Consider the following 72,089-nt stretch of genomic DNA (forward strand, 5'->3'; position numbering starts at 1 on the left):
CATCTCAACAGAAAAAGAAGACTGACATGTAGGGGCAAGGTCATAAATTAGGAACAACTCTTTATTTTCCAAGTAGTAAATAATGTGAGATTGGAGGGATGATTATTAAGAACATATAGTACAACTATTGTTGAAGGCTCGAATGGTATGGTTTGGTTAAGCTACCATAATAGCATAAGCATGTAAATAGTTATTGTACCCAGGTAAACTTGAGCAAACTAGAGAGCTAAGGGTTAAACTTTAGCAAAGATGAGAGCAGTGGATTTAAATTGTCAACATGGAAGTTGAATATAAAAAAGAATACCTATGTGTTTTTACAGGTAATGTAATACCCCACCCCACTAGCAAGATATTGTCCACTTTGACCCATGGGCCTCATGAATTTGTTCTTGGCAGCCACACATGGCCCCAAAATGCGTCTTACTAGTCAAGGTGAGCATGCTCATAGACGGCCCTCCCCCAATTCCTCACCCGCCGATGTGGGATATTACAATCAACCGCCCTTAAGGAGCCCGACGACCCCATCGGCACCATCAGACAGCTAGTGAGCTGGGCTCTGATACCAAATTGTAACACCCCACCCCACTAGCAAGATATTGTTCGCTTTGGTCCACGGGCCTCACATATTTGTTCTAGTCAATGTGAGCATGCTCATAAAAGGCCCTCCCACAAGTCCTCACCTACCGATGTGGGATATTACAGGTAAACATATAATCGACTATCCTAAGTTCTTTAGTATATAATCATAACACTTTTCTTACAAAGTTTGAGCCAAACCTTACCATCAGGAGTTTCTTATATCGTGTCTTTGTTAAGTGTATTGTTGAAGAAAGAAGATGCCTATGAAGAGGAGTTAGGGTTGATTGATTAAAAAAAGTAATTGTTACAATTTTAATTAGAAATACAAGGAAAAACACAGTGTTTCACTTACCCCACCACAATTCAATGTTTTGTCCTTGTTTTAAGTTTCATTTATCCCATCTTCAATGCAACATTTTATTCTTATTTGTTAGTTATAATTGTTGCCACGTGTTAGCCTAAGTTAAAGGAATAAATCTATTAGACAACAATGTCTTATATGTAACACCATTTTGCTGCATAGACTAATGAAAAATTTATAATGAATTATCTTCTCTCTCATCTCTCATCTCTCCTCTCTTTTCCTCTTTTTTCTTCTTTCTTCTAGCTCATTGCTACCATTAGACACCTTATAGTTCTTCTCCACTAAACTCTCTAGATACTCTTCAAGTAGGTGCTATGGAAATCCAGCTCACTACAACTGGTATCATAGCCCCTTGTCTTCAGATCGGTGAAATGGCTCCTAAAACTCGATCCCAAGACCTGAAATGATTGAAGGATTCTCTAGAATTTGTTACCAAATATTAGGCCCAAAAATATGTACACATGGTAAAGATGTTGGGTTCCTACAATAAAAAAAACAAAAAAAAATAGAGAATAATAAGTTTAGTCATAAAGTTCAACTAGGTGAGCTAAATGACTTTATTAGTGGTTTTTCCTATCAAAAAACATAGATATTGCAGACACAACAATAGATTATTGGTGAATTTAGCTCTGCTAGGGAGAAGTTAAATTCCTACATTGAAGATTTTCTAACAAAAACTTATAAGTCTTATGAGGAAGGGCAACACCACTACATATCGCAAAACCAAAATGAGATTTTCCATGTTTTTAATGGAGAGGATGTATACAAGTAATTATGTAACCACTACTTTGATATGGAAGAAATCCATCATTTTGAGAAGCTACAGTTAACTTCTTACTATCTAGATGGTAGAGCTTTGTATTGACATCAAAACTACACCAGAAGTTTGGGAGTTTAGGAGATACCATAGGAAGAGTATGTGGAAGCTCTATGCGCCAAGTTTGGGGGTCAGGTGGATCCATTGAAGGAGTTGATGGACCTGAGGCAAACTGGGAATCTTGAGGTTTATATACAAGACTTTGATATTTTATGGAACAAGGCTGAGATCAATGAAAAACAGGTTATGATATTTTTCATTGGTGGGTTGGAGATAAAGATAAATAATTTATAGTTAAAATGTTTGAGCCTACAACTCTAAAACAAGCCTACGAATTTGCTTATTTACAAGACAACACAATATCCTATAAACAATCACACCATAACCAAATCAAACACTCTATACAAACCACCCTCCAGACCACCCAAACAAAACATCATTTCTTCTAGAACTCCTTTAAAAACTTAAACCCACCAAACAATCCTACTTCAAAACAATCCCACTTCAAAACAATCCCAAACTAGATTACTACCCGCTCCACCTAGAAATTACACCTACAACCCAAACAGAAAACCTACCAAATCATTAAGAACTAGGGAACTAGAAGATAAGAGAGCTAAGGGCCTATGTTTCTGGTGTGATGATAATTTTACACCTGAGAATAAATGTAAAAATAAAAAATTGTATTCATTGTGCATATTGAAAGATAAAAGGATAATGAAGATACTAAGAATGAAGTGGGAAAAAATAATTCAGAGATCATTACTCCACATATTTCCTTCAATGCATTGGAAGGTACAGTGGGGTTCCATACCTTAAGGGTCACTAAAAGAAGAGATAAGCATTTAGTGTTCATCATGATTGACTCAATTAGTACTCATAATTTCTTAAGCACATAATCAACAAAAAAGTTACAATGTAACTTGATATCAATTAAGCCCTTAATAGTTGAGGCAGTAAATGGTGGACCTATATGTTACATTGCATGTGTAGGAACTTCAAGAGGAAAATACAAGTAGTAAACTTTATGGCAAGTGTTTTCATTGTTGATCTAAACAATTGTGACATGGTTCTTGGTATATAATGGCTAGCTATTCTATGTAACATAATATCAAATTATAAAAAACTATGGATGTCTTTTACTTGACAAGGTTAAGAAGTGGTGCTTAAAAGAGATAGAGCTGTTAAACTACAAACTATCAGTTTGAGAAATTAAGTGGCTTATTAGATAGTCCATCAGAACTTATAGAGGTAAGCTTGTGTAGCTTGAGGATCCCAGATGACGTTGATAACATGGTGTGTTCCATGATATCCACACCATCTCCTATTGGGGAGAAGAACTATTTATAGACTACAAAGAGATATTCAATGAACTAGTAGGGTTACCTCATACTAAAGGTCATGGTCACACTATACCATTTAAAAAAAGAGCTCAACCTATAAACTTAAAGCCATACATGTATTCTATATGATATAAGGATATGGTGGAGAAAATGGTTTTTGAAATGTTGGAATTAGATATTATTCAGCCTAGCAATAACACTTTTGCTTTTCCAATGGTCTTGGTTAAGAAAAAGGATGGTTTATAAAGGCTTTGTGTTGACTATAGGGCCCTTAATAAGCTGACTATTAAAAACAAGTTTCCTCTACCCTTAGTGGATGAGCTTTTAGAATAGTTGGTTGGTACAACAATGTTCTCCAAGGTGGGTTTGAGGTCTGCTTATCATCAAATTAGAAAGGTAAGACAAGATGTTTTTAAAACAACATTCAAGACTCATAATGGACATTATGAGTTTCTTGTAATGCTTTCTTGTAAGGCCTTTTCGTCTAACTAATTCCACTGCTACATTCCAAAGTTTGATGAAATCAAATATTCAAAAAGTACTTAGGAAAATTTGTGTTAGTGTTTTTTGATGACATATTAATTTATAGAAAATCTACGGTAACACATGTAGATCATCTAAAAACAATATTTGAATTTATAAAAGTGCATTAACTAGTTGCTAAGAAAAGTAAGTACACATTTGGAAATAAACATATAGAGTATTTGGGGCATATAATAACTAAAGATAGAGTTTTTACTGACCCTAAAAAGATCAAGGCAATAGTTGACTGGCCTGAACCTTGAAATATCAAACGGTTGTGTGGGTTTCTTGGCCTTACTAGTTACTATAGAAAATTTTGTTAAGGTTTATGGGTTGATTTGTAAACAATTGACATAATTGTTGAGGAAGAATGCATTTATATGGAACATATAAGCAGCAGAAGCTTTTAAGAAGCTAAAATAGATAATGACTCATCTTTCAATCCTATCCTTACTTGACTTAAATAAGGTGTTTGTTATAGAAACATATGTTTTAGTGAGTGGAATTAGGGTAGTGTTAATGCAGGAAAGACATCCCTTGGTCTACATTTACAAATCTCTAGGTCCAAGACAACAAATTATATCTACCTACAAAAAGGAAATGATGGCTATACTTCATGTAGTCTTTAAATGGAGACGTTACCCATGGGGTAGGCATTTCAAGGTTCAAATAGATCATATTAGTTTGAAGTATCTAATGGAACCAAATATCACCTTCCCTTCTCGACACTCATGGCTTCCCAAACTATTACGCTTTGATTTCAAGATTGAATACAAGAAGGGCAAACAAAACACTGTATCTGATACCTTATCTAGAAATCCTAAAGGGAGGACTATTTACTACGGCAGAATCATCAATTTCTTCCACCTAAATAGATCAAATTAAGTCATCATTGGAGAAGGATGATGATACACAAGGGATCATTCAGGATATACGTAAGGATCCTAACTCTCACCCTTACTATAAATGGGTGAATGGTCACCTAAACATGAAGGGTAAAATAATAGTTGGTTATGACCCTAAGCTGTAAAAGAAACTTATTGTTATGTATCATGATTCATTTATAAGGGGTCACTATGGAGTTACTACTATTGCTAAAATAATTGGGAGTTTATTGTATTGGAAAAGCAACAAAAACACATAAGGCAATATGTGAGGGAATGCAATGTATGACTAAGGAATAAAATAGAGAATGTCTTTAGCCGAGGATTTCTATAGCCCCTTCCCATTCCATAGGCTCTTTTCAATGACATAAGCATGGATTTTGTTGAAGGTCTTCCTAAGTCTAATGGTAAGAATGTTATCTATATGGTGGTGGATAATTCAATAAGTATGCTCTTCATAGCTCTAGAACACCCCTACTATATTGTTATTGTGGCTACTACTTTCATGGACAATGTGTATAAATTACATGGGTTTTCAGCTATGATTATCATTGACAGGGACCCTATGTTTCTAAGCCAGTTTTGAAAGCATCTCTTTGGCCAATGAGGGGTTGAATTGCATTTCTCTACAGCCTATCATCTCCAACGTAGGCCTAGCATGATGTTTTTATAAAACAAATGTCAAGTTATGAGGCTCCTGGATTAGGGTTTTCAGTTATGATTATCATTGACAGGGACCCTGTGTTTCAGCTAGTTTTGGAAGCATCTATTTGGTTAACGAGGGGTGGAATTGCATTTCTCTACAGCCTATCATCTCCAACATAGGCCTAGCGTGATGTTTTTATAAAAACAAATGTCAAGTTTTGAGGCTTCTAGATTAGGGTTTAACACTAAGTCAGCAAACATTTACCAATAATAAAGACTTTCGAATAAGTTTAGAAATAATTTGGATGCATAAAATAGATTTAGAAGAAAATACATAGTTAATGTAATTTTTTTTGAAAAAGATATGGTAAGAGTTTCCTACTTAAATCTCTAAAACGAATGCATATTTTAAAATACATGTATTCATATTTTCAATTTTCTTTTTAGATTTTGTAGTCCTGATTTATGTTAGCTAGCGACATTATACAAAATTTGGATGTTGTGTATTTTTTAATGCACATGAGATCTATTACTATTTTTGTTTAAAGGCAATAAAAATAATAAAAATAAATTAATATAATAAATATAATTATAATAACTAAAATAACATAAAACTGAAATTATAATAGTATAGTTAAATCATTAAACAATTTATTATATATGAATGATCGAACAATTTATATGGATTCTCCCCTACAAAGTGAGGGCATCTGACTAGTGAAGAAAGGGAGAAAAATGGAGAAGATATATATTAATTTAGTTTGTCATATTTTACAATTTATAAAATTAGTTTATTTATCATGTTGGAATTCTATTTATATTTTTATATAATAAATTAAATAAACTATATGTTTTTTTTTATTGATTCAATTTAAAGTGAATTTGACTTTGTGTTTTTTGCTAACTTACGATTATGTTAATTAAATATTATTAAAATATTTTAGTCAGCTTGATTTTGTATTTTTTAGATTAAATTTCACATTTTTTATATTTTTGTGCTTTTTTCAAGCTAATTCTCTTACAATAAAGATTTTATAAATACCTTTAAAATGAGTCATTGAATTCTTTTTGATGAGTTAATAGAAAAACTATCTATAATTTGGAGAAAAATAAAGTTTCCAAAATATTAATGCATTTTCCATTAGGTAGATACAAGAATCTTATTCGTAAACTGACAGATGAGACATTAGGAGGGAAATGAAATAAAATTAAAAATATAAAAAAAACTAATAAACAAAATGGTTTTACTTATATATCACTAGAAATGTTTTTTTTTTTAATTTTTTAGTGATGTTTAAATTATTTTTATTTTAATTTAAAATATCCAAGAAATAAAACAAATATTAAAATTTTCTTTTTTTCTTTTTTCTTTATTTAATCTGTATTTATTATTATCCTTTTTAACTTTTCCTACCTAATGTTTTTATTCATTAATACTTTTTTTTTGTGTGGATATTTTTTTATTTTGAATTTTGAATTTTTCTATATGATGATTTATTTTGACAATATATATTGCACTTTTTTTTTGTGTGGATATTTTTTTATTTTGAATTTTGAATTTTCTATATGATGATTTATTTTATTTTCAAAAGCTGAAGAAAAACTTAGAAACTTTTTAGAAGAACTCAAACACCTAATATCAATATTTTCATGAAATAATTAAATTGAAAAAAAAAAGCTTATGAAAAAAAAATATTTACTATTATCAATAAACCCATGATTATATCCTTCATTGAAAATTATTAGATAATATTTAGATTACAAAACCCAAACGATCGTATAGAAATTAACAAAAAAACGTAAGAATACCTTTAAACAATTATTTGTTTCTACTTTTTGAAACAAATAAGTTTGTGATAATGAAAAACGTAAGAAATTAACAAAAAAAAATCAATTTTTATTTGTTTCTACTTATTGAAATAAACTGAAATTTTTGCTAGTGTGAATAAAGATTTGAAAAAAAATTGAAACAATTATTTTTTTATGAAAAATGTTTTTGTATTTTTAATTACCTTACAATTTTTTAAAAATCTGTTATAACATTAGAATCAATAAAAATCTGACAATATATATTGCACCTTTCTTTAAAAGTAAAAAAACTAAACAAAAATGACTTGACCATGAACAGAGGGATCTTTAAGTTGTCTGATGAATTAAACCACAGATACTTAAATATTCAAATTGAAATCAGAAAAATATCTTTATAAAAAATTCTATACTACAAAAATCTCTAATGTCATTAAACCTTTAATTAACATTTTATTGCAAGGGTTTAAGTTATTGAGTTTGGCGCTAGATAATTGGTTAGAATAATTTTTCTTGGTGGTTGAATTATGGGTAACTGACCCACTTCCTCTCTCTTCCCTCATTTTCTGGTGATCCAATCTCTCCCTTCTCAAACTCAGGATTGAAATGTGAACAAAATAAATTTTTGAACTTATTTTGACATTGCAAGAACCTCATATGAAACCAACTGAAATAAATCATAAAGTCCAATTTCTAATCAATTCAATGTGAAATGATCAATTTATTTTTTTTAAAAAAGTCGAGTGCCTAAAACAATAGAAAAAGAAAACACTATGACTAACTATTGCAACCCATAGTGGGTTGTGTCTTCCTTCTATATTGCATTTCTATTTTTTTTAATATTTCTTCGATCTCATATTGTCTCGTGTGTTTGATTGTCAATTTTACAGAACCAAACTATCATTGTTGTTAATAGTAGCAACCAAAAGAATAAGAACCAAAATTTTTTAAAAAAAATGACAATCTATTGTGCTATTTTGAAGAGAGTCATGCATGAAAACCGGAGTGCCACCAAAGCCACACTAGAGTGCTGCTAGGCAAGGAAGCACCTGATGAGATGATTCCACCAACACCAAAGAAGATCTCTTCTAGAGCTCAGTGGCCATCGATACAACAATACATTTGTTACATGCATTAGTAACTTTTTCCCATGTTGTTCAATTTAGTCTCTGCTTTGGAGAAAAAAAGCGTTGAACATTTCTTTTGGTTCTAAACTCAATCCCTAAAGCTTTTATTGTTTTAAATTAATAAATTTTATTTTTCCAAGTCAAACATTTATCAAGCGCTGGATTTTTTTCTCAACATTGTGAGAATCCCATATCAAGCCAAGAAAACAAATCATCAAACTCAAACTCAAATCAACTCAATATGAACGAATCAAATTCAATAAAAAATTAACTGACTAAAAAAAAAAACATCGTGGAGCACTATTACAATCCAAGATGGATTGTGTCTTGCTTTACTGTAAAATCAAGAGCAGTTTTGTATTTTAATTAATAAGGTTAGTATCTTATAAGGAGATTTTGGGCTATTAGAACAAAGATTTCAAAATATTGGCAAAAAAACATAGTTTCAAAAACTTTCAGCGAAATAGTACAATTTGTGCTTGTTGCGATTCTAAAATGCTACATATAAAGAAGTCACGATTGGAGAACATGACATTAATTAAATGTCACATTTTGAAACTGTGACAACTATGAAGATTTAAATTTCACGATAGGGTAAGTTATCATACTTTAGAATTGTGACATGCTAAAACTATGTTATTTCTTTTTTTTTTTCAAATTGTATTATTCCATTAATATTTTTAATTTACCGTTCTAATTGTTTTTTAAAAAAATCATGTTACAAGGGAGAAAGGATTGTCATACAATACACTTGATTCAAAGTGATATATATATAGGAAATACTATAGAACTACTCTAGTGTTGTAATCTCTACCTTTACTATTGTATATTGCCATACACATATAAATAGGAAAGGTTGGATAACTAATAGATTAAGCCTCTTATTTCTTCTCAACTTGGTATCAGAGTCTTAACACATCAAAACTCATCTCTGCCTCCCCTAATGGACTTTGCTGCTGCTGACTTCTCCCTCCACCAAATCAACGCTGCAGCCCAATCGGCCACCCACTCACAGGTTGTTGCTGGTGGTGACTTCCCACAACAACATCCTCTTTCTGTTGCAGAGCAAAACAATGGTTCTTCTTCTCATATTTTTGTTGTTCCTCTCCATATTATGAGGACATCAACTCCAGCTATAGTTGTTTTGTCCAACACTCAGCAAGTTGTTTCATTGAAACTTACGAACATCAATTATCTCTATTGGTGAATGCAGATGAAGCCATATCTTTTTGGTCAGGGTGTCTTTCATTTTGTTGATGGCTCCGTGTCGTGTCCTCCCTCTCATGTTTTTGACAGTTCAGCTGGTTCTTCTTTGGCAATCGACCCTTTTTTTCTTCATTGGAAGTAGCATGATCAATTTATTTTGAGCACGTTACTCTTTTCTCTTTCCATGGATGTACTGCACCTTGTGAGTTCAAATACTTGGTAACTAACCTCGAGATCAAGGCAGAACCACTGTCATATGGTGATGCTTCGATTGCTATGTACATGCAACAAGCGAAATCATTATTTGATGAATTGGCTGCTGCTAGTTGGCCTATCTCTCTTGAAGACTTCAATCTCTATGTGTTTTATGGCCTTCATGGTGAGTTCAAATACTTGGTAACTAACCTCGAGATCAAGGCAAAACCACTGTCATATGCTGACCTTCATGGCCATCTCCTTACCCATGAGTTTCTACACAAGACCTCACTTCAATCCATGGCTGCAAACCCACCTCTTTTTCCCACGTCATCTCTGTTGCCCTCTACTCATCTTGCCTAGTATCAGCACAACCCCAACTTCAACCGTAACAGAGGTCGTTCTAGTGGCAACTAGCATCCCAACAACAACAGCAACAGCAACCGCCACAGCCACTAACACAGGTCTGATTTTCATGGCTTTCATTCCTCTGCTCCCACCAATTAGAAGTAGAGCAACTGGCAGCAAAACAACCCTCTAGTTCTGGGCAGTGGTCTCCTCACCGGTCTTTTGAGCAGAACGTCAAGTGTCAGCTCTACTTCTCATTTAGCCACACAGCCCCTCAATGTGCCCAGTTTCGCAGTAGTGGCCAATAGCCCTCTGCCCATCTTGCTGTTGGTAATGTTCCTGCCCCTACTTGGTTCCCGAACACTGGTGCAAACCAACATGTTACGCTTGATCTTACAACTCTAACCGATTCTACACCATATCTTGGTAATGATCATTTGCATGTTGGTGATGATAAGGGTCTTTCCATATTCCATATTGGGCATACCATGTTATGTTCCCCAAAACACACCTTTACATTATCTAACGTTCTTCATGTTCCTCATATTATCAAACCACTCCTGTCTGTTTAGAAATTTTATCGTGATAATAATGTTTATTTTGAATTTCATGCATCTATGTTTTATGTAAAGGATCTCACCAATAAGGTAATGCTCCTTTCCGGTTAGAGTAATGATGGTCTCTATGTTCTATCTAAGTCTTCTACCACGTCCATACCTAAAACTTATTGGTCTCCTTGCGTCTCTGTGACTGTTGATCTATGGCATCGTCGATTAGGTCATCCCACTTCCTGTATTTTCAATTTGTTAGTTTTCAAAAATAAAATAGCTTGTACTTCTAGATGCTCTCTTGTTCAATGTCAAGCTTGTCCGTTAGGCAAGTCGTCGCGTCTGTCGTTGAGACTTATGGGTCACAAAACTACTGCCCCACTTGATTTAATATTTAGTGATGTTTGGGGCCATGCACTTATGTTTTCCTTGGTTAATTTGTCCTCATACACATGAGCAAAATGGCACCATTGAGCATTGCCATCGACATATTATCAAAATTAGCCTTACCCTTCTAGGAAAATGTAATGCTCTGTTACGGTTTTGGGATTATGCGTTTGAATCGTCAGTATATCTTATCAATCACATGCCTACTCTTGTCCTCCAAAATCAATCTTCGTTTGAGTATCTGTTTCATCATACTCCTGATTATGATTTTCTGCGTACTTTTGGGTGTCTTTGTTTTCCTTTTTTATGTCCATATCATGCTCATAAGTTGGATTTTCATTCATCTCCATATGCTTCTTAGGTTATATTTCCTCTCATCTTGGTTATTGTTGTCTTGATTTAACATCTCAACGAGTTTACGTCTCCTGTCATGTTCGTTTTCATGAAAATGTGTTTTTTCTTTTGCAAAATCTGAACAAATAGCACAACATACAACCACCTCTTCCAACATCCTATATAACCTACACACTTGCCAACCTTGAATTCTTCCCTATATTTTCACCCCTCTACCCCGCCAATCCATCACACCAGCAGCCAACCAAACTAGACAACCAACTTGCCAACCATGTCTGCCACCAACCCAACGCAACCCAGCCCTGCCCCTATGTCACCATCTACTTGTTTTTCTAATGATCATTATGCAGGAACAAATTCTCCTCCTTCAGAGGTGTATTTTTCCAGGTTTGTTACTGCAAATAACCCTGGTTCAACCGCAAGCTTTTCAACCTCTACTGCTGCGAGCTCCAGATCTTCGACAGGTTCTCCAGCTAATCTGTAACTCATTATTGATCTCTCCTCTTATCCTCTCTAGCAGCTCACAAGTTCAAGTTCTCCTCCACCTCATCCTGCTACTTGTCAGCATCCCATGGTTCTTCGTCCTCAACTGCCGAAGATCGCCCTTCTGACAGCGTCTGCAACCACCTTTGTTGCTCCTCTTCGTCGGGTAATGTCTTCTCCTAACTATAAACCCATTTTATTCTCTGATGTTGACAGGTATGAGGGTTGGCATGGTGCTATGCAAGATGAGATTCAAACCTTGCGCTCTAATTACACCTGGTCCTTAGTTCCTTTCCATCTTTCGATGAATGTTGTTGGTAGTGATTGGGTGTACACGATAAAGCGTTATGTGGATGGTAGCTTTGAGCGGTATAAGACGCAATTAGTTGCTAAAGGTTTTACTTAGTAAGAAGACATTGATTACTCTGAGACTTTCAGTCTTCTTAATTGCGGTTTTGCGTGGTTGGAAGATTCATCAACTTGATATCCATAATGTCTTCCTCAGTGGAGTCCTTGCCGAAGAGGTCTACATGAAACAACCTCCAGGTTTTGTTGACTCTACTCTTCCCTCTTATGTGTGCCAGTTGCATAAGCCTTTTATGTTTAAAACAGGCCCCACGAGCATGGAACACTCGTCTGAGTGATTTTCTGCTTTCTCTTGGCTTGCACACTTTCAAGGTTGACACCTCCTTATTTATCTTGTCTATTGGTGCTGATATCTTTTATCTTCTGGTTTATGTTGATGATATTTTGCTTACATGTAACAACTCTACTATGTTTCACTGCCTAATACAGTTGCTGAGCTCAGAGTTTAAACTTCATGACTTAGGTGCCGTTCATTATTTTTTGGGCATTGAGGTTCAGTCCACCGATATGAGTCTGATGTTATGACATCATAAGTATATTCTTGACATCCTTACTCGGGCTGGTATAACCATTTGCAAACCTGTTGATACTTCTATCTCTACCTCTAAAGTTACCATACTACTAGATTCCTTGTCTTTTGATCCTACAGGATTTCATCAAATCATTAATGCTTTTTAATATATCATCTTTATAAGGCCAGACATCTACTTTGCTGTCAATAGAGTCTGTCAGTTTATGCATGCTCCTACAAAATCTTATTGGGTTGTCGTTAAATGCATTCTACGTTATCTTCAGAGTGTGACATCCTATGGCTTACATATCACTCGTAGTTCCTCCTTGATTTACATGGCTTTACGGATGCAAATTGGGTAGGTAGTATTGATGATCGCAAGTCTATGGGTGGTTACCTTGTTTTCTTTGGTCAGACGCTGATTTCATGGAAATCAAGCAAGCAATGCATAATTGCTTGCTCCTCTACCGAGACTGAGTATAAAGCCTTAGCAAATGGAACTGTTGAGGTTATCTGGCTTCAGTATTTATTAACAGATCTGCAAAACCCTTCTGTCTTTGCTCCTACCATTTAATGTGATAATCTTGATGCTACTTATTTATCTGCGAATCCTATCTTTCATGCTCGTACTAAACATGTTGAGATTGATTATCATTTTGTACGAGACAGGGTTGCGAAGAAAGAGATTCATATTCACTTTATCGCTTCTTAGGCTCAACTTGCAAATGTCTTTATGAAGTTGCTTCCTACTACTTCTTTTACTGCCTTTTGATTTAAGCTTCGATTCGATCCTCCACCCTCAGCTTGAGGGGGCATATTAGGAAATACTATAGGACTACTCTAATGTTGTAATCTCAACCTTTACTATTATATATTGCCCTACACATATAAATAGGAAAGGTTGGCTAACTAATAGGTTAAGCCTCCTATATCTTCTTAATAAACCCGTTAATAACCTCAAATTAGCCTTCAATATTCCAAAAAAAAAAAAAAAAACATGATTATAATAAAGATTACAGAGCCCTAATCTACCTTTTTTTTTACCAAGATGAAGGGTTAAAAACACTATAATGGCACTTCTCTTGTCAAATGGAACTCATTGACATGAAGAATATCTTTCTTGGTGGCTGAATTATGCACAACCGACCAACTTCCTCTCTCTTCCCTCATTTCCCGATGATCCTATCTCTCTCTCCTCTCAAACTCAAGGACTGAAATGTGAACAAAATAAAGTTTTGAACTTATTTTGACATTCTAAGAACCTCATATCAAACCAACCAAAATAAATCATCAAGCCTAAACTCAAATCAACTCAATGTTAAATGATCAATTTTTTTTTAAAAAAAATCGAGTGATTAAAAAAAAGAAAAGGAAAACATTATGGCTAATTATTGCAACCTATAATGGGTTTTGTCTGCCTTCTATATTGCATTTCCATCTTTTTTTAATATTTCTTTCATCTCATATTGTCTCATGTGTTTGATTGTCAATTTTACAAAACCGAACTATCATTGTTGTTAAGAATAACAATCAAAAGAATAAGAACCAAAACTAAAAACTAAAAAAATGACAATCCACTATGCTATTTTGGAGAGAGTCATGCATGAAAATCGGAGTGTCGCCAAAGCCACACCAGAGTGCTGTTAGGTAAAGAAGCACTAGATGAGATGATTCCACCGACACCAAAGAAAATCGCTTCTAGAGCTTAGCGGCCACCGATGCACCAACACGTGTGTTACTGCGCTAGTAACTTTTCCCCACGTTGTTCAATTTAGTCTTTGCTTTGGAGACAAAAAGGGTTGAACATTTCTTTTGGTTTAAACTCAATCCCTAATGCTTCTATTGTTTAAATTAATAAATTTTATTTTTCCAAGTCACACATTTACCGAGCGCTGGATTTTTTTCTCAACACTGTGAGAATCCCATATCAAGCTAGTAAAATAAATCATCAAACTCAAATTCAAATCAACTTAATGTGAAATGATCAAATTGAATAAAAAATTAACTGATTAAAAAAATCAAAAGATAAAAAAACAACATTGTGGAGCACTATTACCATCCAAGATGGATTGTGTCTTGCTCCATTGTAAAATCAAGTGTAGTTTTATTACTATTATTTTAATTAATAAGGTTAATATCTTATAAGGAGATTTTGGGCTATTAGCACAAAGATTTTAAAATATTGATAAAATAACATAGTTTCAAAAACTTTCAGCGAAATAGTACAATTTGTGCTTGTTGCGATTCCAAAATGCTACATGTGAAGAAGTCACCATTGGAGAATACAATATTAATTAAATGTCACATTTTGAAACCGTGACAAATACCAAAACACTGGTAAAAAAGATTTGAATTTCATGATAGGGTAAATTATAACACTTCAGAATTGTGACATCAATGAATATAATTATTGGAAACTATGTTATTTGTCCTTTTTAAAAAAAAATTGTATTATTCCGTTAATATTTTTAATTTACCATTCTAATGTTATTTTTTTCAAATCATCCAACAAGGGGGCAGGGAGTTTTTTACATGTCTACACATGATCTGGTACACTATAGCCATCACGACTGCTTTTTTATTTTTTTGTACACTTGATTCAAAGTGATATATATATAAATATATTGTGCTCTTGATTCAAAGTGCTATATATATATATATATAGACACACACACACTTGATTCAAAGTGCAATGATATAGATTCAGTTAGCCTGCCTCGCTGGCTTGTTTTCAAAGAAACCAACCACGTTCTTGTTAGGTTCGAGTGTAGTGAAATTGGCCACATTTTTGGCTCCTATGCAGGTCATAATCATTACAAATTATTTCTTCTCTCTCTTTAACAAACCCACAATATGATGTAACTAGTACCTGTCATTTGAAAAATAAACAATTTAAATTATGATTCATATCATTTTTTTAATTAATCAGCGGAAGTTTTTCTTTAAATTTAACATCATTATTCTTGTGCTTGATCTGTATTTTACTAGAGAAAATAAAGATACCAAAATTTAAATTAATGATCAAGACTCTAGACTCATGTTGAAAAAGTAATTCAATTAAAAAATAATTAAATTGATTTTATATTGTACGTTTAAAAATATTCATCCTTTCTAGCCCAGAACTTCTTTACAGTTTAGTTAATAGACCAGAAAAGACGACTGAAACTAAATCATGATGTTTGCACCTTCAATGGCGTTTTGCTTCGTAACTTCTTGGCATTGGCATGCTGACCATCTTGAATTTGAAAGACGTTTTCTAATAAGCAAAAGCCGCCCATGGAAATCATCTAGGTGGTGGCTCAGTGGTAAAAACTTGGGACCAAGAGGTTTGTTTCGTCTGTGGTCTTAGGTTCGAGCCCTGTGGTTGCTCATATAATGACCACTGGAGGCTTACATGGTCGTTAACTTCAGGGCCTATGGGATTAGTCGAGGTACGCGCAAACTAACCCGAACACCTACGTTAAACTAAAAAAAAAGCCGCCCATGGAATATCAAAGTGCAGATGCACGTGTAGAGAGAGCTTTACCTATATGAAAACTACATGGGATCGGGCGTACCTAAAAGTATATAATAGTATCTATATGTGTATATATATAAAAAGAAAGTATATAATATATGATAATACACTATTGGTCAAGTCAAAGCAGTATAGTTAAAGAGGTCATCTGGGCAAGGATATCTGGGTCTCCGGGATGCATGGGCCCTTGTCTGCTACCATTACATTCTCTGTTATCAATGAGAATCACTCTACAGAGGTTCTAACTTATCAGAAATTCATATTACAATATTATATATTCTCTTGAAATTGAAAATCATGTTTGCTTTTCATAGCATAGCTTGCTGGCTCCTGTTATTTGCTTATAGCATCGAATATTATATGCTATCAGAAGACGTTGCTTTGTAAACCCGATAGTACTAGTCAATGTGTGTGCGTCTAATATCTATCTATATATATATATATTCGAATGTGTTTGAATTTGTTTTCTCTAGTGCGCGCGCATACGAATAATTAAGTAATGAGATGCCATTAGCTATTAGCAAAACGTGTTAATTTATTAGAATATGGAATGGAACAATGTGTTTCAAATCAATGCCTTGCGATTCTCTTAAACCCGTCAATTAATTTCTTTTTATCTCGTCGAACATTCATACAGTTGAATATTTATCTTGATTTGACCACAAGAGAATCTCTAGGTTAATTTAAGTGTTAATTAAGATTCAGTGCAGGTTAATTTAATTTACATGTTAAGTATCGATCTCTGCAAACGATTTCAAGAACACAACTTTCATATATATTGGCTTGTAAATTAAGAGGAATTTAATTAATAATCCATCAAGATGTCGACTGTCTCAGAATCTAAATAAATAAATAAAAGATAAAATTAAAGCTTTAATCATCGGGTCAATCTCGTGGGATTGTACTAGTTAATTATAATATAAGCATGTTTTTTTTAAAAAAAATAAAAAAATCTTCTGCGTGCTTGCATGAAAAATTCTTAAATTCATATTTAAGAATATAACCACTCATTACGCAGCCTCTAATGCATCCAGCTGGCACCAAAGATTCTAGGGTTCTCCTGGAAGTGATAAATATTGAAGTAAGAACTAATCCACATAATTTGGTTCGATAAATATTAAGCGTTACGTAAGACTGAAAAAAAAACTGAAAATGCCACAGATTGACCTGAGTTTAGTTCTCTGTATACATTGCAGTACACCTTTTAGATACAAAGTTCTTCTAGCTTAAAATTTATTGAACATACATTGTTCAATAAATGTTTTTTCTTCATTTTTTCCATATATATATATATATATATATATATATATAAAAACCTAATGGATAAAATGGTGTTAATTGGATGAAAATTAATGGCTCTAGTTGTGATGGGTGAAATATTGAGTCTATAGCCTGGAAAATGCCACAGATTCCAGCTTTCTGCTTTCTGCTTTCTGCTTTCTGCTGGTGAGTGGTGACCATTATAAATTTTGATATATCGATCGCTATTAGAACCTAAATTTGGTATAAGGTGCAGCAGGGAAATTGAATAATCTCCTTTTTCCAAGGAGGCCTGAATTTCATGTGGGTTCGCAATCATTAATTTAGGAGGACCACAGCCTCCCAGTGGTCATCCATCTGACAATCACGACAACTTTCTTATCTTTAGCCTATGTTTATGTATTTTCTTCTGAGATCTAGCCATCAGTAATTATGAACCACAAAGATTTTCTAGAGCAGACGTGAGATGTTCGTTAACACGTAACCATGAGCTCTGTACTCTCCTTTGAAGCAAGCAAATTTAATTATGGATCAATCAGAATGATTACTCTGATTGCCAAATAATAAAAACATTTCCTGGCTGTTATCAACTGAAAATGATCCATAACCGAGATAGTACGGAGCACATAAATCTTCTCTTCACAAGGAAGTTGCAAGTTCCTCTATTTAAACCGATTCCCTCAGGGCCTCCTCCCTCTATGTAACATGGGGGTGCCCAGTTGGAAACCTACAAGCATGTGCGTGGTTCATCAATTCTTTTTTGAACATAAATTGGTGGGGATGGTTCCTCTTCTTTTTTTTTTTCTTTGTTTTTCCTGCTTTAGGTAGGCGTGTGGGGTTGGGCTTTTGGTGCCAAATATAGAAAAATAATCTTAATTTCTGACCCTATCCCAAGAGTGAGTGAATATCAATCAATTAGTTTAGTTTTTCGCAATAAAATGTGTCCAATAAAAAAGCATAGCAAAATTAATAGAAATTAAATTAACAATGATAATATAAAAGAAAAGAAAACCTATAGAAAAGTAGTCAAATACTGAAGATTAAGTGTTGATATATAGCTATGGCCATGTGAAAGGCATAATATATACCCTAATCTTTATCCAGTGGGCATGCAATACTCTACAGCTTGTAAGAGAAAAGACAAAAACAGAAACAGAAACTACATATATACTTTAGGAGATTGATCATATCGATCCTTATCACAAAACAAGAAGCAAACAAACAAGACTGGGCATCTGCCTTTTTTTCTCGTGATACTCATGATTCAAGGCATCCTTTTCAAAATGACATGTGGTTGCTGGTGGGCACGCATGCAGAGCCATTGCGCCCTCCTCATGTTAAGTGAACCGTGTGAAGGTGAGCAGCGTCTGCCTGTTCTTGAGAGGGTGAAAAAGATGACTCTTCAGTGTCCACGTCGGTCAGGTCTCCAAGAGTGCAGGACTGTCTCACCACTGGGGCCCTACCTAACCCAACTCGTGATTAATTGGAGAGCCTACTAAGCTCAACTGCATAACCGTCCAACTCCATAAATAATAATTAAATCATTTATTGACTGAGAACAACCTCTCCTGGTTCTGGACATTGATCATATAAATCTTTTGTCATCCTCTACATGATATTATTCCTGCTTTGTACAAGAAAAATTGTGGGTAGAATGATTGCGCAATGGTTTCACACCTTTGCTCAGTACAAAATATTCTAATTTATTGTGTCGGTGAAGCGAGGTCATATGATCAGAGGATAGTTACAAACTCTAAAAACTAATTAAAGCAAGAAAATAAAAAAAAATTAACTAAACAAATCAAATAAAAAAATCGAATTTACTTATTAAAAAATCCAAAAAAAAAACATCAGTTCCTCTTCAGTTTTAAAAGCCTAAAACCATTTAAACCTCTCTCCAGTTTATCCATGTCATGCTAAATATTGGCACTGTAGTTCTGCTAAACTTTATTGTTTAAATCAAGCATCTTCATTCTCCAGACAGGCAACATATTGTGGCTAAAATTAAGAGGGTGATGGTGGGCGGTGACATTGGCAAGGTTGGTAGTAGGATTTGGGTTGAAGAAGTTTAGTTTGGTCTTCATTTTTCAAAAATTTCAACAAGGTCCATCATTAAACTTTGTTATATATTCAATTTAGTTCTTTTTTTTTTCTAGTTCTCACATGATTTTTATGTGTAATAATCCATTACTCTTTTTAGATGAAAAGTTAATATTTAAAAATTACCAGAAGAAATCAAAGCTACAAAAAAAACCAAAACATCTTAGGATGATTGTAAAAAAAACCCAAAATAAGATAAGAAAAACTCAAGCCCAATAAAAAAGCCCAATTAAATTGAAATGGACCGAGCTAGTTTTGAAAAAAAACCTGAACCGAACTGAATTGGTCGGTTTAAACTGGTTAAGCCAAAACCAAACCGAACAAAAAAATGCTAGGGATCATATTCATCCTTAACTGCATTTTTAGTTGTGCGATGTTTTATTTTTTATTTTTTTAATTCCTCAATGAGAATTTATACTTTAATTTTTATATTTTAGTATTTAAAGTAGCTGATTTTACATGGACTCTGTTGTGAATTGAATCAAAAAGTTATTTTTTAATGCAAAAAAAAAAAAATGCAAGCACTATCATCATGACCTGAAACTAATTGGTCAAGTTCTCACGGATTTAATAAAATGATTATTAAATCCAAAATGAATGCAAATACACACACATCACATATATTTTTTGGGAGAAAATATGATTTTTGTATTTTTTGAGAGACTTGGCCATATGCAACATGCAAAAAGATTTTTTTTGTTTTTGTATTTTTTTAAGGCCATGTTTGGCAAAAAAAAACTTATTTTTTCTTGAAATAAAAAATATCCAAAACAAGCCTAAAGGGTGTTTGCCAAACACACCCTTAAACCAAAACAACCTTAACAAAAAACAACAAACCAAACAGGGTCTAATGATTGACCTGGTTTGGACCTAGCTGGTTTGACCTGAATGGACTGCCCTGACAAGGGGTTGACCCGATTGGGGTTGACCCGACCAAGTTAACTCGAAAACAAACCAAAATAAAGACCCAAAACAGATTCAACAGAAGTAAAAACATAAAAACTAAAAATTTCTCAACAAAAATGGATTAAACACAGAAAGTGAAGAACACTCAAACTTAAACCCAGCAACGTGAACATCAAACCAGACCAGATTTCAAGCAATAAAAAACAAGGTTTTCATCGCAATCAAGCATAGATCAAGAATCAAATGTCAGTTTGCTTTGATTATTCCTCAAACCTCATAATTCTGTCAAAAATGGGTTTTAGTTCGACACTGAAACCCTAAAATTAAAACCCATAAAAATATGTTATCGATGCTTGAAAACCCTAGATTATTTACTAATAATGATATACAAACTTACAGAAACTAGAATCGAAATAAAACGAGACTTAAAACTAGTACCTAAGACAATGTTCTTCGGATGAACACGAAGAACATAAACCTAGTTTTGCCCAGAAAAACCAGCATGCTGCTAAACCCAGAAAACACGTTTTAAGCCTCAAAACTAGACTCTTTTTGCCTCAGCAACCCACATTATCATAACCAAACATACTTGAATAAAAAAATAATAATAAAAACAACAAATTATCATAAACATGCAAAAAATTCCAAGCTCCAAAATTATCAACCTAAAACAACCTATATATTTATGCAATTTGGATTCAAAATGTCTTCCTAAACCTTTAACCAGAACCAAATAAAACTGAAAAACCAGAAACATGCAAGAATAGAAGAACATCAACCTTGCTAACACTTTTGGCAAATTTTAAAGCAAACTCAAATGCAAACATAACAACTTAAAGCAATCATCAACATGTGAACACATTCAAAACATTGCATTTAAACAACAAAAATTAATCCAGCAGGTCTCATGGATTACACTTTCAAGGTTTGCAAAGGTATACCTTCCAAGCTTGAAATCTTCCAAAAAGAATGGATTTCTAATGCTGCCTTCCTTATTCCATCTCTACAAACCTAGAAAAAACAAATTGAATCCTTGAAATCACGAACTTGATAGGATTGCTTAAACTTTCACAAAAATTTATTTCCCCTTTACTTTTCCTCTCTTTCTTCCTTTCTTTTGCTCCTTTGATTACCTCTCCTTTTATAGGGGGTTCAGATCTTCTACATGAGTTTTGTTAGGTTTTTAATAAACCAAAACTAGGCTGGTTTTACCATAGGATCAATGGTTTTGGATTTAAGTGGTTTTGTAACAAACTTAGTGGTCAAGGTGAAGTGTTTCTAGCCTTTTGATCTTGAGAGAAAGGTTTTAAACCTTTGACGAGAACCCTCTTGGAGTTTTTAAGTGTGGTAACACAAAAGAGTTGGGTGGTTTTATGCAAATAGGTGTCTTAGTTAAGGCTAATTGTGTTGGCTACTTTCGTGGCTTCGCCGGAGCAACACCGACATCAACGTTGCCTGAGACCACCTGATCATGGTAAAGGGGATGCATAACTTAATGTTGTATCCAATCTTGCTCAATTTGAAGGTCTATAGCTCCATATTTATTCATTTGAAAGTGTTAACCCGATTAACATAGAATCTGAAATCGCAGGGGTGGCTGATCGTGGACAAGATGTTGCTAACATCATTGGAGAAAATGAAATGTAAACGTTTGATTTCATGGAGATAGGGTTGTAGAAGAGATGTTTCTTAGTTGAATGGTGGTAGTTACAACCTCAGAAGTGGTCGAAAGTGTCTCCTCGATCAACCAAAACTACCGAAAAAGAAGGTGCACAGTAGCTGAACGACGTCATATAGGTTAAACCCTACAAATTAAGGTTTTTAAATTTGGAATTTGCCAAACTTTAATTTAATCCCTATTCTTCTCATTTCTTTTGATTTTACCTATAAGTTCCTTCTCAACTCCTATTTTCATGCAATTTCACCCCTACAAAACTAAATTACCAGCCCTGAATTTGAGCCCCTTTTACAATTTGGTCCTTGGTTTTTTATTTGATTAATTGGTTCCCAATTAACCATCAAACATTCAATTTTCTTCAATTTGGTCCCTAATTTCAACGATTTCAAACCCTGAAGTCTCGCGCTTCTTACAAGTTAGTGCTTGTTTTGAAGTTCTTCAATCAAGTCCCTAATTGCTCATCAAACTTTAATATTTACACAATTACCCCCCTGATTTGACCAAATTAACTCTTAAAATTTGCAATTTGACCCCCAGACTTTAATTTCTTCTAATTAAAGCCTAAATTGACTTCAAGAACTAATGTTTCTTGCAATTAAGCCCTCAATAAATTCAATTAAACCTTGAAAAAATACAATTGAGTCTTTAAACATATAATTTTGAATTTTTCCCCTCAAAAATTAAATTCTCTTTGTTAACAGGGTCAAATTTTCCAATTTTGTATATTGTAACCCTCATCAAACAGTCTTTGGTAATTTCCTAGGAGTTCCGATATGTTCTTCAAAACAGATATATATATATATATATATATATTGTTTTTCTTCAAATATTTTGTTATTTTTTTATATTTTTTTTTTTCCCCTTTTGTTGAATTTTTTTATTTATGTGGGACCCCAAAAAATAGGTAACAACAAATGCTCCCTCTTTACAATACTTATAGAGGAAAGACTTTTTAAGCGTTTTGCATAGTATGTTTGTAAAGATGAATAAAAGGTTCTTCCATAACTAATCATCTCAAAGCTTTTAGTTTGGATGACCTGAAACTTTATCCTTGCAGCCATTCCCTTTAACCAGAACCAAAATGTTACCTTCAGCTCGGTCAACTTGAATTCTCAATCTAGTGACCCCTTTTAACCAGAACCTTGGTCTTTATCTTTAGCTTGATTAACCTGAAATCCTAATTTGGCGATCCCTTTTAACCAGAACAAAAAATATTATATTCATCTCAGTGAACCTGAAATCTCAATCTAGAGACCCCTTTTAACCAAAACCTTGGTATTTGTTTTTAGGTTGGTCAACCTGAGATCCCAATTCGATGATCCCCTTTAACCAGGACCATAAATGTTGCCTTCGGCTCGGTTAATCTAAAATCTCAATTTAGAGACCTTATTTAACCAAAACCTTGGTCTTTGTCTTTAGCTCAATCAACCTAAGATCCCAATCTGATGATCCCCTTTAACTAAAACCAGAAACGTTGTCTTCAGCTCGGTTAACCTGAAATCTCAATCTAGAGACCCTTTTTAACCAGAACCTTGATCTTTGTCTTTAACTGGATCAACCTGATATCCCAATCTGTCGATTCCCTTTAACTAGAACCAAAATGTTGCCTTTAACTCGATCAATCTAAAATCTCAATCTAGAGACCCCCTTTAACCAAAACCTTGATCTTTATCTTTAACTCGATCAACCTGAGATCCCAATCTGGCGATCCCCTTTCACCAGAACCAAAATATTTGTCTTCTTTTTCAACTCAATTGACTTGAAACCTTAAATCTCAATGATCCCCTTCAACTAAAGCTTTCCAAAGACTCCTTCTTTATTAGTCTTTTGATTTTTGTAAGTTTGATTTCTAGAATTTTTTCTGTAAAACAAAACTTGTGTAATGTTTTGGGGTTAAATGCATGCATTCTTACCTGGTTTAGATATATAAGTCCCACCCTTTCTTTGATTTCCTATTAACTCTTTTTTTGGTGTGAGTTTGTTAATGTGTTAGAAATTGTATGCTTGAGTCAGGATTTGTTTCTTGTGCTATCTTTCTTACCCATCATGTTCTTGGGAAGAAGTCTTCAGCTTATATTTCTTGTTGGGCCCTTTCTTACCCAACTGAGTACATGCTTTGACACTGCTTTCTATAATGTTCTTGTTGATGTTTTAATTGCCTTTTTCATTTTAAGGGCTTTTTGGTTTTGTTTCATCACAAAAAAATCTACAAATATTTAAAAGACTTGGTTTTGTTCATGAGAATTGAATTTTTCAATGTATGCATCAAAACAGTTCTTTAAGCATTTTCCTTTAAGGTTTTATAGTATTTCAGAATATAGGTCGTCTTTAGGTTAGGCTTTTACAAGAGATGACTTTCTACTTTAGTTTTTTTAAAAAGGTTTCAAGTATTTACTTGAAAAATCTGTGTAGAATGCTAGAATTTATATTTTTCTTGCATGGATAAAAGTGAGTCGCTACTTATTTATCATGTCGTGTGAACAATAAGATCACCATTTATCAACCCAGGTTATATGCATTTGATTAGAAAAGACATCTAAAGGCACGTAACACAAACTATGGTTATGGGCTATGGAAGAAATGGATGCTTTTTTAGTCTTAAAAGGTGTTTCATGGTTAAAAAACTCAAGATCACTTTTCTTCTACCTCTTTTTCTTTGTGAAATAGTCTTACGGACTTTGTTTGGATAGACTCTATTTCTTAATGAAGAGTCCTACTTCAGGATCTTTGCTTCAGTCTTAAAGTGTCATCAAACCATCATTTTCTTTTATTTTCCATTCTTTTACTTCTTCTTCTCCTTCTTTTCTTATATATATATATATATATATATATATATATATATATATATATATATATATATATATATATATATTGTTTCCTCTTTCTTATCATTCTCCTTTTATGATGATGCCCCCTGGTATTAGGTTCTGACTTTCATAGATCCATGTGTGCATTTTGGTATTTTGCTTATATTTTCTTTTGCTCTCAATGTGAGGAGTGATCCTGGTCAAGGTTTTTGTGAAGAAAAACTTATCTAGGTTCAAATATGGATCACAAGGGAAGGGATAACAAAGATGACATTTTTCTCATTACAAACAAACATCGTTAGTATTGATAAACCTTGTCCTTTTTTTAAAAGAACTTATGGGTGATTATAGAGTGGCTACCAACCATTTATTCATGCAATTCAAAATGTTATTCAGAGACAGGGCTTTATCTTATAGTTGGTTTTGGTTTGTTTTGTTTGGTCACCTCTTAATCGAGAATTGCTTAAAAACTTATCTTAAGCGTTTTTATGACCCATTTCTCATACTTATGCACAAGACCATTTATTTTAAGATCTTTCTTTTAGGAAAAGGTTCCAAATGTTGTGAGATCAAGAGATTAAAAAGAAAAGAAAAGAAAAGAAAGTTCCTTTATATGAAGAATTCATGGCCAAACTTTATTTTTATTGACTTAGAAGAAAATGAACACATTATACATAATACCTTTTTTTATAGAATTAGAATTCACAAGTCTAGCTAGATCTTCTCCATTCATTTAAAATGCCTAATGAGAAAGACTTCTTCACTACATAGGGACCCTTATAGTTTGGCGCATATTTGCTCTAATCCTCTCATGGTAAAGACAATATTTTCTTCAGTACTAAATCTCCTTCCTAGAATATTTGAGGTCTAACCTTCTTGTCATATGCGTTGGCCATCATTTTTTGGTAATGTTGATGATGACAAATTATAGCTATCTTTTTCTCACTTATCAGGTTTGATTGTTCATCTCTCACTTTGGCCCACTCTGTTTTTTCTAGCTCAGAATTTATTTATCAATATTCTTAATGAGGGGATTTCTACTTCCAAAGGCATCACCGCTTTCATTTCATATACCAAGAAATACAGGGTAGCTTATGTTGAAGTTCTGACAATAGTGTGGTATATATGGAGGGAAAATGACAACATCCCATGCCAATCTTTGTAAGTGATCACCATTTTCTGAATAATCTTCTTGACATTCTTGTTGGCAGCTTTTACAATGCCGTTAATTTTTTGTCTGTATGGTGAGGAATTGGAATGTTTGATTTTTCACTTAGCACGAAGCTCTACTATCATCTTACCATTAAAGTTCTAAGTATTGTCAGTCACTATCTTTCCTGGTGGACCATATCAACAGATCAAGTCATTTTATATAAACCTTTTCACCATCTTCTATGTTATATGAGTATATGAATTGGCTTCTACCCATTTTATAAAATAGCCAATAGCCACGAGGATGGATCTATGCTCATTGATGGCTTTCGGGTTAACAGGCCTCATCACATCAATTCCCCACATTGCAAATGGCCATGGAAATGTTAGATTAAACAAAGTAATCAAAGGTGCATTGATCTTATCACTATATACCTGATACTTATGACATTTTTCTGACATAGTTGATATAGTATCTTTCTAATATCATTCAAAAATAACCAACCCTTTGTATTTTCCTTGCTATCATATGCCCACTAACATGAGTTGAGCATATCCCTTTATGGACTTCTTGCAATGCAATTCTAGTGTTAGCCTCATTCAAACATCTTTGCAAGGTTCCATCAAATGATCTTTTGTACAAAACCTCTCCATCTAAGTAGAAATTCATTGCCAATCTTCTCAAGGTTTTCCTATCTGCCTTGGAGGCTCCAACGAGATATTCCTGGTTTTGCACAAAATTCTTGATATCATAGTACCAAGGGTTTCCATCCATCTCTCCTTCAATTGAGCAATAATGAGCTAGGAAATTTCTGATATCAATGTGTATCGGTTGTAACTTATGTCCAAAATCAATTCTGGCCATGACAACCAGTGTAGCCAAAACATCAGTAAAATGGTTCCCTTCCCTTATTAAATGGGTGAACTCTATCTCTTTAAACTCGTCTGCTAGTTTGGATAGATATTCTTGGTAGGGTCTCAGCTTTTCTTCCTTGTTTTGCTATTCTCCTTTCATTTGACAAATAATTAGCATTGAATGACCGTATAAATCTATCTTTTTTATTTTAAGCTCTAATGCAGCTTCCAAACCCAGGATACAAGCCTTATACTCAGTTGTATTGTTGGTGCATTCAAACTGTAGTTTAACTAAAATCGGACACTACTTCTTATCAGGAGAAACTATTACTATGCCAGCTCTATTTCCATGTACATTTACTGCCCCATCAAAATACATGGTCCACCAATCTATCTTCTTTTATTCTTCCTCAATTAACAATATGTTTTCATCAGGAAAATCAAATGGCTTATAATCTTTAATGGCATTGTTAGCCAAATAGTCAGGTATTGTGCTTCCTTTCATGGTCTTTCTCATCATATCCACTATGTTATTTTCTGCTAACAGAACTTCCCATCTTGCAATTTTACTTGATAAATAAGGCTTGTCACATATATATCTCAAAGGATCAACCTTGGAGATCAACCACATAGTATGATACAACATATAATGTCGTGATCTTTTTTCTACCCACACTAGCGCACAATATAACTTTTTTATCACCGTGTATCTAGACTCACATTCTATGAATTTCTTACTTAGGTAATAAATGGCATTTTCTTTCTTTCTGGTTTCATCATGCTAGCCCAGTACACATCATATAGTTGTTTCATTTACTGTCAAATATAGTATCAAAGGTCTTCCTGATACTAAAGGAACAAGCAGATGTAGGTTTTGTAAGTACTACTTGATTTTATTGAAAGCTTCTACACACTCCTCGTTCCAAGTCTCATGATTCTTTTTCCTCAATAGCTAGAAGATAGGGTCATATGTTGTTATTAGCTGGGATATGAACTGGGCAATACAATTTGATTCCCCTAAGAATCCTCTCACCTCATTTTCTATCTTAGGAGATGGCATAGATTGAATGGTCTTCACTTTATCAGGATCCACCTTTATTCCTCTATCACTCACCATGAATCATAACAATTTACCGAACTTAACTCCAAATGAACATTTTGCAGGGTTGAGCCTTATTTTGTACCTCCTTAATCTCTCGAACAACTTCCTTAAAATCTAGACATGACTCTCTCGTTTTATGGGCTTGACAATCATATAATCTACATACACCTCAATTTTCTTATGCATCATATCATGAAATAACATCACTATGATCCTCTAGTAAGCGGCCCCTGCATTCTTCAGTTCGAATGGCATCACCTGTAACAGAATGTTCCCCACAGCATGATAAAAGTTTTTTTTTCTTTATCTTCTGAAGCCATTTTTATCAGGTTATACCCTGAGAAGCCATCCATGAAGGAATATATAGAACTATATACAACATTGTCGACCAAGACATTTATATGTGGCAAAGGAAAGTCATCTTTGGGGCTAGCATTGTTTAAATCCTTAAAATCCACACAGACTCTAATTTTTCCCTCTTTTTTTGGTACGATAACTACATTAGATATCTATTGTGGATATTTAACTACTTTCAAAAAACCAGCATCCCATTGCTTTTAAATCTATATCTTGACCTTGATCAGGATGTCAAGATGAGTCCTTCTTAACTTTTGTTTGACGAATTTGCATCTTTCTACCAGTGATATTCTATGTACTACGATATCCATATACAAACCAGGAAAAAACATATGTATACTCCTGTAATAGGGTGATCATTTCTGCTTTATCTTTGGGAGTAGCTGAGGCTTCTATTTTCAGTTCCTTCTTAAATTGATCATTACCTATATTTATGATTTCAAGTTCTTTTGTAGCGGGCTTCCAAGTCTATTCATGTTGCTCCATTTATTTTGTGAATTCCCTAATATCATTTTCATCCCCTTCTTCTTTTTCCATAGATATTATATATTTGTTATAGTTTGGTTTTTCATTCTTTTTACAAGGTGTATATGGTGTTATAGAAGATCCGCTTTCAGGTTTCCTAAAAGTGGAAAGTGTTTAGTGTAAATGTGCAAGTGAAAAAAATATAAATGAAAAAAACAATTTGAAAAATCCAATGATCTTATTAATTAGAAAAGGTGGGCTCAACAACAAAGGCAAGATCTAATTGACATCTAAGCCGTAAATGTCAACCAGAAAAAAAAACAAAGCAAACAAAAGCAGAACAAAATGCATATTAAGACTAGCAATACTAAGTTACATTTTAAACACCAATGGAGCTTCCTGGGTCACCTAGTTTTGAAAATCTCGCCCTTAGCCAACTTTCATATGAAGGTATTAGCAAAGACTTCTTCCATAGTGTAGATGGTTATTTGCGGCAGCACTTCATCTTCCTTTCCAGACTCTATCTTTTGATCATCCCCTTTGACCTTATCTTCCTCCAAGGTGTTTATGTTCATAGTTGAGAGATCTTGACCAAGGCTTTCCAGTCCTTTATCAGGTTGCATTAAATATGCAACCTTCAGTAATGAAACCCTAATGGGAGGAATTACCAGCTCTTCCTCTTTCGACTCTTTTCTCGCAATTCTGGTCATTCTTCTTTCTCATCTCACACTAGTAAACTATCTGTAATCCTCATTTTTAAGCTTATATCTGAGCTCGAATCTTTGATCAACACATTTGACCTTTATAAGATTGACTCTTTCTGGCTTTCCGGCGTTAGGGTCGTGTTGAAATGAAATTCCATGTTTCAAGAAGCATTTAGTTGTCATCTTCACTGCTTCTGAAACCCTTGGTCCTCTCAGCATTGTGCTATCAGGAACTCACTTAGTGTTTAAAATTTCAAAAGCATGAATGTCCCTGTTTTTGCAATCTCCTACTTCTATGAATGGTACAACCATAATTTTTTTTCATGGAAACTATATTACAGCCTTGAGAATCACCAACATCCCATTCATGATGTACTTCAAGTACTGGTGTAATGATGAGGTTACTGCCCCAGCTACATGAATCCAAGGTCTTCCCAATAACATGCTATAGGAAGGGTGGATATCCATAATTTATAGTGTCACAAAGAACACTTGTGGCCCCATATACAGTTCCACTTCCAAAATCCCAATTATCTGTTTAGGTGAGCCATCATATGATCTCGCCATTATATGCTAGGTTTTATGTGCAATTCATCAACATGCATTTCTTTTAGCATATATTTTAGCAACATATTGAGGGCTAAACCATTGTCTATGAGAACTTTACCTATAAGGCAGTCTTTACACCTGATAGTGATATATAGGGGCTTGTTGTGTCTAGTTCCCCTAACATCCAGTTCATCCTTTATGAAGTACAGGCAATTGGTTGTATAAATCCTCCCTACCAGATGTTATATGGTTTTTTGGTCAATGTCTTTAGGCACATAAGCCTTATTCAACACCTTTTACAAGGCATTTCAGTGTGGTTCAAAGCTGAGTATCAAGGATATGAGGGGGATCCTGGCTGAGGTTTTCTTTAGTTGATCTACTATGCAGTATTCACTGTGCTTTATCAACTTCAAGAATTTATTTGATTCTTTTTCAGTCATAGGTTTGTTAACCTTAAGTTCCTTGTCAAGATCTACTACTTCCTTGCCTTTAGTTTTTCTTAGCGCTTCAGGCGTGAAGTAACGACAACTCCAGGTCAGCCTAGTGATCTCAGCTTGGAACAAAGGAGCATGAGTTTTGACATTAGCAGTATAGCCATAATTGTAAGGTGTCACATTATGATTTTCCTTATTTGCGCAAGATGGTTTAGTCAAGATCAGTTTAGGTGGTCCATTGACTATTGGATGGACCCTACATACCTCTAACGGTTTCTCTTAACTTTCCATCATCCTTACCTCATTGCCAAACTCCATAGTCTTAATCCTTAACTCTCTCATGGTTAGCATTCTTGCCACCTTTTGGCGAAACTCAACACATTCCTTTTTTTTTATCGAAATGTAAGTATGAATTAAGATCAAAGTAATCATGCTGGAGAGCCAGCAAGTTCATATACATGTACAAATATACAAGAAGCAACAAGGGAACAGGCTCCTAATAAAAAATACAATGACATAAACAACAGAGGAACACGCTCCCAAAAACAAGCCATGCAAAACTCAACACCTAGAGAGAAGAATTGGTTAATGAAACTCACAATGGTCACCTTTCTCCAAGTGATGCTCATCATTTCTTTTCAAAGATCCTGATTGTACAAGCATGTTGTACAATATTTTCATGGATACCTTCAGCGCCTTGTCTTTACTCCCGACTTCCACCATACCTACTCCATTGTTTCATGTGGCATGGTTAGGTAATGGATTCGAATTCATGTTGGGAAAATCTTTAAAAGTTACCCATCATTGATGAGCTCCAACAACCTTTTCTTAAAGGTATAACAAGTTTCAATACTATAGCCAAGATTGTCAGCGTGGTATTCACAAGTCAAATCTAGCTTATACCGGACGAGAAATGGTGGTTAGATTGGTGGTACGGGGATAGGAGCTATATGCCCAATACTTAATAACTTGGCATACAAATTTTTCAGAGGCATAGGTAGAGGTGGTAATTGTTCCAGGGTATTTCTTGTGTTTTGTCTTTAGTGGTTGTTTTGCTTATTTGCTTTACTGGTTTGATTTAGGGCATAAGGCTTGGTGAAGTTAATGTTGGTAACCTGAGAGCTAAGTGTTTGGGGGTTATAGTAGTTTACTTTTTTACTCTTATACCCTCATTTCAAGTTGTTCACATCATTTTCCGTTTTCTTCTCAACAAAACCTTTCTTCTCCACCGGTTCGACTATGCACCCAGACTTAATCCCTTGCTCTATTCTTTCAGCATTATGTACAACATCATAGAAATGCTAAGATGAGCTACTCATTAAATGCTCATAATAGGGGGATTTGAAGGTATTGGCAAACAAAGTCACCATCTCCATTTCTATTAAAAGGGGTTAGACATGCATGGCCTCGTCCCACCACCTTTGCATAGAAGCCCTTACTGACTCTTGGCTTATTTTCTCCATTGACATTAGGCTCATTCTGTCAGAAGTAATATCCAAGTTGAATTTGTATTACTTAAAAAAAGCCTCGGCCAAGTCTTTCCATTTCTTGATCCTGTTATTGTCTAGTCTCATGTACTAGCTTAGGGCGAACCCTATGAGACTATCCTGGAAAAAATAGATCAATATCTTATCATCATGAATTACCTCGACTATTTTGTTGAAGTAGGACTGGAGATGAGTGTTCGGCCATTCTAAACTAGTGTATTTAATGAAATCATGTACCTTTAAACTAATTATCCCCGTTAAGTTTGGAAATAAAACCAACCTAAAGATTCTCAAATAGAGTATTATATCCCTTTCCTCAACAAATCTGGAGTCATTTTTTCTTCTTTCAAATATTTCTTTGATCATCTTTACTTTAAGCCACTAGTACTTTTCTCTAATATCTCATAGAGATCTGGAACCTTGATCAACTTAACCAATTTAGTTGGCACTTTGTTAGTGGAAGTAGACTTTGTATAGATTTTGGGGAAACTCGGTGAGTCAACCATACTTTTTCAGGGTAGGGCACATGTCTACGTTCCCAAAAGTGAAGCACCAGTATTCGGGGTCCAAAAAATACATCAAAGCTTTAATGGTTGAATTCTAAACAGACATCCTTGTGATTTTCACTATCCTCCCATATTTCTTCAAAAACTCATCTTTGCTGATGCTTTTCACATGTGAGAGGAGCTTTTTTAAGTCATTTCTAGAGCAACTCACATTTCTGATGGATGGTAATTTATTATTATCTAGTCTCAGGCAATCCCCTTATAATAGCTGTAGGGATTCATATTCCAACCCGTATTCGACATAAGTCATTTCTCTAATAGTGGCCATGCTATTAGTCTAAAGTCCTATAATGCAAGATGCTTAGGGTTAAGCATGTCTTAATGCAACAATGTTTGTTCCAGTGACATACATCTTATAGGCAGGTCTTATGTCCTTTTACATGAGACATGGGGTAGGTTTACTACTTGCTTTCTAAAAAAAGGGTCACTCGTTGTCCTAGTGATTACCCACGTGAAGGCAATATGGGGGCTTAATAGGTAATGAAATGAAACGTATACCAATCACTACCAATCTAATCACTTAGCAAAGAGTTAGATGGTTTCACGAACTTAAACCCTAATTGAAAGTCATAGGATAAGCCGTTACTCCCCCACCTAACCTGAAGTTTCCATGTGAGTGCATTACGAAGAGATATATCATAAATAAACTAGTGATGCATGAAGACATTCATCTGTATCCAATATACATGCATGGGCATGAGTAAATATGTTAGAGCGTAAATAAAATGAGATAAGCCAAATGTGAAAATTTAAACACATAAAAAACAAATAAACCACATAAAACACAAAGCTTAGTTTGATATTGTTGCAAACAATATTGTATTTAGTGGAGTCGTTATTCTGTCGCACGTGGACGCGCGGTGTCGGGGGGTCAAGAAGTCGCCACCTAGTTGTTTAGTTCAGGGTCGCTAGGAAACCCGGGTGTATTGGTCTATTAGAGATTCAAAGGGTAAGGGACTTGTTGTGGTCATGGAAGGTATTAGCACCCCTAACACCTCTTACCTAAGGTAAGTTGTATTGTGTGATTTGAATGTGGTTTAAAGGTTTTGATGTGTTCCTAACCGGTGGTCTGTTTATGACTTAGGATGATGATTTATTCGTGTGAATAAATTTGGCATTTGAATTTATTATGGGTTCGTGTGCCTAAATGAATTCTTATAGAAAGGTTTTCCGCAATTCGTATATTGCGATAAGAAAATACTCTCAATTAAAATTGGTGAGTATTTAAATTAATTCTGTGAATTTTCTGGTCACTTCCTAACATTTAAATATTAGCCTACTTGTAGGTCCGGCATTTTATACTAGAATATTAAGCTTTAATTCCATGAATTAAAATTTCAAGGGTTATTGAAATATTAGCTAAGTTCTCAAAAGATACAATAAAGTGGTTATTAAATTCAAAATGAGTGAATATATATATATATATATATATATATATATATAAAATACTAAAACACACCATATACATTTTTTGGGAGAAAATATGATTTTTATATTTTTGAGAGACTTGGTAGTATACAACATACAAAAAGTTTTGTTATTATTATTATTATGTTGTTATTATTATTATTTTGCATTTTTGTAAGGCCATGTTTGGCAAAAATCTTATTTCCCTTGGAAAAAAAACTACCCAAAACAAACCTAAAAGATGTTTGCCAAACACACCCTTAAACCAAAAAAAACTACAAACCAAACAGGGCCTAATGACCGACCCAGTTTTGACCCAGTTGGGTTGACTTGAATGGACTGACCCGACAAGGGTTGACACGACTGAGGTTGACCCGACTAAGTTGACCTGACCGAGTTAACCCAGAAACAAACCAAAATAAAGACCCAAACCCAAAACAAATTCAACATAAGTAAAAACATAAAAACAAAAAAAAATCTCAAGAAAAATGGATCAAACACAGAAAGTATGAAGAACACTCAAACTTAAACCCAACAACGTGAACATCAAACCAAACCATATTTCAAGCAATAAAAAACAAGGTTTTAATCACAATAAAGCACAGATTAAGAATCAAGTGTCAGTTTGATTTGATTATTCCTCAAAAATCATGATTCTATCAAAAATAGGTTTTGATTCAAAACCAAAACTCTAAGATTAAAACCTATAAAAACATGTTATTAATGCTTGAAAACCCTAGATTATTTACTAATAATGAGATACAAACTTACATAAACCAGAATTGAAAGAAAACAAGACTTAAAACTAACACATAAGCTCCAAAACTGTCAACCTAAAACAACCTATATATTTATACAGTTTGGATTCAAAATGTCTTCCTAAACCTTCAACTAACACCAAATAAAACTCAGAAACCCAAAAACATGCAAGAACTAAAGAACATCAACCTTACTAACATATTTGGCAAATTCCAAATCAAACTCAGAGGCAAATATAATGTATTAAATCAATCATCAACATGTCAACACATTCAAAACATTGCATTTAAACAACAAAAATCAATCCAACAGGCCTCATGGACTCCATTTTCAAGGTTTGCAAGGGTATAAATTTCAAGCTTGAAATCTTCCAATAAGAATGGATTTCTAATGCTTCCTTTCTTTTTCCTTCTCTCTAGACCCAACAAAAAACAAACTGAATCCTTGAAATCATGAACATGATATGATTGCTTCAACTTTCACCAAAATTTCTTTCCCCTTTGTTTTTCCTCTCTTTCTTCCTCCCTTTTGCTCCTCTGATTACCTCTCCTTTTATAGACAGATTCAGAGCTTCTAGATGAGTTTGTTAGGGTTTTAACAAACCAAAACTAGACTGGTTTTACCACAGGATCAATGATTTTGGATTTATGTGGATTTGTAACAAACTTTGAGGTCAATGTGAAGTGTTTCTAGCCTTTTGATCTTAAGAGAAATGTTTTAAATACTTGATAAGAACCCTCTTAGATTTTTTAAGTGTGAACACACGAAAGAGTTGGGTGATTTTGTGCAAATGAGTGTCTTAGTTAAAGCTGACTAGGTTGGCCACTTTCGTGGCTTTGCCAGAGCAACACCGACGTCAACATTGCCTCAGACCACATGATCATGGTAGAGGGGGTACATATCTTTATGTTGGATCTAATCTTGCTCAATCTGGAGGTCTGTAACTCCACATTCATTCATTTGAAAGTGTCAACTCGATCAACATAGAATCTGAAAACATAGGGGTGGCTGATCGTGGACAAGATTTTGCTAAGATCATTAGAGAAAATAGGATGTAAATGTTTGATTTCATAGAAATGGTGTTGTAGAAAGGGGTGTTTCTCAGTTGAAAGGTGGTGATTACAGCCTTGAAAGTGGTCGGAAACACCACATTCACCTACCTGAAAGTGTCTACTCGATCAACCAAAACTACCTGAAATAGAAAGTGTATAGTATCTAAACGACGTCGTATAGGCTAAACTAGGGGTGAGTAAAAAAACCAAAAAACCGAGAAAACCGGAAAAAAAAAAACCAAAAAAACCGAACCGTGAAAAAAAACCGATTAAAATTTTAAAAAAACCGACCGGTTCGGTTCAGTTTCGGTTTTATAAGCCTAAAACCAAAAAAACCGAACCGAAAAAAAACCGGCAAAAAAACCGAGCCAAACCAGTTTGAACCGGTTTTGTCCTAAAAAAACGAACCGAACCGAAATTGGTCGGTTTGAACCGGTTTCGGTTCGGTCTCGGTTTTTTTTAAAAAAATTTGGTTTGGTTACTTTTTTTTGATAAAAACCAAAACCGAACCGAAAATGATCACCCCTAGGCTAAACCCTACAAAACTCAATTTAATCCATATTCTTCTCATTTCTTTTAATTTGGGATTTGGCAAACTTCAATTTAATTCTTATTCTTCTCATTTCTTTTAATTTTACCCTTAAGTTCCTCCTCAACTCCTAATTTCATGCAATTTCATCCCTACCAAACTCAATTGCCAACCTTGAATTTGAGAGCCTTTTACAATTTGGTCCTTGGTTTTTTATTTGTTTAATTGGATCCCAATTAGCCATCAAACTTTAATTTTTTTTCAATTTGGTCCCTGATTTTAATGATTTCAAACCCTGTAGTCTCATGCTACTTACAAGTTAGTCCTTGGTTTTGAATTTCTTCAATCAAGTCCCTAACTGCTCATTAAACTTCAATATTTATGCAATTAAGCTCCTGATTTGACCAAATTAACTCTTAAAATTTATAATTTGACTCCTAGACTTTAATTTCTTCCAATTAAAGTCTAAATTGACTTCAAGAATTAATTTTCCTTGCAATTAAATCCTCAGTAAATTCAATTAAATCCTTCGCTTTAGCTTACCACCTACATTATCCAAATTCAAAGACTAGATAATGATTGACCTCTTTCTATCTAGATTGTTAGTGAAAGAGGAAAAGAGCAATTCAGTGAATCCGAAAGAGTCCAGCAGTAGGAAAACGGGATCTCTCTAAAGAACAAAGTGCAGGTCTAATCCGCAGCCCCCTACCTCCACAACCACAACATGGAGAAAAATTCCAATTGAGTCCTTAAACATGCAATTTTGAATTTTCCTCCTCAAAAATTGAATTATCTTTGTCAACAGGGTCAAATTTTCCAATTTTGTATGTTGTGACCCTCCTCAACCAATTTTTGGTAATTTCCCGGGAGTTCCAATATGTTCTTCTCAACTGATATATATATATATATATATTTTTTTTTTTCTTCTGACATTTTTTATTTTTTTTGTATTTTCTCTTTTTCCTTTTTTTTGATTTTTTTTGTTTATGTGGGGCCCTTAAAATGGGTAACAACATAACTTGCTAGTATAATCAATCTTTTTCTTATTAATATATTTTTCTTAACCAAAAAATATTAACTTTTTTTAGGAATGCACTTCATTTAATATAAATTAAAGGCAATTAGAATAAATATTCAAGAAAAAAAAACTAAATGATCCAAATTAAAGATGAAAATGGCATCTCTTTAATTGAAACCTCTTTAACCTATAAATGAAATTCCTCTTCTTCTTTTTTGCAATTAATTTATCCAAATATTTATTCGTTGAAACAAAACGATTATCAAAATAATAAAAGTAAATTTAATAAAAAAAATGGTGGTTTCATTATTATTTCGTGGATGTATTAAAAAATATATGAATAATACACTAACAAGTTCTAGATTTTTTATGCAAACATGTGATAATAATAAAAAATTGTGAAGAAAAGAAAAAATCTAAATCTAAAAAAAATACAAATCTCGAGGGCTATAAAAAGCACTCGATAATTTTATACAAAAAATATAATTGTATTCTTAAAAATCATGTTTTTAATATATTTTATAGTTATTTATTTTCATGAGATTTAATTAAAAAAAACAATAAAGTGCATAATGGGTTGAATATACAGAGGTTATGCTTCTGAGGCTAGGTTTCCGGTCTATTTAAAGAAAAGTCTACGCATACAACTAAGCCAACATGCGTAGCCCTTTTTTCTTTGGTATAAGGGCTAAAAACCATTTTTTCTTAAAAAAGATAAAAGTAGATGTCACATCGTCTATGATGGCTAATAACATGTTGTTTGCTAGTCTAGTTTTCTACCATAAAAAATGTGGTTGGAAAATTGGGATGAGATTTTTTGGACCAAAAATTTTATTTTTCAATTTTCATTTAAAAACACCTGATAAGCATTCTTATCATGTCAATAAATCAATATCTCAACTTAAAACACTTCAAAATATGTCCAAAAACACAAAATCAAACAGGGAAAAAAAATTCTCTTTCAACCTTAATATATTTTTGTCGTGCAAAATAAAGGTTTAAAAACTCTTCAATTAAACTTCTCTCATCGAATGGAACCCGTTAACACCAAGGTTTGTTTTTTTTTTTTGAAATGTGACCAATTGATAATTTCCTCTTTCTTCTGTTGTTTTCTAGTGACTTTCTCTTTCCTCACTCAAACCGAAGGACTATAAAATAAATAAAATAAACTTTTAAGCTAAAACTAAAATTTCAAAACTACCGGGACTAAATTGGAGAAGATAGGAACATAGATGGTCTGAAAAGCACTTTTTTCTTGATTTTGATCATAACCTTGATTTTTCTCTATGATTTACATTTTCATACTCTTTTGTTTTTAATTTAGTATTTTCTTCTTAATTTCAAACCATTTTTAGTGAAATTATGCGCAAAAGATTCAATAAGAGAAAAAACTTAAGAACGAAAATCGAAAAAAAAAATAATGGTTACTCCCTTTAATATATTTAGTAATTGTACAACTTTTTGTAGTTATTTTAGGCACAAATGTCTTGTTGTTGTAATTTTAGTAGCCTTTAATTATTGTTTGTAAAAAAAAAGTAGACAAGAAAAATAGAAAAGACAAAACATTAAATAACAATATCTCTTTAAATAAAAACAGATCAGTACTTATATTCTTTTACTGCATATGTGTTATGTGGACCTGTACCCTACTTTAATCATCTTGGATTTGGATTCAAAACAAGATTGGTTCCGAGAAATGTAATTGTTTCTACACACGCGCGCAGTCTTCGATTAAAAAAAAATTATACTGTAATTTTAACCGGTTAAATTTTAAATTTAATTTTTAAAATTTAATTTTTAAAGTTATAAACTCAAGTTTTATAAATTTTATGGTTATTGAAAACTAATATAATTGTTAATTTTAAAATTTATAAAATTAATTGAGATACATATAAACTAACTCGAATATTAATATTAAAAAAAATAGTTTATGAAAAATCAGCAGTAATAATAGAAAGAATAATAGTAATAATAATAATAATAAAAAGCAATTCCCATATCTAGCCTAGTCTAGTTATTATAGCTTACCACTGCTTGCAGATGCTAACCCAACAATGGCCGATCTTCCTCGTTAAAAGTAAAACTCTTTTCTGCTACATTCACTCCAAGTTGTGCCATTGGCTGAATCTGCCAGACCAACATCCCTACGGAACGAATCCATGAGCTGCTGGGTCCTCTTTCCCAACTCCGTTCACTTGTAAAATATACGGTAACTTTCTGGAAGTTAATTTTCCTATTTTTTACACAAACAAACATAATATGTACGTAAATCTTCAAAGAACTTCTTGAAGATTAATGGCGGGAATTGATCTAGAAGGCACGTGCATGATGATACACAGATATCAAGCACCATTGAAACTCAATTAGCAAAGAGGTTGATGCAATATCTAAATAAAACATTCCTAAATATGGAATTTAGATTAAAAAAAACAAGTCATCAAGTCCTGGGGGAGGCAGAAACCAATTACGAGGGATAATTTAGAAAATTCTTTCTATATTATAAATAGATTTTGTACTGTGAAAAATGACGACGTTATCCTTCATTTTATCATTAGTAAAATCACTTTCATCCTACTTCATTAATTTCTTAGTATATCGTATGGTGTAGAAAGAACCCAGGTACAAGGAGGAGGAGGAGGAGGAGAGTGAGTGACGTTTGGTTTGGCTGGTTGGAGGGATTCGAGGAAGGAAGGAAAAAATGTCAATCCTCTAACCAAAGCCCCTATTGGTCCACGTGGCAAGCACGAGTAGTTTCCCCTCCCCAAATCGACTACGGCTGCCTGTTCCATCTCTAGATTTTGAAATGAAAACACCAATATGTTTTCACTCAAATCTGTCCTTTGCGAAGGCCTTGTCTATATATGATTCACCCCTCCACATGGTTTTATGATGGAGCTTCCACCACCACCACCACCACCACAACCATCAAGAAGCACGAGTATCATTGCCATTATCTTCTTTTGCTCTTCTTTCCCTGTCTCTCAGACTATTTTTTCTCTGCCACTGCATTACAGGAAAACTCATGTCTGCCACTTGGTACTGCCATATATCCTAGACCCCGTTTGTTCTTCAGCTGCTTGTCCTTCTTGTTTACTTTTTTTCTTCTTTGTTCAAACAGGACTGAAAAGTCCCCCCTTCACCTTTTTCCTGCTTCCATATCAATCCTTAAATGACGCTCTACTTCGATTAACTTTCTTGCAGAATCATTTCCAACATGTCGAGAGTCTTGAGAAAGTTAAAGAAAAGGTGATTGAAAAAGAAGACATAGCCCGTGTCACCACTCAAAAGCTTCAGTATATATAAACACACGCACACATACACGGACACAGCCAGCCATTCACAACAAATCCATCCCCACAAAATCTTGAGAGAGAGTACCCTTGAGAATTCAAGCAACCAGTGATTAATTAAGATGGCATTTTCCAATGCCAAGAACTTCTTCCAACGCTTCTGTTCCGTAGAGGTTCATGTGGAGGGTGTTTCTCATGGCAGCTTCTTCTCGAGCGATCTCCTACCATCCCTGGGAGCCCGGATAAATCGGGCAACCAAACTTCGAAGATACATAATTTCCCCTTACAATTCCTGTTATAGGTGATTAGAATTGATCACTCTATATATTATAATAATTATTTCCAGTTTTATTACAGCTGCCTTCTAACAAGTCCCTTTCATTACAGGGCTTGGGAGATGTGGCTGGTTGTTCTAGTCGTTTACTCTGCCTGGATCTCTCCATTTGAATTTGCTTTCCTAACATCCAAGAAAGATGCCCTCTTCATCTTTGACAACGTTGTCAACGGTTTTTTTGCTGTTGATATTGTTCTCACCTTCTTCGTTGCGTGTCTAGATAGCCACTCTTACCTCCTTATCGACGACCCTAAGAAGATAGCAATAAGGTAGCCAAGCGTCCTGCAGCAGCATTTCCTCCACAATTAATGAATGCTTCTTCTCAACTAAGCAATCACTCAAATCCAACCTTTTGCAGGTACATATCAACGTGGTTTATTTTCGATGTCTGCTCGACAGCCCCATTTCAGTCTCTTAGTCTCCTGTTCAGAAATCACGGTAATGGACTTGGTTTTAACATCCTCAGCATGCTCAGACTTTGGCGTCTCAGACGAGTCAGTGCCTTGTTTGCAAGGTTTGTCACCAGACTCCATTGATTTCATTTTTCTTGGGAATTTCGTAGTTTTATGATGGAAGAATTGGAGAGTTGAGGAGCTTTTCTGTTTTCTTCCTATATAGACTTGAGAAGGACATCAGGTTCAACTATTTTTGGACTCGGTGCACAAAACTTGTTTCTGTAAGTCACAAACACTTCCAACTTGTTCCTTTCCAGTAAACACTAATTAAATAGGCTAGCTAACTTATTAGTAATATTTCTAATCTCCTTTCCCTTGTGGTTTATTTCAGGTAACCCTGTTTGCAGTACACTGTGCTGGATGCTTTAACTATTTGATTGCAGATAGATACCCTGATCCGAAGAGAACCTGGATCGGTGCAGTAAACCCAAATTTTAAAGAGGAGAGACTCTGGAATAGATACGTGACAGCAATGTACTGGTCTATTACCACATTAACCACAACTGGATATGGGGACCTGCATGCTGAGAACCCCAGGGAGATGCTTTTTGACATTTTTTACATGCTGTTCAACTTGGGTTTGACCTCATACCTCATTGGAAACATGACAAACCTTGTAGTTCACTGGACCAGCCGCACAAGGAACTTTGTGAGTTCTCTCACTTGTAGCTTTCTCGTTTTCCAATTTCCAACTAGGTTTTCACCTTCCTAGATTATGCATGAGCTAAATGGATTCAATGAAATCACAAATCCTTGTACAACAGATCTGTCGTGTCTACTCCTTGGCTCACCAATTTTATGTGAAGACTTCAGAAATCCTACTAAAACACAACAGGATTCACCTACTCCTTGAATGTCAATAGTAGTGATCCAATATAAATCACTTGTTAAGCAACACTTTTGTCTACTCCTTGAACATTCCATCACATGAGTAGCCTCATTACAGCTGTAAATTTAATTTCGCAGAGAGACACAGTCAGAGCTGCTTCAGAATTCGCTGCACGAAATCAGTTGCCTCCTCGCATACAGGAACAAATGTTGTCACACATATGCCTCAAGTTCAAAACGGAAGGGTTGAAGCAGCAAGAGACCTTAAATGGTCTGCCAAAAGCCATTCGTTCAAGCATTGCAGACTATCTCTTCCATCCTATTGCTCAAAGAGCTTATCTCTTCCAAGGGGTTTCTCAGGACTTCCTTTTCCAACTGGTAAGACTTCACATGTACACATCATTTTTTTTCTCCCCTCCCTCTTCTTAAGCCAAAAATATGACCTGCTGGAATCATATAAGGGTAAAAAGATAAACAACAACAGGCAGGAGGCAGTAGTTTCCTTATAGAAGAGGGTTAGTGGCAAGTTGAGCATCAATGTTTGCCCAGTTTCAGAAGACTGATGAAATTTACTTCATAAAAGGTTTCAGAAATGGAGGCTGAATATTTTCCACCCAAGGAGGATGTAATTCTGCAGAACGAAGCTCCTACAGATCTCTACATACTCGTCTCGGGAACAGTGGTGTGTAAACTTGATTTTGTTGTCATTCATTACCTCTAAATTTCAGAATGTTTTACTAACATTAGCTGTATGGGAAAACCATTCCTTGTTGCAGGATTTGATATTGTATGTTGATGGACGTGAAAAGGTACTTGTGCCAGCTCTTTCAAAGTCACATATTTCCCATAGATTAAACAAACAATAAGGTTAAAGTTTAATTACATCCTCTGTACAGGTTATTGGGAAAGCAATAGCAGGAGACACGTTTGGCGAGGTTGGAGTTTTATGTTCCAGGCCGCAACCTTTCACAGTTAGAACCTTTGAGCTTTCTCAAATACTACGACTGAACGGAACTGCTCTCATGAGCACCATAAAAGCGAATCCAGAAGATGGGCGCGTCATAATGAATCATCTTTCCATGGTATATGATTTAATAAAGCTTCTCGAGTTGTAAGATCTTTGTTAACTTCTTTTCTTTTACCCTAGCTGAACGTTGGTATTTTATCCTACCCAATTACAGAAACTGCGGAGGCCAGAAAGCATGGATTCTGAATCCCAAAACAGAGAAGAATGGTGTTCTAAGAGAGGGTGTAAAGATCATCTGCACGGAGATCTATCAGTGAACAAAGCAAGAGAGACGGATTCCCAGGGATCAAAGGCTACAAGAAAGAGTGAATTAGGCAAAGGTTATGACTGTACCAGACATGAAGGGTTAGTAACAGCAGTTGAGGATAGCGAAACGGCTCTTCATGCTGCTGTTTGCGAGGGGCATATTGAAATGGTTAAGATTTTGCTTGAAGGAGGAACAAACATAAACAAACCAGATGCCAGAGGATGGACCCCAAAAGCTCTAGCCGAACAGCAAGGAAATAAAAGCATACATGATCTCTTACTAAATTACGAAAATAGGAATATATTAAATGAACATAGAATAGATTTTATCGAGTCAGAAACTGTAGGTGACACCAAGAATAATCAAGGGAAACATGAAGGAAACACTGGACCCAGTTTTCTCATCTCCCATTCAAACAAGGCGCTCACAAGCTCCAGCTCATGCATTTCTAGATGTCCCCATGATAGGGAAGCAAAGAAATCACCCAAGCGAGTCACTATCCACATGCAGCTTCAAAACAGAAGTACATTACAGAGCCGACCTGGGAAGTTAATTATCCTACCTGATTCTATGGAAGAGTTGCTGAGAATTGCCGGTAAGCTTTTGACCTCTACAGCGTGTAAATAAACTTATAGGGGACAAAACTCATGAATTATCTTTTTCTTTTTTTTTTACCAGGCATAAGAACATGACTCTGAAGCTAAAATAGAACAAGGATATCATACCTTGAAAAGAGATCAGTTGGTTAAATCATCTGTTCCTCGTTTTGCATAATCCTATTTTCACTGTAGCCATTTGTCACACTGCAGGTGAAAAATTTGGAGGCTACAAATTTACTAGAGTCATCAATGCTGAGAATGCAGAAATAGATGGTATCAGTGTCATTCGAGATGGCGATCATCTGTTTCTTCTCCAAGATGACTGAAAATTTGGTTGTGATGTGACAAAATTGTTCAAAGACATTGATGCGGACAAGCTGATAGCTTGTACATTTTGAGCAATGTATAATGAAATATTAACAAAAAGCGCAATACATCAGGTGGCCAAATGGGACTCAATGGTCGTTATTAATACTGGAAAATTGGTGGTGTCAAGTACAACTGGTTGTACCCTCATTGCTTTTAGAGCAAAAACCCATCCACGTAAAATTATGAGAAGCGTCACTAAAAAAACAATATACCATCTTACAAGCATGCCACTATACGAATTGCTTTGTCCAAGAGAACTATCTTTTTCTGTAGAGATCTGAGCACAGCGTCGCAGAAGGGAAGTCTCTTGAATTTTTCATAATCACTTCACTTCCCCCGGTCTGCTCTCTTCACACATGTTTTGTATGAAAAAAAATAGTACAAGTACTCTCATGAGCCTTTAATAGGAAGGGGATGAGCTTCTGTGTTAAAGACATACTTATCCAAAGGAATAACAGATCTATCCCCGAATAGCAAGTAGAAATACTTGAGTGTCTCACCCAAGAAGAAGGTCTCCATCTTGTCTCTTCTACGAGGAGGAAGCACAGTAACATCTTCTAAAGAACTGTATCCACCAGAATCAACCTTCGTGTACTTTTCAAACGCTTCAAAGATCTGCCAACCCCATTCCTGGTATCTGCAGTGCAGTATAGTTGAGATCAAATAACTGTCTAAGAATTGTGTCAAACAAAAAAGAAAAAATTATAGCAAGGAGTATTTGAAGTGAAAAAAGTTCAGACTTGATAACTCAAAAAATTTAAAGAGCATACTTAGGGTCTTCTGTTATGCGATACAAGATAAACAGTGATTCTACAGTTTCAGGCCGCAAAAGATTGTGACGATCAGCATGTTTAATTATTATGTCATTGACAAACTTTGAATTCTTATTCCCACCATCAAGTCCATGTTCTGAATATTCCTGCTTAATCACAACAGACAGCAAATTATTAGAACACATAGATGCAAGGAAATAGGCCTTTACCTGGTTATAATGGAAGAATGCAAGGACAATGCCACCCTACAATTTTGCAGGAAGTGGCAACTCTTGTACTTGAACCTGCATCCTTGTAGAGAAGTCCAACAATATTCCATTGCACCAAGTAAAGGCCCGCTCAATAAATACAAGCAAAATGCATTTACAAAAAAAATTAAAATAAGGGGAAAAAAACAAAGAGTCAACAGCTTGCAGTAAGTGGGGAGGAAAATGACCCGCTATGGTGCATTGATGGTTTAGAAAATTGCGTTCAGGGAACATATCATCCAAATTCAACCAACCTCAGTATGGAAGTAAGCGATTTCTGGGGCAAGCCCAGTAGAAGTTACTGAATACATCTCAAAGCATGTCTTGGCTAAATCTTCGGCAAGCTTCAAATTTTCAAGGTCCTCAAATTTGAGCAAGTTTTCTTTCATTGCCTTCTCCTTTGTGAGACCCTTGGTGGCACCAAGAGCAAGTGTTCCTGGCAAGAAACAGACCTGAAAGGCCAGTAGAAAGCTCACTCATCATTGACTATTATTAGACAAAAAGAGAGCAATAGAACTTTCATTACAAAGGCGTACATCAGGAACTCAAATATATTATGATGACCCTTACATGAGTGGCACACAATCACATATTCACTAAATCAGAAAATAATAAGGAAAAATAAGAGGAAAGAACATGCTATTCATGAATTGAAAGCAATCACAAGCACATCAAGATGTCAGGATTGTGCAAGCCAAGTATGGCAGAATAATAGAAAGCATATGACCTTCGTTTTTGCCCCCCTTCCTTTTAAGTAAATGCCTATAGCTGAGGAAGAATCTAAATTCCTCTGAACATTCATCCCAGTGAATATGTGCTTAGGCAGCTGGTGGTCGAGAATACATGCATATAATTTATTTCCTATTTGAACACATATTCAGGGTTAACTTGTTTTCTGACGAGGAAGGGAAATTGAAAGGATAAAAGGAATCTATAAGATCATTTGACACATTACAGAGTTAAGAATATCTAAAATATATAAATCAAAGAAACAAAGACAGAAAAATAGGTTCCCAAACATAAACCTGGGTTCTACTATACCAGAAAATGATGGTTTTAAACTAAAACTGCTTAAATTTCACGTAGTACAATAATAAAGATTTTACATCAATAGTATCGTAATATTATGCCTTGAAATATTTAGGCAGCTTATTCTTGAACATGAAGTTGATTCTGACAATGCACGCATGGTTTTGAGTAAAGACAGGATGATAATTCATGCATCTCATTACCATATGTCAATACTGCATATCCTCAACTCAATATATAATTGGCTAAAAGGTCAGAGAACAACTGCAGCATGACATGTAAAGTCTAGTCAATTGATAGTTTGTGACTAACAGACTTCTTGCTGTTATGAAGTGAGCCAATAATTCTGAGAATTATAATTGAATGGCAATGATAATCTTCAGTTAGCAACTACTTTTATGTCCCAGAAATCCAAAGTATATGCAAGCATATATACATTAGTAAATTATCAACTAGAATAAACCAATATAATGGGAACATCAGGCCTTGCATTAACTGCGCAGCTTTTCCCGATAAATCTGATACATTAAATTGACATGATAGCGTAGGGCATACATCTAATACTCCATGGATCCATTCATAGCATGCCAGCATTGTATGGCCTCAAATTGAGAGTTGGCTAGAACATGTAAATCAACTGCTACATGGAAAACTAATATTATTTGACAGTGTGAGATTTTGGAGATTTCTAATCAGGGGAACCAGTAATTTCTATGGTGCAAACTCCCATCATTCAAAACATATGATGCATGCACAGAACACATTAGTAATTTATCAGCTACACCAACAACAATACAAAGAGAAAGCTCCATGTACCAGGTGATCCATCTTTGGACTAAAGGAACCTTTAGGTCCATAAGGCAATTCCCCGACAAAAACCAATCCATTGGGGATTGATTTCTGAACAAGTAGGTGCCTAACACCCTTCATTGCTTCCTCATACATATCATAAAGATATGTAAAATTACTATCTCGATTTCTCCCTTGCTGGAGCCATACTTTAATAAGGTACTCATAATAGCTGTCACCACGAGATCCCAATCTAATATTTTCTCCACTAAATTCACCAGAGTCAGGGCTGCAACCAGTAGGGAAAAAATATCAAACAAATGACAATTTTTTTCCCGCTGAGGAAAAGAAATACAATTATCCAGCTAAACATGTACTATACAAAAAAACAAAGGAGGAAAAGATAACTGAAAATATTAAATCAAAGTGAAGGGGGACTAAATATCAACCTTACAAAGTCAATGTTTTGGGAAGTGAACACTAGAAAGATAAGATTGTGATATAGATGCCACATTTGTTGCCATAGTTAACAAATCTCAAAAAGCTACACATGGCAGGGAGGCATACTTCCATGAGTTTCTATTTTATGGATGGGAAAAAAGGAGACTCGTACAAAGAAAAGTAAGAAGATTTACTTTCTTTTATCTGAAAATGAATTTACATTCTTCTATTGAAATCATAATTTGCAACCATATACCATTAAATACTTCAGATCATTGTTATTCAATGGAGAGCTTTAGAAATGAAAAAAGATTTAATAAACTTTCTTTTAGTTGACGACCCCCAAAAGTTGCCGAAGGACCAACAAGATGAAAAAAAAAATAAACAAATAATTATGTACAAAATTAATGGCATGCAAGCAGGAGAACAGATGAATTTGTTTTATACAAGGTCCATACCTTATGTATATGGGAACCAGTCCTTCGACCTTTGGAAGATCTTTTATATGTTCCAAAACCTTCATAGCTTCTATGCTGTACCTTGGATCGCCAGAAACAGTACTGAGATAATTAAATTCAAGCTGCACAGTGGAAACTTCTGCAGTACTACTCAATCCATCCGGAGCTCGATGTGCTGACGGATCATGCAGAACAACATCACTAAAGGGAATAGAAGTTGGGCTAGAAGTAAAGGCCAAAAGCAGTCGATCAGCCAAATTTCTAGCAGTTTCAAGATAGACAGTTGGTTTAGGCCCCTTATGCGTCAAATTTGTCCCTTGCTCTCCTCCACTTAAATGATAAGCACTTAAGAGGCCACCCAAGACACGAATAGTAGTTTCAAATAAATTTACTTGGCCTTTCTTGCTAATCCTATCAGAAAGGTGTGTTTCAATCCATAAGCCTGCTTCAGAAACAACTTCATCGGCACCCATTATCAAGGCAGTATCAAGAGCATCAACAACAGTAGCACCTAGACCTCCTAATCCATCAACTCCTTGCTGACTCAGGGGCATAAGTTCATCATAGCCCATTGCATACATTTTATAGCCTGACCAAGCATGGATGAAAGCCTTCTGCACTCTTTGTTGCCTATCCACCCATTTTGAATCAGTATTTAACTTCTGCAGTTCATGAGGAAGATTATCAATGCTACCCTTTTCATCAGGCGGTAGTTGAGGAGGAAGTCTTGGTGGTTTCCTCCAAAATCTTTGGAATCTACCTCCACTATCTGAAATTCCCTTAACTTCTTTATTCACCTTTATTCCTTCAGCTTGTCCTTGGGAAACAGAATGGGGGGTACTTTTATGCGTGAACATAAGACATGCTAAGCCAAAGATCATTAATAATGCTAAAAACTTTCCTGTACTGCAACTTAAACAATCATGCTTTGCGTTACTGGTGAGTAAGGACTGTGTGATCACCTGCAATACATAATAAGTTGTAGGCAATTCAATTCAATGTATTAATTATCCATACGAAAAACAAAAAAGAAAAATGTGCATCTTAAATGTTACAAACCATGGGAAAAGAAAAATTCTTAATTTAGGAACATCATTTGAAATTTTATTAATTCATATGGTGCCTCTAATTGTTAAAATTCTAAAAAAAAACATGGATTACTGGGAATTATTAATATAAGGATTAGAAGAAAATTACAAGAACTATCCTATGTCTCACAATCCATTGCCTTCTGACACCTGATTTTTTAAAAACCTATGGTCTGCATCTGTTACAATATAGATTCTCCATGAACACTAGTTTCAGAACCAACATTGTTTTATCCATATGTTGATATGTTCACAAAAATACCATTGTTGACTCAGTGATTTTCTGAAACTACTAAAGTGCACTTTCCATTATTCTTGACTTGGATTAAGAGAGGATAAGCCAGAGAAAAGGAGAAAGGTAAAGGAAATGGCCCAAGTCACAACCCAAACCATGGTCAAGTTTATCAACATCATTCCACAACCAAGGAGCAGTTAGACAATTATGCTAGCATTGAGGAAAGTGCTTTCGCCAAAGGACCTCTGTTTTTTAAACATGAGAGCAGGGAGAAAGGAGAGGCTAGAAATAGCAAGTTAACAGAGCAAGAAATTACATCCTTTCCACATATGTATCTTTATAAAATAACACAACTGAAAGTGGAGATGTAGTTCCTTGAACATGAAAGCAGGAGGAACAGAAAGGCTAGAATTAACAAGGCAATTACGCAAAAAGTCACCTTATTCCAAGAAATGTCTCTCTGCACAATATGGTGACTAATAGTGGAAAAGAATAAGCATCGCTAATGCCCCTTTGTGTGTATCAGAAACCTTATAATGATTTTTTTGTGCCTGTTTTCCATTTGTTATTTTGGTAACGGAGAAAACTAAAAAAAATCTCGAACTCCATGCATGACATGAACTCCTTGCACATTCCAATATTCTATTCTATGGTGTAATTCTAGATATACCAAACCCTCTCCAGCATTTGATCAAACATTCCCTTCGGAAAGCATGTTATCACACCCTAATTGTGCTATCCAAATCTATATACCCAACAACGCCTTTATTCCTAATAAACCAACCATAATAATATATTAGCCTTTCTAATACTCCAATAAACCAGAATTACAACATTCTACTTGATCATGTAAGTTTGCCAGACGCAAGCATCACCCTTTGACCCTGATCTCCATGCTTACGTCCATGAACTGTATCATCCCAGCAAAAAATTCAGCTCAAAGCAGGCTGATGAGGTTGTAATAGGCATAGACCACAACATCCCGAGGAAGGATTAGGTTCTATTGGATTTAAGCAGAACAGGGATTCGTGGGGCTTAGTTGCAAAGAGTAAGATACCCATATAGCTCCAACAAATTAATGGATCTGTATGTGTGAAAGCAAGCTTGACATGCGAAATAATTATTACCAACAAGTTGAACTTCTACTCATTTGCAGAATTAATTAAAGCTTCATAGCATTAAATCCTTAAGTTACTCCTAAATAAAATAAAATCCCTCTAGTCCTTCGACAACGCCACAATTGAACGACATTAAAAAATAGAAAACTGATTGAGAAAAAGAAAAGGATCGGATTGACCGTATTTATTCTGGAGAGAGAGAAGTAACAATAAGAAGAAGAAGACAAAGAGACGTTAACCTTGACGAATGAACGTTGTCGGAACTTGGCGTTGTCGTAATGGACATCTTTCATGGAATAAGGCAACGATTTCGACATGCTCGATCTTTAATTTAATTTAGGGTTTTCTTCTGCCGATCTCCTCTGCTCTGTTGAGTGCAGAGAGGGGGGAAGAGTAGAGAGTTTGGATCCAGTTAAGGACGCACCAAATCGAACTTCGATGGAAAATTGGAATAGGACTGTTAGCTTTGGTTTCAAGTCAATGGAGGAGCAGAGAGAGGAGAGGAGAGGGAGGGAGGCGCCTTTTCTTTTTCTCAGCTGGGCACGTTTGCCGTGGCCTCACCAAACAGAACGTGACACTTGGTGCTTGGTCGTGTTCGAGTGATTCATCTCATTAACTAATATATTACATCATTTTTCCCGCGCTACACTGCCGGGGTGCGCATAACCTGGTTTATGTAATGTCATACTGAAACTAAACCAAAAAATGTGAACATCGTTGGGCACTGAAATGTGGTTTCTTTCATCTCTTGGCGAAGATATGGAATGACTGACTTTCAATCAAAAACTTGTAAACAAGTGAATCTTCTCGATCAGTGACTACATTTGTAAACAGATGAATATTCTTGATCAATAATGCCTGCATCCACAATTGATTTCTACACGAAACAGATCCTGAAAACATCACGATACTTCACAAAGATTTGAACCAGAAAGAACACTTTAGCAGCAAAGCGGTGGAAGAGCTAAAAAATGCAAAATCAAACATGTTTAAATTTATGAACATTTACAAAGTTTTCAAACTTTGGTTAAAGCGGCACCATTTCATATGTTTATATAGGTGAAATTTTCTTCTTACATTGAGATTTCGTTAAGAGTGTTAATCATTCATCCTCCCATTAATTTTGTAAATCTTGATTTCATACTCAGGTTAGTATACACCACTCTTACTAATAATTTATTATTACTCATGAAACTCCTAATTAGTCAATGTACTAGTAAAAGTTGAGTTCCTATTATTAGTAAGTTTAATTAAATGATTTTAATTTCATACTAAAAGAAGTGTTTCTAACTAAATCTCTTGAGAGATCTTTAGTGAAAGAATCTGTTAGATTATTGCAAGATCTAACACACACAATGATAATTATCCCATTAAAAACTAATTGCATTATATATTCATGTCTCCAGTTGATATGTCTATATTTTCTATTGTAAATTTTACTAAATGCTTTAGACATAGTTGATTAACAATCATAGTGTAAGGAGATAAATGGCATCAGTTATGGCCACAACTTAATATCCAATAATATATTTCTTAATCATTATGTCTCCTTACCTATGGCTGTTAAAGCTATGAACTCGGATTTCATTGTAGAATAAGTTAAACATATGTGTTTCTTTAAAGCCCAAGAAATAGCACCACCTCCTAAAATAAATATTCATCCAGAGGTTGACTTAGTATCACTGCACTAGTTATCCAACTAGCATCAATATAACTTTCAAGTACAACTGAAAAATTATTATAAAATAATCCAAAATCCATAGTCTTTTTCAAGTAACCAAGTACTCTTGTAATTGTTTTCCAATGATCCGTACTAAGATTACTTGTGTATCTAGACAATTTACATACTATAAAAGCAATATCTGGTCTAGTACAATGCATAACATACGTTAAGCTACCAATTACACTAGCATATTCAATTTGAGTAATTGATCTACTAGTATTTTCTTTCAACTTAAAGGAAACATCATAGGGAGTATTTGCTACTTTGATATTCAAATGATCAAATTTATTTAAAACTTTATCAATTTAATGAGATTGACAAAGAGTAGAACCCCCTCACTATGTTTTCTTATTTTGATATCTAAAATTATATCTACCTCATTTAAATCTTTCATTTTGAATTTTAAGGTTAGATATTTCTTCGTATCATTAACAACATTTATGTTAGTACTAATAATGAGCATGTCATCCATATAAAGACATATGATCACGTCGAAATCATTTGTAAATTTAGAATAAATACATTTATCAGCACTATTATATTTAAAACCATATTCTAAAATTACAAAATTAAATTTTCATGTCATTGCTTAGGTATTTGTTTCAATCCATATAGAGATTTAATCAATTTGCAGACCTTATGTTCATTTCCTAGTAGAGCAAAACCCTCTAATTGTTCCATATAGACCTCCTCATCTAATTCTTCGTTAAGAAAAGTTGTTTTAACATCAATTTGATGTACATATAAATTATAGACTGATGATAAAGCCAAAAGTATTATTATAAATGTTATACGAGCCACCAAAGCATATATATCAAAATAGTTTATTCCTTCCTTTTGTCTAAAGCCTTTTGCTACTAACATTACTTTAAAAGTTTAAATTGATTCATCATTATTATATTTTCTTTTGAAAACCTATTTACATCCAATTGCCTTGGAACCTGGAGGCAAATCAACAATAGTCCAAGTATTGTTATCTAATATTGAGTCAATTTCATCATTAACTGTCTCTTTCCAAAAAGCAACATCTCGAGACATCATTACCTCTTAGTATGTTTTAGGGTCATCTTCAACTATTAATAAGATTAGTATCTTATTAAGCACATCAGCCTTATTGCCTTCAACTAAGAAAACAATAAATTGTGAAGATATATAATCCGGATGTAAATTGTTTTCTATTTTAGCATGTTGGCTTCTCCTAAATTCAGTGGAATGATCAATTTGAGTTCTTTTATTTCTATAACTTGGATCAAAACCTACATTATTTGTTAACTCTATTTCAATTTTAGAATTATTGATTTGTTCACTACTTGAATTATAATCAGTTTGAAAATTATTTTCAATAAACTCAACATCTCTAGATTGCACAGTTACATTAGAACTTGAATCCAACATCTCTATATACTTTTGAATTTTCAGCATAGCCAACAAAATTCTCCTTTAAAGCTCGAAGTCCTAATTTATCCTTTTAGGATCCGGAACTCTATAAAAGGCAAGGTAACCCCAAACTCTAAGATAATTTAAGTTTGGTTTTCTTTTCTTCCATAATTAGTATGGAGGAAATTTTAATTTTCCAGAAGGAATTCTATTATATATATGACAAGCAGTGAGTAAAGCTTCCTCTCCCCCCACAATCTAGTAAGCAATTTGGCATTCACTAACATAGAGTTAAGCATATCAACAAGTGTTTTATTCTTTCTTTCTGTCAAGCTATTTTGTTGGGTGTATATAGTGCACTAGTTTGATGTATGATTCCATTTTCTTCACAAAATAAAGAAAATCTCATGAAAAAATACTTGCCACCTCTATCAAGCTTGATCTTTATGTTTCATTAAATAAACATAAGTATACTTTGAATAATCATCAATAAAAGTTATAAAATATTTATTTCCTCCCCTAGTTAAGATGTCATTCAATTCACATATATTTGAATGCAGAAGTTCTAATAAATTTGTATTTCTCTCAACTTTAGGAAAAGCTTTTTTTCTAGTCATCTTTGCTTGAATGCAAATTTCACATGTTCTTTTATCTTCAATTTTATAAGAAATTAAATTATGCTTAGCCATATATTTTAATGATCTAAAACTAACATGTGCCAAATGATCATGTCATAAAAATGAAGATAAATTACCACCCATAAAAAATGTGAGTTGATTCGGAAATGACTTGAAGAAGCTCATCTCACACATGAAAAGCATCCGCGAGGATGAATTTTTAAAGAAATATGGGAGGATAGTGAAAATTACGAAGGTGCCTGTGCATAATTCAACAATTAAAGCCTTGATGTATTTTTAGGACCCTGAGTAACAGTACTTCATTTTGAGAATTTAGACATATGTCCTACTTTGGAAGAATATGGCTTGCTGACCGAATTTCCTCAAAATCTATATAAAGTCTACTTCCACAAAAGGCGCAAAAAAGTGTTAACTCAATTGGCTTAATTGATCAAAGTTTCAAATCTCCATAAAATATTGGAGAAAAGTGCTACTAACCTAAAATGAAAGATGATCGAAGATGTATTCGAAAGCAAGAAGAATGACTATAGATTTGTTGAAGAAAAAAGGTAAAATACTTGCTTTAGAAATCTTCAGGTTGGTGTTATTTCCAAACCTCACTGGAATAATCAGTATAGAGGTGATTGCAACTTTTGTTGCATATGAAAACACTATCTTAAGACTCAAATATTGTAGGAGGGTTATCAAGGGATCAATATGTTGTGAATAGTTTTGTACATATGGCTGATTAGCCATATTAAACAAAGAAGTCAATATTTAACAACTTCTGGTGGTTTAGTCAAAAACCATTAGAGATAGTTAAAAAGAGGAATGAAAGGACCTAAGCGAGGAAAACTGTAAAGTAAAAGTGAAGTGGAAAGGAATATCTCAAGGAGAAGTGAAGTGGAAAGCTCCATGAATGAGAGCAACAAATTGCTTGATGAGTTGTCGGCATAAATGATGGGTGCCTCTGAATGAAGTGACCAGATATGTCAGTTATGCACTTGCTTTGGTTGTGAGGCAACTTGGAGGCGTACAACATGTGCCAAGGACAAACAGGTTCTCACAATTCTCTAGGTTATTCAAGAATCAATCTACTTTGGAAGTCGTAGTGGACATTAAGCAAGACTATAAGATTTGGGTATTGGTCAAGAAGGAATCATATGGTTTGAGAGATCCATTTGCTAGTGAAAAGTATCCAGGGTGGAGAAATCTATCACTAGTCACCATCTTCATGACTCTTGGATTTGAAGCTGAGACTTCGCAAGCTATTAAATCGACTAAAAGAAAAAGGATTAGCAACGAGGAAGAGTTGAGAGAATAACTAGAAAAGCTCCAAATAGAGGTGGGTATCAGTAAAGCCCTCAAGATATCCCTCGAGCAACAAATCCTCACTTAAGAGAAATTAAGAAAGTTTATAGAGCAACAGTTGAAGGACAAGGCTAAGAAAATCATATCTTTAGATAAGCAATTGAAAGGAGAAAAGGCAGCTAAAAACCAAGGTGAGGAAAAGTGAGAAGAATTCAGAACATATTGGATGCAAACCAATACTAAGCTAGAGGCTTTGAAAACCAATTTCAACGATTGTCAAGAAAAGGCTGATATGTCTTCCAAAACCCAACCTGAATTAGAAAGTAGGATTGAGCAATTAGAAAGCGGGATTGAGCAATATGAAAGGCTATACAAGAAGCATTTGATGTTGGAAAGTGAGCTGACTGAAGCAAAAGCCAAAGAAAAGGTTGTTGGGGTCTTTAAAACTGATTTAGATAAAATAAGAGATGAGATTGGAAGGGATGTCCACCAATATCAATAAAGCATGATTGAGACTGATGATTTTCTTAGAGACATGGAAAACAAAGGCTTTGCCTTTCTCCATGTAAATGATGATGATGAGTAGACTAGATTTTAATGTAAAAGTTTTCATCAAGTATTAATGAAAAGGGCTTAGACTCAACCTTTTGAGCAACATCTCTTTATAATGAGTGTATTCTTATTAAGCGTTGGATTAGATTAAATTGTCTCGACACTATGAAAGGATCAAAACCCTACCCGTTTATAAAGGAATGATGGTCATATATCAACTCGAGGTATAGCTAATCCATATCCAACATTCATCATCATACATCCATATGCATTGTTGCTACCCAATTTTTGATCTTTTTTTTTTCAAAAATACCAACAAAATCCAAAAATATGTTATTGATGTATTTGCATAATTTCAACGTCTTTTCCAAAGAATTTAAACCAAAAAAAAATCTACTTTCAAAGCGTTTAGTTGTTACCACGCTTTTTAAGTCAATGTTGATGTTGCCTCTTTTTTTAAAAAAAATCAAAATACAAAAAAATAAAAAAAAATCAAAATATAATAAATGGGTAAAGGGATCAAAAGTGAAAAAGAAAGAAAATGAGGGACCAAAGAAATTTTATATTGCTCGGGACTAAACAATTGAGAGGAATAAGACAAAAAAAAATTACTTATTAATAAGTGGTTATACACGCCCAAAAAAGAGGAGCAAATTTTATGGAGGATAGCCATAAAAAAAAATAACCTAAGGGGGAGAAAAAAAAAAGTAAAACAAAATAAAAACCAAAAACAAAATATTTCCCACATACACAAAAAATTTAGCGCTCAGTAAACCTAAGCTTAGCTAACACACCCAAAAGAGAGACAACCACCCATCTATTTCCCTGCACCTCTACCAACCATGACTCTCAATCTCTCCCTTTCACTATTATAGATCACAAAACTCAAAACAACAACCTATTTTCCATTTTTTTCATCATAGACTCTACTGCCACTCAACTCTTACCTTTACCACCGATCACCACCATTTTCTTTCTTTCTCTCAGCTAGTATTAGTGTTGCCATCATCATCCCAACATGTGGTGCCTTTTTTCTTCTTCACTTCCAACAACATAAAAAAACCAACCGATCCAACCATCCACTTCTAGTCGCGACTCAACCATGACCAATGCCATCAGCTCTTTATCCCCACGGTGGTCAAGACACAGTAACTTCGTATTCCTTTTAGTTTCCACCATCCATAACAGCTACACCATTGCCCAACCACCCTTCTTTTCTTTCGCAAGCCCGATGGTTGGTCTTCTAAGCCACCACCATTATAATTAACAACAACACCCAGTATGGTGAAGTTGAATGTGTAGAGAGAGAAACTGATGAACTAGTAGAGAGAGAAAAAAATAAAAATTAAATGTGTTGTGTGATTTTTTTTTCTTTTTAGAGGTGAAGTTGCATTTCATTATTGATATAAACGTGAAGAGGAACAAGAGAGCTACCTAATCCACTAGTTGTTTTCCTCCTAACATTGATGTTGAGTGGGACCACGTTCCACCAGTGGCGGTGGCATATTGGACTTACGCGGCATAACTGCTTTGACAGTGTTCCTGTATATCTAGTGTATCCAATAGCTCCAGACCCTGTCCAATCAATTTGTTATCCAAATTTTGGATGACTTTTGTGTTTATTATTATGTACTTGTAAATATGTGTGTGTTATTTAGTAAAAAAAAAAAAAATTGTCTTCGCCTTTTTCTTCACATGCATTTGAATGTTTAGAACCAAAAATACCAAAAAAAAATTAAATGATTTAATTTGCATTATGGTCAAAAATCCTAAAAGTTATTTGATTATTAAAATCTAAAATATTGAATGGATTTTATAACAAGTTTGTAAAATTCCAAAAACTTTGGCCAATATTTCAATAACTCTAAAATTTTGATTCATGAAAATTAATGGTCAACATCCTAGTATAAATGTTGGACCTATAACTAGGTTGGTATTTAAATACCAGAAGTTGACTAGAAAATTTTCAAGATTATTTTAGATATTCACTAATTTTAATTGGGAGTATTTTTCACCATAATTTTTCACCAAAATTGTTAGGGAACCTATATGGATTCTTCCTATAGAAATTTATCTTGGCATACAAGCCCTTAATAATTTGAAATGTCATATTTATTCATGAGTGTAAATCTTTGTTTTAAGCCATAGAGACAGACCATCGATTAGGAACCCATCAAAACCTTAAAACCATATCTAGACCACATAATACAGCTTACCTTAGATAAGATGTGCTATGGGTGCTAATACATTCTCTAGCCACAACCAGTTCCTTACCCTATAAATTTTTTATAAGACTAGTACACACGGGTTTCATAGTGACCTTGACCTAAACAACTAGATGGCGACTCCTCAATCTCGACATCTCGTTATGCTGCGTGCCCACGAGTGACATGCATCTACATTTATGAAATATGGAATGTGCATGGTAGATATTCAAAATATAGGTCCCCATGTTAGAGTCTACAATACTAGGCTTCATAAAAGGATGGAAAAAGAAGAGATGACTCACCTTGAGGCCAACTACCAAAGAAAAACTAGAAGACAAGAATAATATGGCTTAGATGGCTACCTTACTCGAGCAACTATTGCAAGCATAGTTTGGGGGAGAGACATCTAAAGAGCAGCCAACCAATTTACTAACACCAACAACTCTTGTTATCCTCGACTTACAAAACTTGGGGGCAAATCCTGCTACTATACCACAAGGAGCATCGAGCATTCCGATGACTCATGTGATTATGCCTTCTCAAGTGTCAGCCACACTAGATCTAATAATGGATAGATCCCACGAGGTTGAATCCCCTAATCATCCTGAACAAGATAAGTGGCTGTCTGGAAGGAAAGATTAAGGGTTGTTAAGGGATTTGACGTCTATGACCCAGTTAAAGCCATTGAGATATGCTTGGTGTTAGATTTAATGGTGCCTGAGAATTTTAGGGTGCCAAAATTTGTCAAGTATATGGGACTAGAATGCCTTAATACACGCATTTGAGATCTAACTACAACAAAATAGCAAAAGTCATACGCGGTGAAAAGTTGTTCATCCATTTCTTCCAAGACAGCTTGATTGGTTCTGCGATAAGTTGGTACATGACCTTGGATAGCATGAGTTTTGTCGCACGTCACCCGTGCGGCGTCTATTTGGCGATTTTTCATTTCGTTGATTTGATTGGTTCTTGGGAGTCGCCACCTAGTATTTCATTAAAGGGTCACTAGGAAACCTAGATGTGCTAGTCTTGTCAGATATTCACGGGTAAGGGACTGGTTGTGGCTAGGAAAGGTATTAGCACCCCTAGCGTACCCTACCTGAGGTAAGCTGCTTCGCGATTTGATGCAATTTAAAAGGTTTTGAAAGTTGCCTTGCCAATGATTTCTTAAAACAAAAGAAAAGTCATCCTCGGTAAGGAGATCCTTATCTTATCGGGTGAAGAAAACCTAATTACTCTAGCATCAATAAACACAAAACAAACTTTTCTATTTAATATCAAAAATATATCTTATGTATAAGATTATAATCCCTGATATCAAAAGAAAAATATTTTTGATATTTTTTTTAAATATAAACCAAATTCAATGCAAACTAAAACATTTAATTAATTTTCTTTTTTATTCTTTTTGTCTTTTTAGTTTTTTTTTATCATTTCAAAAACATATAAAAAACAAACACACACATCACTTTTTTTACTAGACCCAGAACTACAGATTATTACAAAATAATCAACATTTAAAATAATCTAAACAACACATTAAACAATTTAAACAATCCAAAAATTATAAAATAGACCTTTAAAAATCCATAACAGTGTTGGGAATCCTTCTAGAACTTGTAGGAACAGTGTCGGAACAGTGGCGGCGCATTGCTCCACGCGGCACCACCACTGGCCGCGTGTGGGTTCACGCGTCGCCGCCGATGAAGGCAACAAACAGTGGATCAGAAACGTCTTCCTCTCCTCTTCCTTTCCTTGCCAGCGGTGAGGAGCTACATCATCTGCAACAACAAAAAAAACACACACAGCAGTCGATTGTAGTTAGTTTTTTAGATCTGGTTTCTTCTACTTTCCTCCACGGTTGTTGTGGGTGCTATTAGAGGATGGTCTGTAGGCACCGTTGAAGACGAAGAAGAAGGTAACGGGGGGGTGCCGCTGTGTTCGACCTGAGGAAAAAAAGAGTCGCTGTGGGGTTGCTCTCGGTTATGGGGAAGCTGGGTCGGCCAGGAGAGGGTGAGCGGCGGCTGGCTTCAGGCTATTGTTTTGGCTGCTGCTATTGGAGGCTGAATGGAGGGGAGAGATGGTTCGGTCTGTGAGGGAGGAGCTGGAGAAAGGCGGACCGATTTGAGTCTGTGGACTGCTGTCCTTTGGCTGGTTCCTAGGGTAGGTTGAGCTGATGGTCTTCTGTCGACGGCTATGCAGCTGCTGGTGGCCGGTCTGTGCAAAGGTGAGGTGGTCGATGCAGACAAGGGGACGACACTGTGGTGTGCTGTTGGAGATCGTGAGCGGGGTAGATGAAGGAAGTTGTGGCCGGGTGTATGGCCAGCTGAAGAGGTGAAAATGAAGGCAAATGGTGATGGGAAGGGAGATCAGGTGATGGGTTGAACTAGGTCGTGGTTGTTGCTGTTGGGGTTGTCTAGGTATGGCTGGCGGTTGGAAGGGAAAAGGGGGGCTTGGGCGGGGAAGGGTTCTCTCTGGTTCTCTTTTGGCAAAGGGAGGCGGGCGGCCGGGTGACTTGAAAGAGATAGTTTTTAGGGTTAGGGTTTTTTTTGTGTTTTTTTTTCTAAATATGCAAATTTGCCCCTCTCTTTGTGTGTGTTGAAGGCTACTATTTATAGGAAAAAATGTTGTTAGGTCTCACATTTGGTCCCTCAACTTTTTTTTTGTAAATTTTGATTTTTTTTATTTTTTTGTATTTTTTGAAAACAAGCAAAATCAACATCAACTCAATAAGAAAAATCAATGATTTTAAAAATGACGCGTTAAAAGTCGAACGCGTTCCAAAGATCTTTGAAAATTTAAATTCTTTTGAGACGATGCTAAAAATGCTAAAAACGATGTAAATATATTAAAAAAGTATTTTTTGAATTTTTGTTGTTTTCGCTATTTTTTTTTTCTGAAAATTTATCAAAATTATAGGTCAAAAATTGGGTAGCAACAAGTTTCAAGAAATGGAGTGATCTTGTTGATGCTTTCTTAAAAGAATACAGGTTCAATATTGACATCACTCCAGACCAGATAAGCTTGATGACGATGGAAAAGAGCAACAAAGAAATTGTAAAAGAGGATGCTCATAAGTGGAAAAACAAGGCAATACATGTATAACTATCTTTGTTGGAGAAAGAAATAGCAACTTTATTTGCCAATAATTTCAAGTCCCCATATTATGATCATGATGGGTAGCTTTGCCTAATATTTTTATGATGTTGTTATTGCTAAAATGATAAAACAAGAGATAAGAGCTAATAGAATATTGGAATCTACTAGAAGAAAGGGTTTACTAGAAGGAGAAAGGATGTTAAGGTGAGCAAGTGGCCCCTCTTCCATTTTCACCACCAAATCCTCTCTTCCTAACATGATCAAAAGATTGATGTCTAATCCCAAGTGCAGAAGTGTTGAAGTAATAAATAACCCGACAAGACCGGGGTCGAACCATAGGGAGGTAAACTATATAAAATTATAAACAACAAATGAAAAGGAGTTGAAAAAAACTTTTGAGATGTGATATTGATGTGAGTATTAATCAAAGATAAAAGCAATTGTCAAGGATAGAGAATCCACTGATAGTATTAGAAATAAGTATAGTATAAACTCTTTTTATTAATTAATTAGAAACCACACATAAAGGAGGTTCCAATCAGATGATTTATCCTTAATAGTTTATTATAAATTTTTAACATGATCATATTAATTATCTTATTTTAGTAACACCATACTTTAAAATATTGTCACGAATTCATGATGTTAACTTATGTTAACAACAAATTAGGTTCCTTTCATAGCACAGGTGTCAGTTATACCATACAGTAGGCTATAAAAGTGCCAAGTATTTGTTGTACTAAGGTTGTACAACACAAATCTAAATTAATCATTTAACAAGCAAGGTATTAAGAATTAGTAAGATAAAAGATAATACATGTTAATAACAAACTTTCTTGGATATAAACATTGAAGTCCATGTTGAGTTTATATTATACATATTCTAAAAACATTAGTGAAACCTTTTCACCTTAACATAATAAACTTAGCTAAACATAATGAAGAAGAGAAATATAAATAAACTAGATAAGAACATAGTTATGATAAAAAGCATAAACAAGAGATTAATGAAAGTAAAACTTAAACATTACAAAAATACAAAAAAAAAAAAAACAAGAATATGATCTTGATCTGAAAACCAAAATGTCTAAATGTATGGCAAATGCCTCCTTTTATAGGCTAAAATTCGAAACTATTGATTTGATGACTAATTATTGAGTGAGTGGCCACCTCTTGACTTGGTAACAACCATTATCTTCTTATATGGACAAAATGTTATTTCTAACATCAGAATTTGAACAGATAGTCTTCCTGAAAGTTCTGGGAATTTGTCTCAGCTTTCCAACAAAATAAGAATGAGCTTATTTGGACTTCTAGAACTCGAGATATGGGCTGAACACTAAGCAGTATCTAGGTTGCAAGATAGATTTCAACTTCTCTTTTGTTGCTACAATTTGAACTTGAAAATAACCGTTTTAAATCTTGGAATCTTTATGAAAATTTTAGGCCTATGTCTTAGCTTTCCATCCATATAAACCACACCTAAATTCATGTTCTACAGCTCCAGTTATGATCCAATAACCGAATGATATTCCAGTTTGAATTGAACCAGCATCTCTTTTTTAAGTTTAGCCCTCTCTGTCTTTTCACTTTCAATAGTTAAACACATCAATCAATCCTTTAAATTATTAGATATGCCTGCATTCAAAATGAGCAGTTACTATAAATTAAAGATATCTTATGTTATCAAACTTGTTATTATAAAACATGCTTAAGTTAGGGAATTTAATGATACTTTAAATGCAATATGATGATATAAAACTTTGATAAAAATGCACTTTTAAATACTAATCACTTCCCAAATTGGTGCAAACCATATCTAACTTATGAGTACTATAATGGAAACCCTGGCCATAATATTAATACTTGCTCAACATTCAAGAGGAAGCTCTTGCAGTGAATCAAAGTAGGGTGGATAACCTTTGAAGATATCCCTAACATCAATTCCAACCCCTTGTCTAATCATGCTTCTAGTAGTGAGGGAGTAAATATCGTAGAGTTTGGAAGAAAAAAAGAAGAAGTTTTTAAGGGTAACCACGGATAAGTTATATGACATGTTGGTGCAAGCTGAGTGTTTTCCAATAAAAAATGAATCAGGTTCAAGGAAGAGTGATGATTTTTATATGTTCCACGAAGCAACGGGACATAACATCGATGAATGTGATGAATTTTACCAGAAGGTGATACAAATGATGACTTGTGCCCTATTACAAATAAAGAATGAGCAAATAGATGATGTCGTAGGTATGATAAGTTTTTAAAAGAAGAAATTAAAGATGTATAGGCTTCAATATACCAAGAATGGTCCACTAAAGCTCGTCTTGACAAGGCCTGTCGTTACCTATAATGGGAACTACAATACATGACAGATGTTTTATGCTTGAAGAACTAAAGTCTTCTTCTTGTTTTTCAATCCAGGTTTGTCTCTTCTCCTTATTGCTATGTTCTAATGATGATACTAGTGGAGAAAATTTTAGATCGTCTGAACCTACTATATCCCCTCTTGGATTTTTCACTAGCAGAGAAACAAACGGATCTTTATAAAGGGAGCTCTGCTATGTTGAAGTTTGATATCTGCTTTTGTTTTTCAGCCCAAGTCTATCTCTTCTCGCTATTACTATATTTTAGTGCTACTACTAGTGGGAGAAAGTTTTAAAACATATGGAACTACTACATCCCCTCTTAGATTCCTCACTAGCAGTGTAACAAATAGATCTTTGTGGAGGGAGATTTCCTACGTTGACATTCTATATATGCTCCTGTTTTTCAGCCCAAGTCTATCTCTTCTCCCTACTACTACTAGTGGGAGAAAGTTTTAAAACATATGGAACTACTACATCCCCTCTTAGATTCCTCACTAGCAGTGTAACAAATAGATCTTTGTGGAGGGAGATTTCCTACGTTGACATTCTATATATGCTCCTGTTTTTCAGCCCAAGTCTATCTCTTCTCCCTACTACTATGTCGTGTTACTACTGGTGGGAGAAAGTTTACATATGAAACTACTAAATTTCTATTTGGATTCTCTATTAGCAGTGCCACAAACAGATCTATGTAGAGGGAACTCTCCTATATTGAAGTTCTATGTTTACTCCTTTTTTTTTCAGTCTATGTCTGTCTATTCTTTATACCGATGTGTTTTAGTATTGCTACTGGTGGGAGAAATTTTTAAATCTAAAACTACTACATCACCTCTTAGATTCCTGACTAGTAGTGCCACAAATAGATCTATGTAAATGGAGCTCTGCTACGTTGAAGTTTGATGTTTGCTCCTTTTGTTTCTTCATAGTTGGTCACTACTGTCATTGCTTGTAAGGGCTATATTATGATGATTTGAGAGTTGTTTTAGGGTGATTTGAAAATGTCTGGTATGGAAAATGGTTGTTTGGATGGTATTTTAGTGGTTGAAGCTTTGTATAGTTTAGGGTATGTTTTAAGATGTTTTAAATGGAGTTTTCATGGTTGGGAGGTTTGTTTATAGCAATGTTTTTATGGCAGTGTTCACCTCTGTCTAGCCCCCCTTGAGTTAGGGTTTTGAAGGATTTGTATAGAAAAAAAAAAAAAGGAATGTTATATAACTCATGGGTTGATGAGATCTTGACCTTTGATATTGGAAAATAAATGTCAATCATTCATTGGAGCTAAGGACAAAAGCTTGTCTTGTTTTGCAACTAAAAAAGGGGGGACCAAGGTAGTTTTGCAAGCCGAACAGTGCTGGGCAGTATTTTTGGGATAGATTTTGCAGGTATTTTTGGTGTTATTAGAGCTAGAATTTTGGCTAATAGTGAAGTACAAATACTTGGGTATGAGTTGTCATAAAATTTGTGTAGTATGAACAAAATCTTGTCCTACTCTGCAACTAACAAAGGAAAGACACAAGGCTGTTTTGTAGGCAAAACAATGTTAGGTAATGTTTTTGAGAGAGAATCTGCAGGTGTTTATGGTGAGTAAAATAACAATATCATGGTATAAGTTGGCATAAGCTTTTTGTGGTATGGTAAAGAGGTTAGGGAGAAATTAGGGTTGAAAAGTGGATCCTTGGGCATCTTTTTCTCTTGTTTAAATGGGAAGAAGATGATGAATAGTGAAAGTACGATATTTTTTTATTTCATCCCTGAACCTTTGGAACTTTATAATAGAACCCCCAATCAGCCTTAATCTTTTGATCTCCTTGCAATTTCACCCTTAACCTCTTCGATTGACCCTTAAATTTCTGCACTTTTTATAAAGTAGTTTTTGGTTTTGAAATTCTTCAATTTGATATGTAAACTTTTATTTTCTTGCAAAATTGGCCATGATTTTGCCCTATTGAGCTTGTAAAAATAAAAATTGGTCCTTTAAAATTTCAATATTCTCAATTAAGCCTAAATTAGGCTTCCAGACTTAATGTTTCACCAACTAAGTCTCTAATAAAATTAATTTGACCCATTAAAAGTCTAATTAAGTCCTTGCACTTAATTAATTCTTTTTATTTGATCCAATTTAATTCTTGAACTTAATTGATCCTTTTAATTGGATTCATGATTAAATCAAATTAGCCTATTAAAAATATAATTAAGTCCTCAAACTTAATTTTTATAATTCATCAAATAATCATTTAATTTGACCTTAAATTTGCATTGTCTTTTAGTCTTGGGTATAATAGGGTACAATCGGGCTTTCAATTTTGTCCAAAACTCTAGCTTGGTTCCTTTATGCATTTTAAACCCTTCTCAGTCTACTCTTGTCAAGTTGCTAATTTTTATCATTTTTTGTTGCTTTTCATTTTAAAAGAAAATGGTAATTATGTGGAAATCCAAAATTGGGTTATGAGAACACATAATTTGTAATCCACCTAGGCAAAAACTCAAACCAAATGGGATTTGAAACAACAAATCCAATCAAATCTTAAGACATATAACATACTAAAAATGTTCTCCTAACCAAAATACAAGATTCACAAAGCCTCACGTCCTATAAAAAAAAAGGCATTCAAAGTTTTACGCAACACATGTATGGTTTAAACACAAAACTATATAAAAAAATAAAATGAAAATCCATCAAAAGTAACACACAGAAGTAGATAGGGTTCAATAAAGAACATTATAAAAGAAAGTGCACACACCTACAAAGACAATGAGATGGTTTGTTGATGATATCCTTATAAAAAACAAACCCAGCCAACCATCCTCCTAAAAGCAAGGAACCAACTAAAAGCCAAAAAAAAAAAACAAAGTATAAGCAAAGGCCAAAACAAACACAAAACAAAAAAGACCAAAAAAATTCTGAATGAATATTGACAAAACTCATAGCCAAATCCTAGAAGCCAAACAAGCAAAGCCCAAGCAAAAACACCTATATACCCTGCAAACCCAATCCCAAGTAAGGGAAATAAAACAATAAAAAAAGCAACAACCATTTTTTTTAAGAACCAATATCACAATCAAGCCAACAAAAAAAATGTCATTAAATCCTAGGAAACAACAATTGTAGCAAAAATGGGTAAGCAAACCAAACCAAACCAAAAATCAAATAGAGACTCGTCTCGTAAAAATTAGATGAAATTATAAGAGGGGAGAGAGAGAAACTGGAGAAAAAAGTCCAACCATGTCATTCGTAACCCACCAAACATCAAATCCATACACATTAAACCCATTATCCCAATGAATAGGGGAAAGCCTAGTACATTGGAAGTGGAGATGCATATAATGCACAATGACACACATCAATTGATCGATAAAGGAGAAGCCCTATATGAGCCAACCACAACACAGTTATCCCTACCCAGCCTAGCCATGCTAGAAATTAATTGAACATAGAAGCAACACCAACTCTTGACAGTCACCTTTCAATATGACCAAATGTTAAATTGCATCATAAAAAGTCAATTAGAACACACCATCAAACCTTGGAAGCCATTAAGAAAGGTTGGATTCAACATTAATTCGTGTGAGAAGGCAGGCAAAAAAACAAAGCAAAACAACGATAAAAATTATGTGAATCCACAATGGATTCACCCATAGTCCACAGTGTTTCACCGAGGACTCGTAGTTTTTTCTTATAATGTTGTAAAAACTAGGCAATAGATGGGATGGAAAGCTGTTTTTCATTCTTGTTTAAACGTGTACATCTTTTCCTTACAACTCATATAACAAACATTTGAAACTAAACTTTTCTAGGATTACGGTTCTCCTCATCTATTGCATGATTCTCGACTAATAACCTAATCATTAGTTCCATTATCTACATACGGAAGGTTCAAATGCTCCAATACACCCCCTCAATCGAAGGGGCAGCTCCTTCATATGAATGTTGCTTCATAACAAATAAAAACAAGAAGCAACCAACGATTTTATAAATAGATCTACTAGTTGATCTCATGTAAACAAAAAAGATACTTCAAGCTATTTTTGGTGAACCTGATCACGAACATAGTAAAAATCAATTTCAATATGCTTCATACATGTATGGAAAACAGAACTTGAAGATAAATACATTGCTCCAATATTGTCACACCAGAGTGTTAGACACTTACGCAATAGAAAATAAAGAATGGATAGTAATGACTGAAGCCATTGATTTTATGCTCCTCTGTTGGATAATAACTTGTATTCTAATTTTGTACTTCTTCGATCAACTATTTAATACTACTTGCAGCTCCATGAGATGAGGTTTTTTTTTCATGAAACAAGTAATAGGCATCAACACTACAATGATCTTCATTATCCCTAACCCAATCAACATCACTATAGCATGAAGAGAATGATCAAATTGACTCATAATCTGTAAGGTAAATGAGATTTTATCTTTGAGATATTGAAGGATTCGTTTTATGGCTTGCTAATGTGGAACTTGAGGTTAATGCATATACTTACTCGTGTCTGGCCATGTGAAACCTAGATAACGAATAACACTGATTGTGCTTCGGTACAACTAAGGATCTTCAAAGGCAAAACCCTCATATATGGAAAGATTACAAGTTGTGTACACTGGGGTTGCACATAGTTTAACTTTATCAAGCTTTACTTTGCATAAAAGATCAGCTATATATTTTCTTTGGGTAATAATAAGATCACTCTTATCCTAAATAGTTTCCACCCTAAGAAAAAAATATAAGATGCCAAGTTTCTTAATAGGAAAATCAATGGACAAATTAACGACTAAAAAGTTTAGTAACAACACTGGAATTTTTACTAGTAATGATTATATCATCAACATAAATCAAAACAAGTAAATACAACTCACCATCATAAAGAGTGTAGAAGAAAGTATCATCAACAACTGAAATTTTTTCTTTAACTAAGAACAAATCATTTTTATTTGTATATATACATCACAAAAATAAAATTATTTATATAAAATATGAAAGGAAAAAAATAAAGATAAATTACAACAATCTCTTTGAAAGATAAATAATTATTTTTTTTAAAAAAATAACTACTAATTAAAAAGTATAAACTAATTTTTTTTTTAAATAGAAGAGAGGGTGATATTTAAAATTTATTTGTTTTATATTTACTTTGTTTTTCAAAATATTGATTTGTTTAACCAAACAACTATGAGAATCATAAAAGAGAATTTTAGTAAAAAATAATGTTTTCATAACCATGCCACACATGTATTAAAATATACAAATTATACATTGAATTTTTTTAGAGTCTATTTTCAATGTAATCATAAGATAATAGAAAAACATGCAAAGAAAAGACAAAAAATTAAACTTAAGAAGATAAACAAAGAGAAATCATGAAAGGTTGGATAAAAATTGCTCAATAATCTTATTAAAACAATATTATGTCAATATTAAAAACTATATATTTTTAAATCATTAAAAGAATTTATTCCAAATCTTATAAAAACAAATTCCAAAAAAATGTAAAAAATAAGTTAAAGAAAATATGGCAGATGCATGGATCATTGAGGATCTCATGTGTGGAATGGCAAAACTAAGCCCACCCGCCTAGACCTTTTTGTTTTATTTGACTAAAGAGGCAAACGACATGTTATTAATTTTTTTTTTAAAATGGGTAACATTTCATCTATTGCATAGAATTTGGCCACCACTATGGTGGCTAAAAAATAGAGGGGGATTTTCCTATAAAATTATATTTTTCAATTTATTTTATTCCAAAAACACCTTAAAATACTTTATAAGCTACCCAACAATCCCAAAATATTTTAAAATCACTTAAAAAAATTAATTGAATTTATACAATTATAATTGAACTCAATCTGCCTTACTCACTATATTTTGAAACAAAAATCACTCCATTGAATTTCTCTTGAGAAGAAGAACTCATTGATACAAATTTTTTTTTTTATTATTATTGAATTATGACCAAACAATAACTTTATCTCTCTTCCATTATTTTTTAGTAAGTTTTTCTATATTCTCTTTAGCATAGAGATTAAAATAAATTTTTTGATTAAAATAAAAATGATAAAAATTGTAGGATTGGCTATGAATTTTCTTAATTTTCTTCATGGTTTACATTTTGATCATCTTACTTAAAATTTCATCTTTCTAATTCATTTGTAAACTTTATATGATGAAAATAGGTAAAAAAAAGTGATAAAATCAAAAAAGAGAAAAAGCTAAAGATGAAATTGCATTAAGAAAAAAAAAAAAAAAAAAGGAGATGTGCTTTATTGTTTATACAGTAAAGCACCATAAAAAATGTCATTTCCTTTAGTTCTAAAGGTAATAATTACTAATTTAATGAAGTGTCACTTCTCAAAATAATGGCTCGAGAAAGAGAAAAATTGAGTATTTGTAAATTTAAGAATTATTGGTTTTTAAGAATTATAGATGTGTGCCAATAATGTGTTATATTATTTAATGAAATCATACCGTAACCTATGAGATGTCATTATTAACAATTTTAATACTATAAAAAATTTTCATTGCATGTTATAACAAAATTAAATAATAAGAGAAAAACTAAAAGTTGCCATTAATTCAATTGCATGCTGAAAAACAGAATTGTCATAGAGTTTTTATTGGCAATCGTTCATGCGTATACGTCTATTATACTATACAAGTATACATTAAAAACACTATTCATATGAAAAGTTAACCATCTCAAGTTTTTTGGGCTTTACATTTGCCTCATTCTTTTTTTTTTTTTTATGAAGTCCTTCAAGAAAATTTTATCACCTTAATATTTTTTTATTGGGTCCTTCAAAAAAAATTTCTCATTTACATTCTTTTTTTTTTATTAATCCTCTTGCTTCCCATTTAATAAATGTGTGTGTATATAAAATTTGTTTTTGTTACTTGACAATTTTTATTTTCAATTTCATGTTAAATTGACTTGAGATTTGGTTTGATGTTTTGTTTTAGTTGGCTTTATATAAGGCTCTCATGATGTGAAAAATATGTTTTGACATTAAGGCCCCGTTTGTTTAGTGGAAAATAGTTTTCTTTTGGAAAGTGGTTTTTTTGGAAAGTAGATTCCTGAAAAGTGAATTATTTTTCGATAGTTGGTAGTGTCATGGAAAATTAGTTGGAAAATATTTTTCAGTGTTTGATTATGTCATGGAAAATGAGTTAGAAAATAACTTATTAATATTTTTTCAAGTTTATTAAAATAAATGGGGAACAAATCTTACAAATTAAAAGGTTAAATGAGAATGAAATTGAAAATAAATCTAATTTCATAAATTATGTCAAATAAAATAAATAACAATCAAAATAATAGAGATCAAATCTAACAGATAAAAAAATTTGAAAGATGATGAAATTAAAATAATAATAATTACAATTTTATAAATTATTTCAAATAAAATAAGTAATAATCAAAAGAATGAGGACCAAATTTGATAGATAAAAAATTTCAATTAAAAAATAATAAGAGAAAAGCAAATAACAATCATAAAAATAAGGATCAAAGTTAATATAAAAATCAAATTAAATCAAATTCTAAGGGGTGAAATTAAAAAAAAAAAGATTCAAAGCAAAATATATAGCAATCAAAAGTTTGAGAATCAAATTTGTTACAATCATCAAATAATATGATATTTCTAAATTTTTCACAACTTCTGAAATGCGATTTCCGTCCAAAATAAAAGGAAAATACTTTTCTAGAAACCAAGCCAAATTTTCCTTTGACTGGAAAGTGTTTTCCATTGATCAATTTTTCTAATGGCAAACAAACACAGGAAAGTTTGGAAAGTGGTTTACAAGAAACTATTTTTCGTCAAACGAACGAGGTCTAAATTAATGTTCAATTTAGTAAAATAAAAATTAATTTTATTAATTTAAAACAATTAAATCTTTATAAATTTAATTTTTATACTCAATTATTGGTTATAACTAACAAATTTGGAATGAATGATAAAGTGAAGCTCTAACAATGGCTCTTATCTTCTTTTTTTTGTCATTAAAAAAAAATCATCTCAAAGCGCGCCCGGAATCAAACTAGTGGGACTAGGAATATATTTGGTGATCCATAGCAAACCCATCATAGATTCATCCCTCCACGTCTGCTCTCTCTCAAAAGCTACAACAAACCTTTCGGGATTAACAATTCACCAATCTCAATAATTTCTCACAGTGATTTACCATTCAAAAAAACAAATGCGACACAACTCCATCTCTCTACTCTCATGGGTTTCAATCAAACCATCAAGTTCTTTTGCACCTTCCTTCTTTTCCTTCTCATCTCCATCGTTGCTTTCTCTTCCGCTTCTTCATGCCATATCGTA

The 72,089-nt window shown here is 34.0% G+C and overlaps 2 protein-coding genes across 4 annotated transcripts; one reads left to right on the plus strand and one right to left on the minus strand.

The window, feature by feature from the left end:
- The first annotated feature begins 39,851 nt into the window (after positions 1-39,851).
- Positions 39,852-44,441, plus strand: LOC7463003 (potassium channel KAT3). Of its 3 annotated transcripts, XM_024598985.2 has the most exons (12): positions 39,854-40,225; positions 40,391-40,780; positions 40,867-41,082; positions 41,172-41,327; positions 41,432-41,489; positions 41,600-41,917; positions 42,235-42,474; positions 42,680-42,778; positions 42,873-42,905; positions 42,993-43,178; positions 43,278-43,965; positions 44,180-44,441. In XM_024598985.2, exons 2-12 carry the CDS (start codon positions 40,602-40,604, stop codon positions 44,293-44,295), a joined length of 2,289 nt encoding a protein of 762 aa, XP_024454753.1. In that variant the 5' UTR covers positions 39,854-40,225; positions 40,391-40,601; the 3' UTR covers positions 44,296-44,441. The 3 variants fall into 3 exon arrangements, with proteins under 3 accessions (XP_024454754.1, XP_024454753.1, XP_024454752.1); XM_024598986.2 differs by having other exon boundaries at positions 39,852-40,780; positions 44,049-44,441; XM_024598984.2 differs by having other exon boundaries at positions 39,854-40,780.
- LOC7472574 (mannosyl-oligosaccharide 1,2-alpha-mannosidase MNS3) lies at positions 44,411-51,109 on the minus strand. The gene is made up of 6 exons (XM_002305965.4): positions 50,757-51,109; positions 48,077-49,038; positions 47,205-47,466; positions 45,614-45,811; positions 45,109-45,257; positions 44,411-44,975 (listed from the first exon to the last, which is right to left on the minus strand). Exons 1-6 carry the CDS (start codon positions 50,832-50,834, stop codon positions 44,729-44,731), a joined length of 1,896 nt encoding a protein of 631 aa, XP_002306001.3. The 5' UTR covers positions 50,835-51,109; the 3' UTR covers positions 44,411-44,728.
- Between the last annotated feature and the right edge of the window lie 20,980 nt (positions 51,110-72,089).

Source organism: Populus trichocarpa, chromosome 4 (assembly GCF_000002775.5).
Source record: "Populus trichocarpa isolate Nisqually-1 chromosome 4, P.trichocarpa_v4.1, whole genome shotgun sequence".
Taxonomy (NCBI): Eukaryota; Viridiplantae; Streptophyta; class Magnoliopsida; order Malpighiales; family Salicaceae; genus Populus; species Populus trichocarpa.

Excerpts from the sequence above, each read along its gene's own strand:
- LOC7463003 (XM_024598984.2), top strand. The coding sequence starts at position 40,602 with ATGGCATTTTCCAATGCCAAGAACTTCTTCCAACGCTTCTGTTCCGTA. Across the intron at positions 40,781-40,866 it reads CCTTACAATTCCTGTTATAG|GGCTTGGGAGATGTGGCTGG; the intron begins GTGATTAGAATT and ends CTTTCATTACAG. Across the intron at positions 42,779-42,872 it reads TACTCGTCTCGGGAACAGTG|GATTTGATATTGTATGTTGA; the intron begins GTGTGTAAACTT and ends TCCTTGTTGCAG.
- LOC7472574 (XM_002305965.4), bottom strand. The coding sequence starts at position 50,834 with ATGTCGAAATCGTTGCCTTATTCCATGAAAGATGTCCATTACGACAAC. Across the intron at positions 49,039-50,756 it reads GACAACGTTCATTCGTCAAG|GTGATCACACAGTCCTTACT; the intron begins GTTAACGTCTCT and ends TATGTATTGCAG. Across the intron at positions 47,467-48,076 it reads CTGGTTCCCATATACATAAG|CCCTGACTCTGGTGAATTTA; the intron begins GTATGGACCTTG and ends TACTGGTTGCAG.